The 72,089-nt window shown below is 41.8% G+C and overlaps 1 protein-coding gene across 3 annotated transcripts; it reads right to left on the reverse strand.

Moving 5' to 3' along the window:
* Positions 1-25,881: 25,881 nt before the first annotated feature.
* LOC120026055 (endonuclease domain-containing 1 protein-like) lies at positions 25,882-35,061 on the reverse strand. 3 transcript variants are annotated; one of them, XM_038970838.1, is made up of 4 exons: positions 34,984-35,061; positions 33,771-34,142; positions 27,147-27,425; positions 25,882-26,768 (listed from the first exon to the last, which is right to left on the reverse strand). In XM_038970838.1, exons 2-4 carry the CDS (start codon positions 33,810-33,812, stop codon positions 26,043-26,045), a joined length of 1,047 nt encoding a protein of 348 aa, XP_038826766.1. In that variant the 5' UTR covers positions 33,813-34,142; positions 34,984-35,061; the 3' UTR covers positions 25,882-26,042. The 3 variants fall into 3 exon arrangements, with proteins under 3 accessions (XP_038826766.1, XP_038826767.1, XP_038826765.1); XM_038970839.1 differs by lacking the exon at positions 34,984-35,061 and having other exon boundaries at positions 25,882-26,573; positions 26,682-26,768; positions 33,771-34,307; XM_038970837.1 differs by lacking the exon at positions 34,984-35,061 and having other exon boundaries at positions 33,771-34,307.
* Positions 35,062-72,089: the final 37,028 nt, after the last annotated feature.

Here is a 72,089-nt window from a genome sequence, read left to right on the forward strand (position 1 = left end):
TAGTGATCGATCAGGGCCCTGTCATTCCATCCCGCGCTGGCGGTCCGGAATTCCAACGCAAACTCTTGTGCGCTCCTCATCCTCTGCCTCAGGTGGACGAGACGTTCAAATCCTCAAAGTGGTCCAACACCGCTTCTTCTTCCAGCGGTGTTGGACCACTTTGAGGATTTCACCCGCCGCTTCTGGGCAGTCTTTGACCATCCGCCTGAGGATAGAGCGGCGGGTGAACGTCTCGTCCACCAAGGTCCAGGTTCAGGTCAGTGGGGTCACCAGGGTACAGGTTCAGGTCAGAGGGGTCACCAAGGTCCAGGTTCAGGTAAGTGGGGTCACCAGGGTCCAGGTTCAGGTCAGTGGGGTCACCAGGGTCCAGGTTCAGGTTAGAGGGGTCACCAGGGTCCAGGTTCAGGTTAGAGGGGTCACCAGGGTCCAGGTTCAGGTTAGAGGGGTCACCAGGGTCCAGGTTCAGATCAGTGGGCCTCGTTGGAGTAGAGAGTTCAGGGAGAGGTTACTAGCACGTTCACCTGCCTCTTGCTCAAAGTCTGCTACCACCCAGAGGATGCCCACAGCCACAATGGCTGTGAGTCCCTGGGTAAGCAGTGTGCCCCTACTGGGTTGTAGGAGGTCCCAGGGTAAGTAGAGTGCCCCTACTGGGTTGTAGGAGGTCCCAGGGTAAGTAGAGATACCCTACTGGGTTGTAGGAGGTCACAGGGTAAGTAGAGAGACCCTACTAGGTTGTAGGAGGTCCCAGGGTAGGCAGAGAGCCCCTACTGGGTTGTAGGAGGTCCCAGGGTAAGTAGAGAGACCCTACTGGGTTGTAGGAGGTCCCAGGGTAAGTAGAGAGACCCTACTGGGTTGTAGGAGGTCCCAGGGTAAGTAGAGAGCCCCTACTGGGTTGTAGGAGGTCCCAGGGTAAGCAGAGAGACCCTACTGGGTTGTAGGAGGTCCCAGGGTAAGTAGAGAGACCCTACTGGGTTGTAGGAGGTCCCAGGGTAAGTAGAGAGACCCTACTGGGTTGTAGGAGGTCCCAGGGTAAGCAGAGAGACCCTACTGGGTTGTAGGAGGTCCCAGGGTAAGTAGAGAGACCCTACTGGGTTGTAGGAGGTCCCAGGGTAAGTAGAGAGACCCTACTGGGTTGTAGGAGGTCTCAGGGTAAGCAGAGAGACCCTACTTGGTTGTAGGAGGTCCCAGGGTAAGTAGAGAGACCCTACTGGGTTGTAGGAGGTCCCAGGGTAAGTAGAGAGCCCCTACTGGGTTGTAGGAGGTCCCAGGGTAAGTAGAGAGACCCTACTGGGTTGTAGGAGGTCCCTGGGTAAGCAGAGAGACCCTACTGGGTTGTAGGAGGTCCCAGGGTAAGTAGAGAGACCCTACTGGGTTGTAGGAGAGTCCCAGGGTAAGTAGAGAGATCCTACTGGGTTGTAGGAGAGTCCCAGGGTAAGCAGAGAGACCCTACTGGGTTGTAGGAGAGTCCCAGGGTAAGTAGAGAGACCCTAATGTGTTGTAGGAGGTCACAGGGTAAGTAGAGAGATCCTACTGGGTTGTAGGAGTAACATCTTCTTCCAGCTCTGCTACTTGCTTACTGTGGGAGGTGTGGATCCAGGTGTCTTTCCCTCAGCACTTTACCACCATTGGGGTGGTGACAACGGTCTGATGTGGTCCTGTCCACCTGGTTCAAAGGTTTCTTTACCTCTGTCCTGCCTCCTGACCATTACCCAATCTCCAGGCTGGAGATGGTGATGGGGACGGTCATCTGGGAGAGTTTGGGCAGCAAAGACCTGTGAGTGAACAGCTGGAATACAGTTAGTCAGAGCTCTGCAGTACTTCATTATAGCTTCATCCATCAGATGCAGATCAGGGACTGTTGGTGGTGGTGATGTAGGGGTCCTCATGGGATGGACCATCAGTACCTCATGTGGACTGAGGCCAGTTTATCTATCTGAGGTGGAACGCATTGAATACAAGGCTATGGGTAGAGCATCCACCCAGGTTAGTCCTGGTTGAGTACATATCTATGGGTAGAGCATCCACCCAGGCAAGTCCTGGTTGAGTACATATCTATGGGTAGAGAATCCACCCAGGTAAGTCCTGGTTGAGTACATATCTATGGGTAGAGCATCCACCCAGGTTAGTCCTGGTTGAGCACATATCTATGGGTAGAGCATCCACCCAGGTAAGTCCTGGTTGAGTACATATCTATGGGTAGAGCATCCACCCAGGTTAGTCCTGGTTGAGTACATATCTATGGGTAGAGCATCCACCCAGGTTAGTCCTGGTTGAGTACATATCTATGGGTAGAGCATCCACCCATGTTAGTCCTGGCTGAGCACATATCTATGGGTAGAGCATCCACCCAGGTAAGTCCTGGTTGACAAAGACGTCGGAAGTTGCTTTCCTGCTTTGTGTTCTTGACAAATTAGACCTTACACACAGTTTTGGACACGTCTCACACCAAAACAAAATAATACTGCCGGTTAAATAGAAATAAACTAATCAGAATAACAAATACATTTAGAATGACAACCCTTGATAACTCAATAAGGAAATACATGTATCCGATCATACAGTGTCTAATAGTGGCAACAGACTCAGCGACCCCAATGGGGTTCTCCTCTCTCTCTGTTCCTCCCTGTCTCATCCTGTTCTACTCTCTCTGTTCCTCCCTGTCTCATCCTGTTCTACTCTCTCTCTGTTCCTCCCTGTCTCATCCTGTTCTACTCTCTCTCTCTGTTCCTCCCTGTCTCATCCTGTTCTACTCTCTCTCTGTTCCTCCCTGTCTCATCCTGTTCTACTCTCTCTGTTCCTCCCTGTCTCATCCTGTTCTACTCTCTCTCTCTGTTCCTCCCTGTCTCATCCTGTTCTACTCTCTCTCTGTTCCTCCCTGTCTCATCCTGTTCTACTCTCTCTCTCTGTTCCTCCCTGTCTCATCCTGTTCTACTCTCTCTCTGTTCCTCCCTGTCTCATCCTGTTCTACTCTCTCTGTTCCTCCCTGTCTCATCCTGTTCTACTCTCTCTCTCTGTTCCTCCCTGTCTCATCCTGTTCTACTCTCTCTCTGTTCCTCCCTGTCTCATCCTGTTCTACTCTCTCTCTGTTCCTCCCTGTCTCATCCTGTTCTACTCTCTCTCTGTTCCTCCCTGTCTCATCCTGTTCTACTCTCTCTGTTCCTCCCTGTCTCATCCTGTTCTACTCTCTCTCTCTGTTCCTCCCTGTCTCATCCTGTTCTACTCTCTCTCTCTGTTCCTCCCTGTCTCATCCTGTTCTACTCTCTCTCTCTGTTCCTCCCTGTCTCATCCTGTTCTACTCTCTCTGTTCCTCCCTGTCTCATCCTGTTCTACTCTCTCTGTTCCTCCCTGTCTCATCCTGTTCTACTCTCTCTCTCTGTTCCTCCCTGTCTCATCCTGTTCTACTCTCTCTCTGTTCCTCCCTGTCTCATCCTGTTCTACTCTCTCTGTTCCTCCCTGTCTCATCCTGTTCTACTCTCTCTCTCTGTTCCTCCCTGTCTCATCCTGTTCTACTCTCTCTCTCTGTTCCTCCCTGTCTCATCCTGTTCTACTCTCTCTCTGTTCCTCCCTGTCTCATCCTGTTCTACTCTCTCTCTCTGTTCCTCCCTGTCTCATCCTGTTCTACTCTCTCTCTCTGTTCCTCCCTGTCTCATCCTGTTCTACTTTCTCTGTTCCTCCCTGTCTCATCCTGTTCTACTCTCTCTCTCTGTTCCTCCCTGTCTCATCCTGTTCTACTCTCTCTGTTCCTCCCTGTCTCATCCTGTTCTACTCTCTCTCTGTTCCTCCCTGTCTCATCCTGTTCTAGTCTCTCTCTCTGTTCCTCCCTCTCATCTCATCTCATCTCACCTCCCTTGACATCTGAAGGAGGAGTCTCTGAAAAACTATTTAAATCAGCCTGTCCTGACTTAGATCAACAGTCTCCAGTCTACCAACTGGTCTCTGTAACTTCATCTTTGTCTCTGTGGTGTACAGTCTTCAGGTGATGATGGGGGTATTGAATCATCTCTCTACTCTCCTCCTTCTCTCTCTCCTTCCTCCTGCTTTCTCTCATGTAGTGAAGAAGTTCAGTGATGTTCCAGACTGTGAGAAGTTCTTCCTGGAGGAGACAACTCCAAATCTCCCGGATGTTTTGGTTGGTGGGATAGTCAAGAACCAGAACCGCTACAAGCCGATCTGCCAGTTGTTCAACAACATCTACAGGTTTGCAACTCTCTACGACACGACCAACAGGATCCCTGTGTTCTCAGCCTACACCTTCACTGGTTATATACAGGGTCGACCAGATGAACCCTGGATGATAGAGCCCCAGGTAGGACTAATGTTTTGTCATATAACATGTGTATTTGTTGACTGGTATATATCACAGACAGTTAAGTTACAGAATATACAACTACCACTGTGGAGGGTGTAGAGACTTGATTATCTTGATTGTGGATTGTGAACCCCCCCTGAAAATAGAGGTTACTGTACAGAACTAGTGAATGACTGTATGACTGTTGTTTCCTGCAGCTCGAAGGGGAAAAGAACAGCCCTGAAATGGAGAAAATGGGAAGAGTCCATTACATAAACCAGGCTGAGAACAACGACTATGGTCATGGCCAAGACCCAACAGATTATAAAGGGGTGAACAGAGGTCACCTCTTCCCAAGTTCACATGCTCATGACCTGGATACTCAGGAGTCCACCTTTACCCTGACCAACATCGTTCCCCAGGACATCACCTTCAACGGGGGCAGCTGGAATGATATGGAGAGAAATGTCAGAGAAAAGCTTGAGACGGACTGTATTAATAACAACGGGAAGATAGAAGCCTATGTGGTGACTGGAGCAGTTCCCAGTAAGAGCAACAAACTGAACAAACGAGTGAACATCCCAGATCTCATGTGGACAGCCTTCTGCTGTTACAACAGGGAGAAGAAAGGGTGGATGGCTGAAGCACACTGGGGGTGGAACAAGAAGGGGGAGGCCTTGAATCAACTAACCTTGGGAAAACTCGAAGAAATGTTGAACAAATATCACCAAGATGGTACTAAGGTGTTCCCAGAAGATTGTCCAAGAGGTCCTTAACCTACCACTTCCTCCTAACCCAGTTGGAAGAATTCCTTCCGTAGTGAGGAATCTTTACAATTCCATGAGAAATAGTTCTGGAAGGTTCTTTGGATGATCTGGGTACAGATGCTCACACCATATCAACAAACTATCATTACTGTTAGAGTAATGATTATCAGGGTTATAATGATAATGAGGGTTATAATGGTAATGAGGGTTGTAATGGTAATGAGGGTTATAATGGTAGTGAGGGTTATAATGGTAGTAAGGGTTGTAATGGTAATGAGGGTTATAATGGTAATGAGGGTTGTAATGGTAATGAGGGTTATAATGGTAGTGAGGGTTATAATGGTAATGAGGGTTGTAATGGTAATGAGGGTTATAATGGTAGTGAGGGTTATAATGGTAGTAAGGGTTACAATGGTTACATGTCAACATATGTACACTTTCAATTGTAATACTTTTCTCTTCTATGTCTATATATATCTATAGTCTATACTCTTCCCTCTCTGTCCATCTCTTCTATGTCTATATATCTATAGTCTATACTCTATCAAATATAAAAAGAGATACTATTATATGTTCTGAATGTCATTCTATCACTGTTACCATAGAGATACTATTATATGTTCTGAATGTAATTCTATCACTGTTACCATAGAGATACTATTATATGTTCTGAATGTAATTCTATCACTGTTACCATAGAGATACTATTATATGTTCTGAATGTAATTCTATCACTGTTACCATAGAGATACTATTATATGTTCTGAATGTAATTCTATCACTGTTACCATAGAGATACTATTATATGTTCTGAATGTAATTCTATCACTGTTACCATAGAGATACTATTATATGTTCTGAATGTAATTCTATCACTGTTACCATAGAGATACTATTATATGTTCTGAATGTAATTCTATCACTGTTACCATAGAGATACTATTATATGTTCTGAATGTAATTCTATCACTGTTACCATAGAGATACTATTATATGTTCTGAATGTAATTCTATCACTGTTACCATAGAGATACTATTATATGTTCTGAATGTAATTCTATCACTGTTACCATAGAGATACTATTATATATTCTGAATGTAATTCTATCACTGTTACCATAGAGATACTATTATATGTTCTGAATGTAATTCTATCACTGTTACCATAGAGATACTATTATATGTTCTGAATGTAATTCTATCACTGTTACCATAGAGATACTATTATATGTTCTGAATGTAATTCTATCACTGTTACCATAGAGATACTATTATATGTTCTGAATGTAATTCTATCACTGTTACCATAGAGATACTATTATATGTTCTGAATGTAATTCTATCACTGTTACCATAGAGATACTATTATATGTTCTGAATGTAATTCTATCACTGTTACCATAGAGATACTATTATATGTTCTGAATGTAATTCTATCACTGTTACCATAGAGATACTATTATATGTTCTGAATGTAATTCTATCACTGTTACCATAGAGATACTATTATATGTTCTGAATGTAATTCTATCACTGTTACCATAGAGATACTATTATATGTTCTGAATGTAATTCTATCACTGTTACCATAGAGATACTATTATATGTTCTGAATGTAATTCTATCACTGTTACCATAGAGATACTATTATATGTTCTGAATGTAATTCTATCACTGTTACCATAGAGATACTATTATATGTTCTGAATGTAATTCTATCACTGTTACCATAGAGATACTATTATATGTTCTGAATGTAATTCTATAACTGTTACCATAGAGATGCTATTATATGTTCTGAATGTAATTATATCACTGTATGTATCCATCTTCTTCCCATCTGAAGGAATAAACATTTATAATGAATGAAGCCTGTGAGAGTCTGGTGTTTTGTTCTCATACTGTTTAAATGTAACCATGTGACTCCAAAATGCTCCAATTCAACATTAAACCACGTTATTTCAGCTAAAAATATAAATTATTGAATGTAGTACTATTTTAGTTATCAGTTATTCATTCAAACTTTGCCATAAATATGTGTCCAACCAGCTCCAGCATACCAGCTAGCTACCATGTCTCTAAACATACCTGGAGCTGGTCAAGAAGCTACCATGTCTCTAAACATACCTGGAGCTGGTCAAGAAGCTACCACGTCTCTAAACATACCTGGAGCTGGTCGAGAAGCTACCATGTCTCTAAACATACCTGGAGCTGGTCAAGAAGCTACCACGTCTCTAAACATACCTGGAGCTGGTCGAGAAGCTACCATGTCTCTAAACATACCTGGAGCTGGTCAAGAAGCTACCATGTCTCTAAACATACCTGGAGCTGGTCAAGAAGCTACCATGTCTCTAAACATACCTGGAGCTGGTCAAGAAGCTACCATGTCTCTAAACATACCTGGAGCTGGTCAAGAAGCTACCATGTCTCTAAACATACCTGGAGCTGGTCGAGAAGCTACCATGTCTCTAAACATACCTGTAGCTGGTCAAGAAGCTACCATGTCTCTAAACATACCTGGAGCTGGTCAAGAAGCTACCATGTCTCAAAACATACCTGGAGCTGGTCAAGAAGCTACCATGTCTCTAAACATACCTGGAGCTGGTCAAGAAGCTACCATGTCTCTAAACACACCTGGAGCTGGTCAAGAAGCTACCATGTCTCAAAACATACCTGGAGCTGGTCAATAAGCTACCATGTCTCTAAACATACCTGGAGCTGGTCAAGAAGCTACCATGTCTCTAAACATACCTGGAGCTGGTCAAGAAGCTACCATGTCTCTAAACATACCTGGAGCTGGTCAAGAAGCTACCATGTCTCTAAACATACCTGGAGCTGGTCAAGAAGCTACCATGTCTCTAAACATACCTGGAGCTGGTCAAGAAGCTACCATGTCTCTAAACATACCTGGAGCTGGTCAAGAAGCTACCATGTCTCAAAACATACCTGGAGCTGGTCAAGAAGCTACCATGTCTCAAAACATACCTGGAGCTGGTCAAGAAGCTACCATGTCTCTAAACATACCTGGAGCTGGTCAAGAAGCTACCATGTCTCTAAACATACCCGGAGCTGGTCAAAATCCAGGCTGCATCACATCCTGCCGTGATTGGGAGACCCATAGGGTGGCGCACAATTGGCCCAGCATCGTCCAGGTTTGGCCGGGGTAGGCCGTCATTGTAAATAAGAATTTGTTCTTTACTGACTTGCCTAGTTAAATAAAGGTTAAATTATTTAAAAAAGGATTTTCAAGCAGTGTTCTCAAATCATCTCACCAGCAGAGGTCAGCCTTGTTTCAGTTTTCAAACCTCCAATCCATGACTTCTGTGGACAGGACAGTTTCAAATGATTGATTGATTGATTGATAAATATATATTATATATATATATATATATATAGACAGAGAGCGAGAGACAGAGAGGCAGAGAGCGAGAGGGAGGCAGAGAGGCAGAGACAGAGAGAGGGAGGCAGAGAGAGAGACAGAGAGGCAGAGACAGAGAGGCAGAGACAGAGAGGCAGAGAGAGGGAGGCAGAGAGAGAGACAGAGAGGCAGAGACAGAGAGGCAGAGACAGAGAGACAGAGAGAGAGAGGCAGAGACAGAGAGGCAGAGACAGAGAGGCAGAGAGAGGGAGGCAGAGAGAGGGAGGCAGAGAGAGAGACAGAGAGGCAGAGACAGAGAGGCAGAGACAGAGAGACAGAGACAGAGAGGCAGAGACAGAGAGGCAGAGAGAGGGAGGCAGAGAGAGAGACAGAGAGGCAGAGACAGAGAGGCAGAGACAGAGAGGCAGAGAGAGGGAGGCAGAGAGGCAGAGACAGAGAGACAGAGAGAGGGAGGCAGAGAGAGAGACAGAGGCAGAGACAGAGAGGCAGAGAGAGAGAGACAGAGAGGCAGAGACAGAGAGGCAGAGACAGAGAGGCAGAGAGAGGGAGGCAGAGAGAGAGACAGAGAGGCAGAGTCAGAGAGGCAGAGAGCGAGAGACAGAGAGGCAGAGAGCGAGAGGGAGGCAGAGAGGCAGACAGAGAGAGGGAGGCAGAGAGAGAGAGACATAGGCAGAGACAGAGAGGCAGAGACAGAGAGGCAGAGAGAGGGAGGCAGAGAGAGAGAGACAGAGAGGCAGAGAGAGGGAGGCAGAGAGACAGAGAGGCAGAGACAGAGAGGGAGAGACAGAGAGGCAGAGAGAGGGAGGCAGAGAGACAGAGAGGCAGAGACAGAGAGGCAGAGACAGAGAGGCAGAGAGAGGGAGGCAGAGAGGCAGAGACAGAGAGGCAGAGACAGAGAGGCAGAGAGAGGGAGGCAGAGAGAGAGAGACAGAGAGGCAGAGAGAGGGAGGCAGAGAGACAGAGAGGCAGAGAGGCAGAGAGACAGAGAGAGAGAGGGAGGCAGAGAGAGAGAGGGAGGCAGAGAGAGAGAGAGAGAGAGGGAGGCAGAGAGAGAGAGATGCCATATATTCATTTGAGACAGTTTCACACAACAGAAATGATCCTGCAGCAACAGGAAATTGTTATGTTGTTTTTAATTAATGGACATTTTTTGTAGGGGTTGTTAAAAAATAGTTTGGTCAAAAAAAGTCTGACATTTTAAAGAAGAAAATACAAACTTTAGAAGCCTTTTCAACCTGGAATACATTACAAATTTGCATTTCATTCTGTGCAGGAAAATTCCTACAACAACAGGATGATCAAATTAAGATACGGCTCCTGTAGGTTTCACAGCAGTATTTCGTTCCAAGCAGGTTTTGCAGTTTTTGCAGCAAACAAAAAGAAAATACCCTTTTACAAAGTACAAAATACAAAAAATACCATATCTGGTGTAAGAGATATGATGCAGAACATATGTTCAGAGTGTCAAGATCCAGATGGGTTTGAGCGCTATCAGGAGTACCTTCCTTGGGAACCTAAATCTAGACAGAGTCACACAGACAGAATGACAGACAGACAGATGCACAGACATGTAGTGGTGAAGTTCAGCGACGTTGAAGACTGTGAGAAGTTCTTTATGGATAAGATAACTCCTTAGAACCATTGTCATGTTTTATCAGACCCAGCTCTGCCAGCTGAATTTAACAACCCACCACTTATTGTATATAGAAGAGGTCGGGTAAATTTAAGAACCCACCACGTATGTTATCTACATGATTAAATGTCCATGTGGGTTGTGTTATGTAGGTAAACACCACCCATGTTATCTACATGATTAAATGTCCATGTGGGTTGTGTTATGTAGGTAAACACCACCCATGTTATCTACATGATTAAATGTCCATGTGGGCTGTGTTATGTAGGTAAACACCACCCATGTTATCTACATGATTAAATGTCCATGTGGGTTGTGTTATGTAGGTAAACACCACCCATGTTACTACATGATTAAATGTCCATGTGGGCTGTGTTATGTAGGTAAACACCACCCATGTTATCTACATGATTAAATGTCCATGTGGGTTGTGTTATGTAGGTAAACACCACCCATGTTATCTACATGATTAAATGTCCATGTGGGTTGTGTTATGTAGGTAAACACCACCCATGTTATCTACATGATTAAATGTCCATGGGGGCTGTGTTATGTAGGTAAACACCACCCATGTTATCTACATGATTAAATGTCCATGTGGGTTGTGTTATGTATGTAAATACCACCCATGTTATCTACATGATTAAATGTCCATGTCGGTTGTTTTATGTAGGTAAACACCACCCATGTTATCTACATGATTAAATGTCCATGTGGGCTGTGTTATGTAGGTAAACACCACCCATGTTATCTACATGATTAAATGTCCATGTGGGTTGTGTTATGTAGGTAAATACCACCCATGTTATCTACATGATTAAATGTCCATGTGGGCTGTGTTATGTAGGTAAATACCACCCATGTTATCTACATGATTAAATGTCCATGTGGGTTGTGTTATGGAGGTAAACACCACCCATGTTATCTACATGATTAAATGTCCATGTGGGTTGTGTTATGGAGGTAAACACCACCCATGTTATCTACATGATTAAATGTCCATGTGGGTTGTGTTATGTAGGTAAACACCACCCATGTTATCTACATGATTAAATGTCCATGTGGGTTGTGTTATGTAGGTAAACACCACCCATGTTATCTACATGATTAACTGTCCATGTGGGTTGTGTTATGGAGGTAAAACCTCTCGTTATCTCAGAGAATTAGTGAACATAACAGTTGAATCAGGAGTAACGACAGGGATTATCCAGTCGCAGTACATTGTAATGACCTACAACATGACAGTAATACCTTTAGGTTGTGTGACAGAGAGAAAGTCAAGATATCAGACAGGGGAGGTGATATAACACTGAGCTAATGAGAATGATTTGGGGATTTTCACCCTCCAGACATGATTCCCTAAAGGTCTTAATGATGAAATGTCCATGCATGTTATGTTGTAAATGTGAACATGAATTAATGCCTCCACTTCAGACTACTCTGACGTTTCTTCTTGAACGGAACCGAATGATTAATGAAAACTTACTTGATGTCCTCATTGTGGGTTAACAGACGTGTTCAGGGCCAGCCCTCCCATTAGACCGTCGCCTATGGCGGCACCTGAATTTGAGACGATATTTTGACAATTGTCTGCCGCCCTCCGTCGCCCCTGTTCGGTCACTACACCGCCCTCCGTCGCCCCTGTTCGGTCACTACACCGCCCTCCGTCGCCCCTGTTCGGTCACTACACCGCCCTCCGTCGCCCCTGTTCGGTCACTACACCGCCCTCCGTCGCCCCTGTTCGGTCACTACACCGCCCGCGGCGCCCCGGCCACCAGCTCATAGTGCTGCTACAGTTCCCCCCCCACCCCATTCCCCCTTCTCCCGAAGTTCACTCACACTATCCTTGGTAGGAATGGTGAGGTGTGTCTTTATATGGGATTATCCAAATGAGAAACATTAATAAATTAATCTGCCAAATAAATGATTTGTATTTTTGCTTAAGTGTGTGTGTGAGGAAGACGATTAGTGATTAAGGCAGTAGCCTAACCTGTTAACGTTAGCTAGCTACTACTAGTGGATATAATTTTAGATAAAAGTAATCTATAGACATTTCAAATAATTTGCTACCATGTCTGACAGACAAAAAATATCACGAAGCAAATTTTTTTTTAAACAATGACAAAAGAGGCACAATCTCTAAACCAAAGAAATTCTCTGGTGAAATGTATCAGTGTGCAGCAATGTCCATCAGTCAGTGTGGAGAATTACAAGATACGAGGACAGGACATTCATTCGCCGAGAACGACGAGCCCCCGTTAGCTGATTCTAGCAGCGAAGAGGACAAACCGGAGGAGTCCGAGCTATGCACTTCCACCGATGATGACAGATCTCTGTCTGGACAAGAACAGGTGGTCGCACCAGACCTAGCTACACCTCCAAACAATGCCGGCGAAGACCCTACTATCTTGGACCCAGACTCAGATTCGTCGCTCCCCGTCCCCGGTGACAGTGGTGGTGCTGCTGCTAAATCCGACTCCCAGACAAAAACATAGAAGATCCCGGTGAGTGGCCAGAGTATATGAATGGATCTTTACAGGATATGTTAGCGCAGGCTGGGCCACATCAGGATAAGGAGGGGAATTTACCAAGAGATGAGGGGCAACGAACGTTTTCGGTGGCCAACTACAATAGGAGGATGGCGAACGGGGAGAGAGTGGAGAGACCAAGACTTGTCTATTCCAAGCAAAACGATGCAGCCTTCTGTTTTTGCTGCAAACTTTTTTCACAAGAGTGCAAATCTGCACTGGTTTGGGATGGAACCAGGGACTGGAAGAATCAGTGTCACCTCCTCAGCCTCTCATGAGAAGTCACATGACCACCCAGATAGTTTCCAGAGGTGGAAGGAGCTGGAGATCAGGCTGGTGTCCAAGCAAACTCACATGATTTGATTTCAGGACCCTGGACAGCTACCGAGAGAAAACATCGCTGACTGCAATGCAGAACCACAGCAGAGGAAAGAGGCCAATCTACACAATAAATACACGATGATGTTGGACAATCACATTCAATATGGAAATAAATGAAATTCGTTAAGGCTGGATCATTGACAGAAAGCTTATTTCACACTGCTCCAGCGAAACGAGGCCGCCATGCATTTATAACGAGGCCCACCCATTTATAACGAGGCCCACCATGCATTTATAACGAGGCCCAACCATTTATAACGAGGCCCACCCATTTATAACGAGGCCCACCCATTTATAAAGAGGCCCACCCATTTATAACGACGCCCACCCATTTATAACGAGGCCCACCCATTTATAAAGAGGCCCACCCATTTGCAACGAGGCCCACCATGCATTTATAACGAGGCCCACCCATTTATAACGAGGCCCACCATGCATTTATAAAGAGGCCCACCCATTTATAACGACGCCCACCCATTTATAACGACGCCCACCCTGCATTTATAACGAGGCCCACCCATTTATAACGAGGCCCACCCATTTATAACGAGGCCCACCATGCATTTATAAAGAGGCCCACCCATTTATAACGACGCCCACCCATTTATAACGAGGCCCACCATGCATTTATAACGAGGCCCACCATGCATTTATAACGAGGCCCATCCATTTATAACGAGGCCCACCATGGATTTATAACGAGGCCCACCATGCATTTATAACGAGGCCCACCATGCATTTATAACGAGGCCCATCCATTTATAACGAGGCCCACCCATTTATAACGAGGCCCATCCATTTATAACGAGGCCCACCATGCATTTATAACGAGGCCCACCATGCATTTATAACGAGGCCCACCCATTTATAACGAGGCCCATCCATTTATAACGAGGCCCACCATGCATTTATAACGAGGCCCACCCATTTATAACGAGGCCCATCCATTTATAACGAGGCCCACCATGCATTTATAACGAGGCCCACCATGCATTTATAACGAGGCCCACCCATTTATAACGAAGCCCACCCATTTATAAAGAGGCCCCCCCATTTATAACGACGCCAACCCATTTATAAATAGGCCCACCCATTTATAACGAGGCCCACCCATTTATAATGAGGCCCGACATGCATTTATAACGAGGCCCACCCATTTATAACGAGGCCCACCCATTTATAACGAGGCCCACCCATTTATAATGAGGCCCACCATGCATTTATAACGAGGCCCACCCATTTATAACGAGGCCCACCCATTTATAATGAGGCCCGACATGCATTTATAACGAGGCCCACCCATTTATAACGAGGCCCACCATGAACGCGCTTGTTTCCAAAGCTCAAATGATCTTACTGTGTTTTACAGTTCTACAGGAATATTAAAATATATGTTAAATATGTAATATAAAAGTGTTATTTCTATTGTAATTGTAACAATTATGGGGTCGTACCATGTGTGATAACAGGTGTGATATTATTAATCAGAAACTCGTTTTCCTACTGTAGGTAGTAGGTTGCATAGTGACAGCAACATTGTAACTCTCCGATGCAGCGGTTAAAGTGAAACTCCCTTCTGCCTGGTCAGGAACCTCCTATATGTACACGCGTCCACCCAACATGTTAACGGTCAGAAACACACAATTACACAGATCATTGGAGCTTATTTCTTCATCCTCCAATAAATAAGTGGTGAGACTTCCTGTTTGACGGACACAATTATCCTCCATAGATGTCGGTATAGACAAATACTACAATACTGTCGCATGTACTGATTATTTATTTATTTATTTTATTTAACCTTTATTTAACCAGGTAGGCTAGTTGAGAACACCTTTATTTAACCAGGTAGGCAAATTGAGAACACGTTCTCATTTACAATTGCGACCTGGCCAAGATAAAGCAAAGCAGTTCGACACATACAACAACACATAGTTACACATGGAGTAAAACAAACATATAGTCAAAAATACAGTGAAAAAAAAAATAAGTCTATATACAATGTGAGCAAGTGAGGTGAGATAAGGGAGGTGAAGGCAAACAAATATATGTATAAATAAATAAAAATATAAATATATAAAAGGCCATGGAGGCGAAGTGAGTACAACACAGCAAGTCAAATAAAAACTAAAAAAACACTGGAATGGTTGGTTTGCATTGGAAGAAAGTGCAAAGTAGAGACAGAAATAATGGGGTGCAAAGGAGCAAAATAAATTAATAAATAAATACAGTAGGTAAAGAGGTAGTTGTTTGGGCTAAATTGTAGATGGGTTATGTACAGGTGCAGTAATCTATGAGCTGCTCTGACAGCTGGTGCTTAAAGCTAGTGAGGGAGATAGGTGTTTCCAGTTTCAGAGATTTTTGTAGTTCGTTCCAGTCATTGGCAGCAGAGAACTGGAAGGAGAGGCGTCCAAAGGAAGAATTGGTTTTGGGGGTGACTAGAGAGATATACCTGCTGGAGCGCGTGCTACAGGTAGGTGCTGCTATGGTGACCAGCGAGCTGAGATAAGGGGGGACTTTACCTAGCAGGGTCTTGTAGATGACCTGGAACCAGTGGGTTTGGCGACGAGTATGAAGCGAGGGCCAGCCAACGAGAGTGTACAGGTCGCAGTGGTGGGTAGTATATGGGGCTTTGGTGACAAAACGGATGGAACTGTGATAGACTGCATCTAATTTATTGAGTAGGGTTTTGGAGGCTATTTTGTAAATGACATCACCGAAGTCGAGGATTGGTAGGATGGTCAGTTTTACAAGGGTATGTTTGGCAGCATGAGTAAAGGATGCTTTGTTGCGGAATAGGAAGCCAATTCTAGATTTGACTTTGGATTGGAGATGTTTGATGTGAGTCTGGAAGGAGAGTTTACAGTCTAACCAGACACCTAGGTATTTGTAGTTGTCCACATATTCTAAGTCAGAGCCGTCCAAAGTAGTGATGTTGGACAGGCGGGCAGGAGCAGGCAGCGATCGGTTGAAGAGCATGCATTTGGTTTTACTTGTATTTAAGAGCAGTTGGAGGCCACGGAAGGAGAGTTGTATGGCATTGAAGCTCGCCTGGAGGGTTGTTAACACAGTGTCAAAAGAAGGGCCAGAAGTATACAGAATAGTGTCGTCTGCGTAGAGGTGGATCAGAGAATCACCAGCAGCAAGAGCGACATCATTGATGTAAACAGAGAAGAGAGTCGGTCCAAGAATTGAACCCTGTGGCACCCCCATAGAGACTGCCAGAGGCCCGGACAACAGACCCTCCGATTTGACACACTGAACTCGATCAGAGAAGTAGTTGGTGAACCAGGCGAGGCAATCATTAGAGAAACCAAGGCTGTCGAGTCTGCCAATGAGGATGTGGTGATTGACAGAGTCAAAGGCCTTGGCCAGGTCAATGAATTAAATACCTCCGTGTCTGGGAAGGGCTTGGTGTGTTTGGTTCTGATTAAATACCTCCGTGTCTGGGAAGGGCTTGGTGTGTTTGGTTCTGATTAAATACCTCCGTGTCTGGGAAGGGCTTGGTGTGTTTGGTTCTGATTAAATACCTCCGTGTCTGGGAAGGGCTTGGTGTGTTTGGTTCTGATTAAATACCTCCGTGTCTGGGAAGGGCTTGGTGTGTTTGGTTCTGATTAAATACCTCCGTGTCTGGGAAGGGCTTGGTGTGTTTGACTAAAACCAGGGCTCGAACTCACTGAGGGTATCACGTATCCTTTGTTAAAGAAAATAGCAAAAATTATATATGACAATCTGAAGCTGAGCTGCAGCAGACTTCAGGTCCAGGTCCGGGGAAGAACGGCAAGGTCCGGGGCAGAACGTACAGGTCCGGGGCAGAACGTACAGGTCCGGTCCTGGACGTGTTTAATACGTTTTATGTACACACTTTATTAGAATACTTATGAAATGCACATTGTTATATTTGGTAACACATGTTTATTTCCCCTCGACTCCAACCCCATTCGATGCAATGTCTACATAAGGGTGGAAACGACTAACACTCACAGAGCTCTGACATTTACATTTACATTTAAGTCATTTAGCAGACGCTCTAGGCCTTGAGGCCCGATACGGAAAGCTGAATAAAGAGCAGTGATACTAGCAAGAGCAGTGTGCGGGTTTCTCCTTTTTTATCAGTTTAACAACGTATAAAATACAACATTATTCAGAATATCAGATAACAGGACTTATTATCCAGCTGTGTATTGTTAGGTAGCTCTGGTCCAGGGTGTTATATCCATCAAGACGGTTCAGCACCATCAAGATGCACGTCACACCCTGGACCAGAGCTAATCATTAGGACGTAGTGCAACAACATATTCCAGTTAGATACGTCCCTAATGGCCCCTATTCCCTTTATAGTGCACTACAATAGGGTACTATTTGGGACGGAAATAAGTTCGTTCTTACAACAAAGAACCACTGGGGGGCGACAGACAACAGTAGACAACTCTGTACAACAGAAAATAAATACATAAATAAATTACATTATAATGACAATCACTGCAGACAGTGTGTCTGTCTGTCTGCCTGCCTGCCTGCCTGCCTGCCTGCCTGCCTGCCTGTCTGTCTGTCTGTCTGTCTGTCTGTGACCCCAGTTACAATGAAAATCACTTTGTTTAACAGACCTGGAGATATTTATTGGTTTCTGATGGATCAGCAAAGTGATTGGTGACAGATTGGTAACATGGTGAGTACAGGGTTCTCCATGTTTTCTCCCAGGTCAGTGATGTATTTCTTCGTCCCAAATGGAACCCTATTCCCTATGTAGTGCACTACTTTAGACCAGGGCCTATTTGACCATTATTCCCTATGTAGTGCACTACTTTAGACCAGGGCCTATTTGACCATTATTCCCTATGTAGTGCACTACTTTAGACCAGGACCTATTTGACCATTATTCCCTATGTAGTGCACTACTTTAGACCAGGACCTATTTGACCATTATTCCCTATGTAGTGCACTACTTTAGACCAGGGCCTATTTGAACCCTATTCCCTATGTAGTGCACTACTTTAGACCAGGGCCTATTTGACCACTATTCCCTATGTAGTGCACTACTTTATACCAGGGTCTATTTGACCATTATTCCCTATGTAGTGCACTATAGACCAGGGCCTATTTGAACCCTATTCCCTATGTAGTGCACTACTTTAGACCTGGTCCTATTTGAACCCTATTCCCTATGTAGTGCACTACTTTAGACCAGGACCTATTTGACCATTATTCCCTATGTAGTGCACTACTTTAGACCAGGACCTATTTGAACCCTATTCCCTATGTAGTGCACTACTTTAGACCAGGGCCTATTTGACCATTATTCCCTATGTAGTGCACTACTTTAGACCAGGGCCTATTTGACCATTATTCCCTATGTCGTGCACTACTTTAGACCAGGGCCTATTTGACCATTATTCCCTATGTAGTGCACTACTTTAGACCAGGGCCTATTTGACCACTATTCCCTATGTAGTGCACTACTTTAGACCAGGGCCTATTTGACCATTATTCCCTATGTAGTGCACTACTTTAGACCAGGACCTATTTGACCATTATTCCCTATGTAGTGCACTACTTTAGACCAGGTCCTATTTGACCATTATTCCCTACGTAGTGCACTACTTTAGACCAGGGCCTATTTGACCATTATTCCCTATGTAGTGCACTACTTTAGACCAGGACCTGCACTACATAAGGAATAGGGTGCCATTTAGGACACAGCCACTAAGAATGGTTATAATTCCAGACAATGCAGGGCTGCGTTCAGTACATTAAACTAAATAGTATGTTCAGTACATTAAACTAAATAGTATGTTCAGTACATTAAACTAAATAGTATGTTCAGTACATTAAACTAAATAGTATGTTCAGTATATTAAACTAAATAGTATGTTCAGTACATTAAAACGAAATAGTATGTTCAGTACATTAAAACTAAATAGTATGTTCAGTACATTAAACTAAATAGTATGTTCAGTACATTAAACTAAATAGTATGTTCAGTACATTAAACTAAATAGTATGTTCAGTACATTAAACTAAATAGTATGTTCAGTACATTAAACTAAATAGTATGTTCAGTACATTAAACTAAATAGTATGTTCAGTATATTAAACTAAATAGTATGTTCAGTATATTAAACTAAATAGTATGTTCAGTACATTAAACTAAATAGTATGTTCAGTATATTAAACTAAATAGTATGTTCAGTACATTAAACTAAATAGTATGTTCAGTACATTAAACTAAATAGTATGTTCAGTACATTAAACTAAATAGTATGTTCAGTACATTAAAACGTAATGGAGCGTTCAGTTGAATAGAAATGGTGCCGTACTGAACAACCAGCTGAGGAAACGAGGAGCGGTTGGGTGAAACTGAAAGCCCGAACCACCACATTTAACCATGGCAAGGAGACTGGTAATATGGCAGAGTATAAACAGTGCAGTTATTCACTTCACAAGGCAATCAAACCCAGCTAAACGTCATTATAGAGATAAAGTGGAGTCGCAATTCAACGTCTCATACACGAGACGTTTGTGGCAGGGACTACAGACAATCACGAACTACAAAAGGAAAACCAGCAACGTCGCCGAGACAGACGTCTTGCTTCCGGACAGGATAAACACATTCTTTGCACGCTTTGAGGACTTCCTGACGGGCCGTCCCCAGGTGGTGAAGGTAGGAAACATCACCTCCACTCCGCTGATCTTCAACACTGGGGCACCACAAGGGTGTGTGCTCAGCCCCCTCCTGTACTCCCTGTTCACACATGACTGCGTGGCCAAGCACGCCTCCAACTCAATCATCAAGTTTGCAGATGACACAAGTGTAGTAGGCTTGATTACCAACGATGACGAGACAGCCTACAGGGAGGAGGTGAGGGCTCTGGGAGTGTGATGCCTGGGAAACAACCTCTCACCCAACGTCAACAAAACATCAACCACCCGAGCCACTGCCTCTTCACCCCGCTACCATCCAGAAGGCGAGGTCAGTACAGGTGCATCAAGCTGGGACCAAGAGACTGAAAAACAGCTTCTATCTCAAGGCCATCAGACTGTTAAACAGCCATCACTAGCACATTAGAGGCTGCTGCCAATAGACATAGATTATGAATCACTGGCCACTTTAATAATGTTTACATATATCTGGAATTACTCATCTCATATGTATATGCTGTTCTCAATACTGTTCTACGCTATCTTAGTCACTTAACAAATCCACTCGGTCTTTCAAAAAGTTGCTGCTGGCTTATCAGCTTGTTCCTTTTTTTATAGTCCTGGTCCTCAGAACGTTTACTGGGATCTGTTTACATTTTGGACAGTGTTCCACGTCCTGGAAACAGGTTATTGTTTTAGATGACATTACCTTCATCCTTAAGTCACTGGTGTTATTCACACTATCGAAATTAAGACATAGTAGTTGGTAATCGTCAAAAACGTATCTTATTCAATTATTCATACCTCTGTTCCAAATGTTCCCACTGTGTCCTTTACAGCCTGAGTTCAGTGAATACCACTCACTTTCACTGGTGGCTTATCAATGTGTCCTTTACAGCCTGAATACAGTGAATACCACTCACTTTCCCTGGTGGCTTATCAATGGGTCCTTTACAGCCTGAATACAGTGAATACCACTCACTTTCACTGGTGGCTTATCAATGTGTCCTTTACAGCCTGAATACAGTGAATACCACTCACTTTCCCTGGTGGCTTATCAATGTGTCCTTTACAGCCTGAATACAGTGAATACCACTCACTTTCACTGGTGGCTTATCAATGTGTCCTTTACAGCCTGAATACAGTGAATACCACTCACTTTCCCTGGTGGCTTATCAATGTGTCCTTTACAGCCTGAATACAGTGAATACCACTCACTTTCCCTGGTGGCTTATCAATGTGTCCTTTACAGCCTGAATACAGTGAATACCACTCACTTTCCCTGGTGGCTTATCAATGTGTCCTTTACAGCCTGAATACAGTGAATACCACTCACTTTCACTGGTGGCTTATCAATGTGTCCTTTACAGCCTGAGTTCAATGAATACCACTCACTTTCACTGGTGGCTTATCAATGTGTCCTTTACAGCCTGAGTTCAGTGAATACCACTCACTTTCACTGGTGGCTTATCAATGTGTCCTTTACAGCCTGAGTTCAATGAATACCACTCACTTTCACTGGTGGCTTATCAATGTGTCCTTTACAGCCTGAGTGCAGTGAATACCACTCACTTTCACTGGTGGCTTATCAATGGGTCCACAGCAAGCTTATCTTTAACCCAAACACCAGATGGCAGCATCTCATTTCATATCAGTCCCCAGGCTCAATCCCTCTGATCATCATGTAACCTTGTATTTAAACATTAGCTTCTTCAAATGACTCCCATATTTCCTTATTAGACTGCTAGCTGAAAGCAACTAATAACATATTTCCTTATTAGACTGCTAGCTGAAAGCAACTAATAACATATTTCCTTATTAGACTGCTAGCTGAAAGCAACTAATAACATATTTCATTTTTAGACTGCTAGCTGAAAGCAACTAATAACATATTTCCTTATTAGACTGCTAGCTGAAAGCAACTAATAACATATTTCCTTATTAGACTGCTAGCTGAAAGCAACTAATAACATATGTCCTTATTAGACTGCTAGCTGAAAGCAACTAATAACATATTTCATTATTAGACTGCTAGCTGAAAGCAACTAATAACATATTTCCTTATTAGACTGCTAGCTGAAAGCAACTAATAACATATTTCATTATTAGACTGCTAGCTGAAAGCAACTAATAACATATTTCCTTATTAGACTGCTAGCTGAAAGCAACTAATAACATATTTCCTTATTAGACTGCTAGCTGAAAGCAACTAATAACATATTTCATTATTAGACTGCTAGCTGAAAGCAACTAATAACATATTTCCTTATTAGACTGCTAGCTGAAAGCAACTAATAACATATTTCCTTATTAGACTGCTAGCTGAAAGCAACTAATAACATATTTCATTTTTAGACTGCTAGCTGAAAGCAACTAATAACATATTTCCTTATTAGACTGCTAGCTGAAAGCAACTAATAACATATTTCCTTATTAGACTGCTAGCTGAAAGCAACTAATAACATATGTCCTTATTAGACTGCTAGCTGAAAGCAACTAATAACATATTTCATTATTAGACTGCTAGCTGAAAGCAACTAATAACATATTTCATTATTAGACTGCTAGCTGAAAGCAACTAATAACATATTTCCTTATTAGACTGCTAGCTGAAAGCAACTAATAACACATTTCATTATTAGACTGCTAGCTGAAAGCAACTAATAACATATTTCATTATTAGACTGCTAGCTGAAAGCAACTAATATCATATTTCATTATTAGACTGCTAGCTGAAAGCAACTAATAACATATTTCATTATTAGACTGCTAGCTGAAAGCAACTAATAACACATTTCATTATTAGACTGCTAGCTGAAAGCAACTAATAACATATTTCATTATTAGACTGCTAGCTGAAAGCAACTAATAACATATTTCCTTATTAGACTGCTAGCTGAAAGCAACTAATAACACATTTCATTATTAGACTGCTAGCTGAAAGCAACTAATAACATATTTCCTTATTAGACTGCTAGCTGAAAGCAACTAATAACATATTTCATTATTAGACTGCTAGCTGAAAGCAACTAATAACACATTTCCTTATTAGACTGCTAGCTGAAAGCAACTAATAACACATTTCATTATTAGACTGCTAGCTGAAAGCAACTAATAACACATTTCATTATTAGACTGCTAGCTGAAAGCAACTAATAACATATTTCATTATTAGACTGCTAGCTGAAAGCAACTAATAACATATTTCCTTATTAGACTGCTAGCTGAAAGCAACTAATAACATATTTCCTTATTAGACTGCTAGCTGAAAGCAACTAATAACACGTTTCCAGTCATCTACTGTCGACACTCATTACATTTGACCTCAACTGATAGACCGCAAGGACCATGAATCTTTCCACTTGTCTTCATCACTGTCTTTGTTACTTTCACTAGTCTCCATGTACACTACCATTCAAACGTCTGGGGTCACTTAGAAATCTCCTTGTTTTTTAAAGAAAAGCAAAAAAATTTGTCCATTAAAATAACCACAAATTTATCAGAAATACAGTGTAGACATTGTTAATGTTTTAAATGACTATTGTAGCTGGAAACAGCTGATTTGTTTATGGAATATCTGCATAGGTGTACAGAGGCCCATTATCAGCAACCATCACTCCTCTGTTTCCCGATGGCACGTTGTGTTACCTAATCCAAGTCTATTATTTTAAAAGGCTAATTGGTCATTAGAAAACCCTTTTGTAATGATGTTAGCACAGCTGAAAACTGTTGATCTGATTAAAGAAGCAATAAAACTGGCCTTCTTTAGACTAGTTGAGTATCTGGAGCATCAGCATTTGTGGGTTTGATTACAGGCTAAAAATGGCCAGAAACAAAGAACTTTAATCTGAAACTCGCCAGTCTATTCTTGTTCTGAGACATGAAGGTGATTCAATGCGAGAAATTGCCAAGAAACTGTACAATGCTGTGTACTACTCCCTTCGCAGAACAGCGCAAACTGGCTCTAACCAGAATAGAAAGAGGAATGGGAGGCCCCGGTGCACAACTGAGCAAGACGACAAGTACATTAGTGTCTAGTTTGAGAAACAGATGCCTCACAAGTCATCAACTGGCAGCTTTGTTAAATAGTGCCTGCAAAACACCAGTCTCAACGTCAACAGTGAAGAGGCGACTCTGGGATGCTGAACTTCTAGGCAGAGTTCCTCTGTCCAGTCTCAACGTCAACAGTGAAGAGGCGACTCTGGGATGCTGAACTTCTAGGCAGAGTTCCTCTGACCCGTATTATCTAATAGTCTTCTTAGACCCGTATTATCTAATAGTCTTCTTAGACCCGTATTATCTAATAGTCTTCTTAGACCCGTATTATCTAACAGTCTTCTTAGACCCGTATTATCTAATAGTCTTCTTAGACCCGTATTGTCTAATAGTCTTCTTAGACCCGTATTATCTAATAGTCTTCTTAGACCCGTATTATCTAATAGTCTTCTTAGACCCGTATAATGACATCACGTCTCTAATAACCCATTATACACACATACAACTTGGTAACCCTTGTGTTTGCAAACTGATTATCTATACAGTATTATAATACTGTAGGCTATCCAATTGCTGCTTCCAGGCTATCCACTTCCTGCTTACAGGCTATCCACTTCCTACCTGCAGGCTATCCACTTCCTACCTGCAGTATTCAAATGTAGGCTATCCAATTCCTGCTAATATTCTGGTCCAACAGTATATTTCAGGTGATTATAGGTAAACCAATCCCTCCTAATATACTGGTCCAACAGTATATTTCAGGTGATTATAGGTAAACCAATCCCTCCTAATATACTGGTCCAACAGTATATTTCAGGTGATTATATTTAAACCAATCCCTCCTAATATACTGGTCCAACAGTATATTTCAGGTGATTATAGGTAAACCAATCCCTCCTAATATACTGGTCCAACAGTATATTTCAGGTGATTATAGGTAAACCAATCCCTCCTAATATACTGGTCCAACAGTATATTTCAGGTGATTATAGGTAAACCAATCCCTCCTAATATACTGGTCCAACAGTATATTTCAGGTGATTATAGGTAAACCAATCCCTCCTAATATTCTGGTCCAACAGTATATTTCAGGTGATTATAGGTAAACCAATCCCTCCTAATATACTGGTCCAACAGTATATTTCAGGTGATTATAGGTAAACCAATCCCTCCTAATATACTGGTCCAACAGTATATTTCAGGTGATTATAGGTAAACCAATCCCTCCTAATATACTGGTCCAACAGTATATTTCAGGTGATTATAGGTAAACCAATCCCTCCTAATATACTGGTCCAACAGTATATTTCAGGTGATTATAGGTAAACCAATCCCTCCTAATATACTGGTCCAACAGTATATTTCAGGTGATTATAGGTAAACCAATCCCTCCTAATATACTGGTCCAACAGTATATTTCAGGTGATTATAGGTAAACCAATCCCTCCTAATATACTGGTCCAACAGTATATTTCAGGTGATTATAGGTAAACCAATCCCTCCTAATATACTGGTCCAACAGTATATTTCAGGTGATTATAGGTAAACCAATCCCTCCTAATATACTGGTCCAACAGTATATTTCAGGTGATTATAGGTAAACCAATCCCTCCTAATATACTGGTCCAACAGTATATTTCAGGTGATTATAGGTAAACCAATACCTCCTAATAGAATAGAAATAGGAACACAGGAACACAGGGAAGAACCCCCTGAGTAAATGGTTCCATGTCCCTTATATAGTGGGAGGTGATAATACCATCAGATTGTTACAGTTATTTATACCAGCAACAGTTCCAGAACACAATGGCCTTGTGTTTAAGGTCCAGACACACCAGGACTCTATGAAAGGCATCACAGTCCAACACAGAACATGTCCCTTGAGAAGTTACAACAGTTCAACACAAATTCTGCCACCACACTAGTTTTCACTCACATGTGAGGGGCTGATGCTCATTGGCTAAGACTCAATTTGCTAGGGGGGGGTGAAATGTAGGGAAACAGTAATTCTGCTCATAGATTCTATATGTTTGAACAACACATTGATACATCAAGCACAAAGTGGGAGGTTTAAAATATACTTTCTTAGTCGCCAAAGTAACAGAGCTGGTCTTTAATGTTTATAACCCTTAAACTTGTTTAATTATAACCATTATAACCCTTATTATAACCATTATAACCCTTATTATAACCATTATAACCCTTATTATAACCATTATAACCCTTATTATAACCATTATAACCCTTATTATAACCATTATAACCCTTATTATAACCATTATAACCCTTATTATAACCATTTTAACCATGGCTTATAACACTTATTACTTACCCCTTATAACCATTATTACTTAACACTTATAACCCTTATACCCTTATCAACTTAGGGGATGTGTACTCAATAGTTGTGGGAATTACCACTGGACAAAACTCATAATTTTTCATCACAGTCACAATCACATCCATCCTCCTCATCACATTCCTTTAACTCATCCCCTGTTCTTCTCGCCATCTTCATGCTCCTCTCTCTGCTCCCTTTCCCGCTCCTCTTTTGCCCCGCCCCACCCTCTAATACTCTCTCTCTGTTCCTCCCTGTCTCATCCTGTTCTACACTTTGAATAGCTTTTCTTGGGCAATAATATGGGAATACCTTGAAGTCCTTGTAGAAATTCGTCAATTCTTTTTCTAGTTCTCCCAAGGTATTCGAATTCACTGTTTCCCCCTTTACGTTCTTCCCCCAGTATGCTCCGGCCACCCACTGTCCCAGTTTGTTTTTACAGCAGTAGGCTGTCCACAGAAGATCCGGGATGTTCACTCGTTTGTTCAGTTTGTTGTTGCTGGGCACTGCTCCAGTCACCACATAGGCTTTAATCTGGTCTTCAGCTTCCTTACAGTTCTTCACAAGATATTCTCTGACTTTGCACTCAATTTTACTCCATCTGCCTCGGTTGAAGCCTCTTTCCTGTGGAACGGCGTTTGTCAGGGTGAAAGTGGACCTCATGGTATCATCATCAGCATACGAACATGGGAATAGGTGACCTCTGTCCAGATGCATGCCCTTTATCTTTACCTTGTAGTCTGCGTTCGTAGCCTGGTGCTCGACTCTTAGACGTCTACCTGCCACCATCATGTCACGTGTGTAATGTTTATCTTCAAGCTGCAGAAACATCAGTCCGACATCAAACTATTATAAAAATTCATACATTTAAAAAAAATCACTATTTCACAATCCAGACTTAAGCTGAAAGTGGTTGCAACAAAGATACATATATACATGATATATACCAGTAATCAAATACACATGTTTAATGAATAGAGATTAGTCCTACCTGGGGCTTTATCATCCAGGACTGACTAGGTAACATAACTGTCTGTGATATATACCAGTAAACAAATACACATATTATGTTATATGACAAACATTAGTCCTACCTGGGGCTCTATCATCCAGGACTGACTAGGTAACATAACTGTCTGTGATATATACCAGTAAACAAATACACATGTTATGTTATATGACAAACATTAGTCCTACCTGGGGCTCGATCATCCAACGTTGATTTGGTCTGCGGTCTGTAGGAGGACCAGTGAAGGTGTAGGCTGAGAACACAGGGATCCTGTTGGTCGTGTCGTAGAGAGTTGCAAACCTGTAGATGTTTTTAACTTCCGTTTTCTTCTTGTATTTAAACAACTGGCAGATCGGCTTGTAGCGGTTCTGGTCCTGGACTTTCCCATCAACCAAAATACCTGGGAGATTTGGAGTTGTCCCCTTCAGGAAGAAACTCTGACTGTGGAACATCACTGAACTTCTCCACTACATGAGAGAGAGCAGGAGGAAGGAGAGAGAGAAGGAGGAGAGTAGAGAGATGATTCAATATCCCCATCATCACCTGAAGACTGTACACCACAGAGACCAGCTGGTAGACTGGAGAATGCTGATCTGAGTCAGGACAGGCTGATTTAAATAGTTATTTCAGAGACCAGTTGGTAGACTGGAGACTGCTGAGCTGAGTCAGGACAGACTGCTTTAAATAGTTATAACAGAGACCAGTTGGTAGACTGGACACTGTTGAGCTGAGTCAGGACAGACTGCTTTAAATAGGTTTTCAGAGACTCCTCCTTCAGATGTCAAGACAGAAAGGGTTGATTTGCATAAACTCCTCTGTTTCCATGGACACTGCTGTCACAAATAACATGTGTCTCACCTACTGTAGTTTCTAACACGTATGGACCCAGAACTTAATCACACAAGTCTATAGTTCTGGGAACACTTTGGTTCTGGTAGAAAAAAGTTTTAGGATAAAAACATGACTTTACTCAGCATAGAGTCTGTCAGAAGTTACACATCATACTATTACAACAGTGGGACTGTTCTGGAATTACGGTTGCTGAGTTCACATTCATTAATATCTCACAAGGCTTAGCGCCTCTGACTCAACAACTCAAAGAAGTAAACTTGCATTTCCCTTGACCAGCAAGTCAACATATTTAGTATGAGGTCTTAAAGGCCTCACATACATTACAGATATGATTACAACTGAATGAAACGGAGGAAGATGTGTCCAACTGAATGAAACGGAGGAAGATGTGTCCAACTGAATGAAACGGAGGAAGATGTGTCCAACTGAATGAAACGGAGGAAGCTATCAAATGTCAATCACATTTCCACCTCTGATTTGGCCTCTAACACATTTAATGGAAACCAGAAGATGGCAATAATGGATGTTTCATTTATTGGTGTTTATGTTGGTGTAGGTTTGGTTTCTGAGCTGTAATTATTAGGAATCATTAGGTATAATGGAGGCATGAGGGGAGCCATAATGAAGCTTGGGAGGGGCTGAATGCAGGGAAACATGGTCACATGAGGCAGTACTGATAAGGGGAGGAACCGTTTAAGGCTCATATCACTCAGATCCCTGCCTAGAAATAATGATGTAATGTTTAGTGATGAGGAGGAGACTCCACCCAGAATGGGGTATACAGTCGTGGCCAAAGGTTTTGAGAATGACACAAATATTAATTGTCACAAAGTCTGCTGCCTCAGCTTGTATGATGGCAATTTGCATATACTCCAGAATGTTATGAAGAGTGATCAGATGAATTGCAATTATTTGCAAAGTCCCTCTTTGCCATTCAAACGAACTGATTCCTCCAAAAACATTTACACTGCATTTCAGCCCTGTCACAAAAGGACCAGCTGACATCATGTCAGTGATTCTCTCATTAACATAGGTGTGAGTGTTGACGAGGACAAGGCTGGAGATCACTCTGTCATGCTGATTGAGTTCGAATAACAGACGAAGATTCAAAAGGAGGGTGGTGCTTGGAATCATTGTTCTTCCTCTGTCAACCATGGTTACCTGCAAGGAAACACGTGCCGTCATCATTGCTTTGCACAAAAAGGGCTTCACAGGCAAGGATATTGTCACGCCCTGACCATAGTTTGCTTTGTATGTTTCTATGTTTTGTTTGGTCAGGGTGTGATCTGAGTGGGCATTCTATGTTGTATGTCTAGTTTGTCTGTTTCTGTGTTTGGCCTGATATGGTTCTCAATCAGAGGCAGGTGTTAGTCGTTGTCTCTGATTGGGAACCATATTTAGGTAGCCTGTTTTGTATTGTGGGTTGTGGGTGATTGTTCCTGTTTCTGTGTCTTTGTGTATGTCACCATACGGGACTGTTGCGTTTTCGTTCGTTTGTCCGTTTATTGTTTTGTATGGTTATTCAGTGTTATTCGTTAATAAAAGTAACGATGTATTCATATCACGCTGCGCATTGGTCCTCCGATCCTTCTTACTACTCATCCTCAGATGAGGAGGACGACGAACGTGACAGATATTGCTGCCAGTAAGATTGCACCTAAATCAACCATTTATCGGATCATCAAGAACTTCAAGGAGAGCGGTTCAATTGTTGTGAAATAGGCTTCAGGGCGCCCAAGAAAGTCCAGCAAGCGCCAGGACCATCTTCTAAAGTTGATTCAGCTGCGGGATCGGGGCACCACCAGTACAGAGCTTGCTCAGGAATGGCAGCAGGCAGGTGTGAGTGCATCTGCACGCGCAGTGAAGCGAAGACTTTTGGAGGACAGACTGGAAAAACATCGGGGACAGACTGATATTCTGAAAAAGGTACAGGGATTGGACTGCTGAGGACTGGGGTAAAGTAATTTTCTCTGATGAATCCCCTTTCCGATTGTTTGGGGAATCCGGACAAAAGCTTGTCTGGAGAAGACAAGGTGAGCGCTACCATCAGTCCTGTGTCATGCCAACAGTAAAGCATCCTGAGACCATTCATGTGTGGGGTTGCTTCTCAGCCAAGGGAGAGGACTCACTCACAATTTTGCCTAAGAACACAGCCATGAATAAAGAATGGTACAAACACATCCTCCGATAGCAACTTCTCCCAACCATCCAGGAACAGTTTGGTGATGAACAATGCCTTTTCCAGCATGATGGAGCACCTTGCCATAAGGCAAAAGTGATAACTGAGTGGCTCGGGGAACAAAACATCGATATTTTGGGTCCATGGCCAGGAAACTCCCCAGACCTTAATCCCACTAAGAATTTGTGGTCAATCCTCAAGAGGCGGGTGGACAAACAAAAACCCACAAATTCTGACAAACTCCAAGCATTGATTATCCAATAATAAACTGCCATCAGTCAGGATGTGGGCCAGAAGTTAATTGACAGCATGTCAGGGCAGATTGCAGAGGTCTTGAAAAAGAAGGGTCAACACTGCAAATATTGTCTCTTTGCATCAACTTCATGTAATTGTCAATAAAAGCCTTTGACACTTATGAAATGCTTGTAATTATTCTTCATTATTCCATAGTAACATCTGACAAAAATATCTAAAGAGACTGAAGCAGCAAACCTTGTGGAAATTAATATTTGTGTCATTCCCCAAACATTTGGCCCAGACTGTATACTACCCCAGGGGAAACCATGTCTGTGTCTAATGCAGCTGGTTTGACCCTCTGGGAAGAATAAACTTAGTTTGGTTCAAGTTGTCACTCTAGTAATAGAACCTAACAGCATATTCTGTGGTCTGACCACTGCTGAGTTTATTTCCAGTAACTGAAGTAGTTCACAGTAAGAGTTGACACAAGGCTGTGTATGTAGAGTTAGAAAATGTGGTTCCTAACAACACTGTGGTCAGAGCAGCACTGGACTGTTTAACACCTCAGACTCAGCAGCTGTAGATTCTTCAGTTGAGGCCTTTTCTCAGTAAGAGTAGAGGAGACTGGGGAACAAACTAACACTTTTAGACTTTAGTTTATTATGAAAATATTATTTAAGTTGGATTGATCATATTTTTATACAAACAACATATCTGAGCTACCATTACACACTAAGTATGTTCCTAGGACGTACCAGTCATTTACAATTCAACCAAGTGGTGGGAATTAAATGTTACAATTGACCCAGTAGGTGAATGTTCCACAGGTCAATAATTTAACAAAAAGAGAAGCAGCAAGTATATTTACTTTAGGGACTCAAAAACCTTTTTTTATTGAAGAAAAAACTTCAATAAAACTAAAAGTAATCAATGGATTTAAACAAAACCTCTTGGTCATGTAGCGACTAGAGCTGGGCGATATGGCCAAAAGATCATATTATATTTTTCACATTTTTGACGGTATTTAATGTTTTTGATTAATAAAAGTTGTCCAAGAGAGCGGAGAGGGATGGCTCAAGTAGCAGAGTAAACTATAAAAATGGACGTTACACACAGCGTATCACATTTAACAAACCAAACATTCAAATACCGTTCTAGAAAGTAAAGTAAAAACTCAAACCGGTCCTTGTATCAACACTGGTATATAGTAAAATACAGTATACCGCCCAGCCCTAGTAGAGACACTAACCAACCATTATCACATTGAATAAGAGCTTTCTACCTGGTTTCTAATTGGACTAATTTATCTGTTACAACTGACCCTGTGTTACTTTGTTCCCCAGTCTACCCTACCTTCATGGATAATATTTAAAGTGACTGCTTCACTTAAGTAAAACATGTTTAACTTCTTCACCTACATACAAATGTTAAACAGCTGAAGCAGGTCACACAGTTTTACTTCCTGTAAAGGTGTGGACGTTTATTTGCTAAGTGTTCACATCAAATGTTGCCTTAAATGTTGGTCTTGTATGAAATACTATTGTTGGGGGTTACCCTGGGGGTCGGAGGTGGGGCTACACCAATGCCATGATTAATAAAATGCTAATTAATTACTTAAAAATCATACAATGTGATTTTCTGGATTTAGATTCCGTCTCTCACAGTTGAAGTGTACCTATGATAAAAATTACAGACCTCTACATGCTTTGTAAGTAGGAAAACCTGCAAAATCGGCAGTGTATCAAATACTTGTTCTCCCCACTGTATGTGATAACCTTTGTGTGCTTGCAATGTGCAACGATGTAAAAGTACTGGGTGATGGAGATGTACTACGTTAGTTCTCAGGCTGAGAACTGTCTGCTCCTGCTGATAGTCACTCAGCCGCAAGGCCAAGATGTTCTGAAAGTAGCAAAGAGCCTGAGACCACACAGGTGTGGTTGATGGCTCATAGCAGAGTGACAAACCACAGTCTTGACATGCTTTTCTCATCTTAGATACCTTGTATCTAATCCAATGCCACAATGTTAAGGTATGATTGACGTATGCATTTGACATAGGTTGTCCACACCACCTGGTATAAAGTTGTTGTCCACACCACCTGGTATAAAGAGTGTTGTCCACACCACCTGGTATAAAGTTGTTGTCCACACCACCTGGTATAAAGTTGTTGTCCACACCACCTGGTATAAAGAGTGTTGTCCACACCACCTGGTATAAAGTTGTTGTCCACACCACCTGGTATAAAGTTGTTGTCCACACCACCTGGTATAAAGTTGTTGTCCACACCACCTGGTATAAAGTTGTTGTCCACACCACCTGGTATAAAGTTGTTGTCCACACCACCTGGTATAAAGAGTGTTGTCCACACCACCTGGTATAAAGTTGTTGTCCACACCACCTGGTATAAAGAGTGTTGTCCACACCACCTGGTATAAAGAGTGTTGTCCACACCACCTGGTATAAAGTTGTTGTCCACACCACCTGGTATAAAGTTGTTGTCCACACCACCTGGTATAAAGAGTGTTGTCCACACCACCTGGTATAAAGTTGTTGTCCACACCACCTGGTATAAAGTTGTTGTCCACACCACCTGGTATAAAGTTGTTGTCCACACCACCTGGTATAAAGTTGTTGTCCACACCACCTGGTATAAAGTTGTTGTCCACACCACCTGGTATAAAGAGCGTTGTCTCCTGTTTTACCACACAGATCTTTACTATAGACTACTGAGGTATTCTGGATGTGAGTCTCTGTCTGCAATGACATTTTATTACTAAAGAGTTTTATACCAAGGTTCCTGTGTCATCTATCTGGAACACTGATTGTTGAAGGAAACTCACATCACCCCAGACAAAGGACACTATGAATCAATTTCTTATTTCATGAAACTACAGGAATCCTTTGTTTCAGGGAAACATTATATTTGTTCAACATGCGTGTGGGGAGGAGTTCCCCTTTCTGTCCAATGAGGTCATTTCTGGACAATATTTCAGCCAGTAAAATGATGGTTCTACTTTAGAATGTGGAACACACAGCCAATAGGGAGGTTTGATTGTTACACATGATAAATAGTCACACCTGTTCCACATACAGAGGAGTTTATCCAACCCTCCTTGTCCAGTCTTGACCACTAATTATACCAGACAGGACTCATCTTCATAGAGAGGAGTTTATCCAACCCTCCTTGTCCAGTCTTGACCACTAATTATACCAGACAGGACTCATCTACATACAGAGAGGAGTTTATCGAACCCTCCTTGTCCAGTCTTGACCACTAATTATACCAGACAGGACTCATCTTCATACAGAGGAGTTTATCTAACCCTCCTTGTCCAGTCTTGACCACTAATTATACCAGACAGGACTAACTCTAGGCCAGTTCCTCTGTTTACTTCAGACATATCTTATTCCACATATCATCACAGAAAAGTTAATCAGTTAGATAATGTTTACCCAGTGGCATCCTGAGGCATTGATAGATCATGAGAGAAGAAAATATTAAATGACCATTTCTAAGCTGCTCATTTATTATGGAAAAACTCACCCCAGCACATTCTGAGGCAGAACTTGGAGACAGGAAGGACATCACCCTCTTCTGGTCTTCACCCCACCAGGGCAAGGACAGTGATGAACTGTGAGCTCTGTAGGAGGATCCTGGTAAACAGCGTCTGGTAAATCCACTGCTGCTGCTTCTTGTTGAGAGATGCCCGCCGGCTCTCTGGAATCACCAGCTGCATTTAAGGGAGAGAGAGGGAGGCAGGAAGGACATCACCCTCTTCTGGTCTTCACCCCACTGGGGCAAGTTCAGAAGCCTGGGGGTGGATACAAGGGGGCCTGGGGTAGATCACCAGGGACAGGGGCCGAACGTGAGGCAGGAGGGAGCGCTGGAGGTACCTGTACGTCCAAGGGTTCATACCTAATACATACAGAGAATACATAAGTGACAGATACAGTACTAAGCATTCTCAGCACCATGACAGCAGATCTACAGCATGAAAGGTAAGTGACAGATACTAGATTTAGTTGTGTAACTAAAGGACAAAGAATGCATAGGCCTTTATGACAGATACAGGAAGGGAGTGTCATAATGGAAGTGGTTTCATCTGTAAAAAGTCCACACTGCATTTATGGAAAGCTGTGTATCATTCAATACATGGACAAATAGTAAGATTAACACAATGCATATCTTCCATTATTGTAAAGTATTCATGCTTGCAGAATGCCAAGGGAATTGAATAGCCTACCTAACATTGCAATACATTGCAGACCCATATTCATGTGTAGATTGAAATGCAAGGCAAATATCCCGATTATCACACCATTAAACTAGATAACATAATACATGTATTAGCTAATCCATGACTGATACATGTTGAATAAAACTGTTATACACTGGAACCGAAAATAAACTACTGTACAGTAGCATGCTAAAGTTACTGTACTGTAGCCTGCATCACGTAAACACTATTTCACAACTTCACAGACGTCTTACACCATACAACAAAGCACGAATATAAGCGATAGTATGCATTAAAATAGCTACGATTGTAAAAATACTATTGAAAATGCAGACAAGTGGCCGCTGATTGTACCGGTAGTTACCGATACCAAACCAATGCTACGGGTATCATAGGTAGATGACTGCAGAGATAGAACTGTATAATGTTTTCAATTCACTTTTCCGTTCTTCTTACAACTTCACAGATGTAGCAATAAGATGACAATCCATTTCATTCAACCTTATTAAAGATACTTACTCTGTAACTCTCCTTGTGATTTAAACAATGATCCGATGAAGGGAAAGTGTCTTCTTCTTCGATGGAGTTTAACGGCGGTTGACATCCAATGTTAAGGTGCATTACCGCCACCTGCTGGACGAGGTATTAAATAAGAAACGTAAACAAACTATTCCGGATAAGAGGTAGAACGATATCATATAAAATAAAACACGTCAACTAAAAAAAACATCATACGTCTTCAATCACAGTCCACTCCAAAATACATCCCTACACTGGCTCAGGGGCCTGTGATGGGGCTACATTCACAGACAGGATTTCTTGCACCGAGGAAATCAGGAAGACCCCCAAAAACGTTCAGCTGCATTCACAATGATTCCAATGTTCTTAGACTTCTTCTCTGCTTGTGTTGTACAGTTTATAACTATTGTAATAAATTATACAAAGTCCACCATTTTATCATGTAGCATTTTACTATCCCTCGGTTGATGAAAAACCTTCACTGGTCCTGGAGGCTCTACTACCATTGTTCTTCCCTGCCATTCTTTCCTTCCCATTTTCACTCCTTACCCTTGACACCTCATTCTCCTTCAGCCTATCAGGGCACTCCAAGAGCCACATGTTCACCTCCACAGTTGCAGAATTTCCCTTCATCTGGCGTACGATATTCTTCCCTTCTGCACACACTTGACACATGACCAAATCTTTTACATTTATGACACTGAAGGAGCTTGTGCATTAAAGCTCTTACCGGGTAAATCATGAATCCTGACTTTATATGAGAAGGGAGAGATTATTTACCGAAGAACAGTAGCATGGATGGAGTGAACTTATTTTCTCTGTCCACCATACAAGTCCATCAACGTGCACCAACCACTCCATCGATGTCTTCAGTTATATCCTCTACATATCCTCTTCAGTTATATCCTCTTCATATCCTCTTCAGTTATATCTGCTTCAGTTATATCCTCTACATATCCTCTTCAGTTATATCCTCTACATATCCTCTTCAGTTATATCCTCTACAGTTATATCCTCTATATATCCTCTACAGTTATATCCTCTACATATCCTCTTCAGTTATATCCTCTACATATCCTCTTCAGTTATATCCTCTTCAGTTATATCCTCTACATATCCTCCTCAGTTATATCCTCTACATATCCTCTACATATCCTCTTCAGTTATATCCTCTACATATCCTCTTCAGTTATATCCTCTACAGTTATATCCTCTACATATCCTCTACAGTTATATCCTCTACATATCCTCTTCAGTTATATCCTCTACATATCCTCTTCAGTTATATCCTCTACATATCCTCTACATATCCTCTACAGTTATATCCTCTACATATCCTCTTCAGTTATATCCTCTACATATCCTCTTCAGTTATATCCTCTTCAGTTATATCCTCTACATATCCTCTTCAGTTAAATCCTCTACATATCCTATTCAGTTATATCCTCTTCAGTTATATCTTCTTCAGTTATATCCTCTACATATCCTCTACATATCCTCTTCAGTTATATCCTCTACATATCCTCTTCAGTTATATCCTCTACATATCCTCTTCAGTTAAAGCCTCTAGATATCCTCTTCAGTTATATCCTCTACATATCCTCTTCAGTTATATCCTCTAGATATCCTCTTCAGTTATATCTTCTTCAGTTATATCCTCTACAGTTATATCTTCTTCAGTTATATCCTCTACATATCCTCTTCAGTTATATCTTCTTCAGTTATATCCTCTACATATCCTCTACATATCCTCTTCAGTTATATCCTCTACATATCCTCTTCAGTTATATCCTCTTCAGTTATATCCTCTACATATCCTCTTCAGTTATATCCTCTACATATCCTCTTCAGTTAAAGCCTCTAGATATCCTCTTCAGTTATATCCTCTACATATCCTCTTCAGTTATATCCTCTAGATATCCTCTTCAGTTATATCTTCTTCAGTTATATCCTCTACAGTTATATCCTCTTCAGTTATATCCTCTACATATCTTCTTCAGTTATATCCTCTTCAGTTATATCCTCTACATATCTTCTTCAGTTATATCCTCTACATATCCTCTTCAGTTATATCCTCTTCAGTTATATCCTCTACATATCCTCTTCAGTTATATCCTCTACATATCCTCTTCAGTTATATCCTCTACATATCCTCTTCAGTTATATCCTCTACATATCCTCTTCAGTTATATCCTCTACATATCCTCTTCAGTTATATCCTCTACATATCCTCTTCAGTTATATCCTCTACATATCCTCTTCTGTTATATCCTCTACATATCCTCTTCAGTTATATCCTCTACATATCCTCTTCTGTTATATCCTCTACATATCCTCTTCAGTTATATCCTCTACATATCCTCTTCTGTTATATCCTCTACATATCCTCTTCAGTTATATCCTCTTCCTTTATTTATTGCGCCACCCCAGAAATACCCTCCTTGATAGGAAAACAGGAAACGTTCCACTCCGATATCTTTTTGATTCTTAACACACGTTTCTTCTGCTCCACAGACACACAAAACATCTAAATGAGACCACTTCTTTCAGTGGCTTTTTGCTAGTTGAGACCGGCTCGACATCGGGTTGGCCTTGCGCAGGAACAAAAAAGTGCAAAAGATGACACGCAAATTAGTGAAGCGTTTCTTACTACCCTGGGGGAAGTTTGGGCTTTTTTAAACCTTAGAACTGCCTAAATGACGACGTCTGAAGCAATGAAGTGCTTTGAAAGGCTGGTCATGGCTCACATCAACACCATTATCCCAGAAACCCTAGACCCACTCCAATTTGCATACCGCCCCAACAGATCCACAGATGATGCAATCTCTATTGCACTCCACACTTCCCTTTCCCACCTGGATGAAAGGAACACCTATGTGAGAATGCTGTTCGTTGACTACAGCTCAGCGTTCAACACCACAGTGCCCTCAGAGCCTGGTCGGGTGGTGCCTGGTCGGGTGGTGCCAGGACAACAACCTCTCCCCCAACATGATCAAGACAAAGGAGATGATTGTGGACTATAGGAAAAGGAGGACCGAGCCATCCCCCATTCTCATCGACAGGGCTGTAGTGGAGCAGGTTGAGAGCTTCAAGTTCCTTGATGTTCACATCACCAACAAACTATCATGGTCCAAACACACCAAGACAGTCGTGAAGAGGGCAAGACAAAGCCTATTCCCCCTCAGGAGACTGAACATATTTGGCGTGGGTCCCCAGGTCCTCAAAATGTTCCACAGCTGCACCATCGAGAGCATCCTGACGGGTTGCATCACTGCCTGGTATGGCAACTACTTGGCCTCCGACCGCAAGGCACAACAGAGGGTTGTGCGTACGGCCCAAGTTTCCTGCCATCCAGGACCTCTATGCCAGACAGTGTCAGAGGAAGGCCCTACAAATTGTCAAAGACTCCAGCCACCCCAGTCATAGACTGTTCGTTCTGCTACCACATGGCAAGCGGTACCGGAGCACCAAGTTTAGGTCCAAGAGGCGTCTAAACAGCTTCTACCCCCAAGCAATAAGACTCCTGAACATCTAATCAAATAGCTACCCAGACTATTTGCATTGTCCCCCTTCTATGCTGCTCTTGTTATTTACTGCTGTCTTTAATTATTTGTTAATCTTATCTTTTGCTTTTCAGGGGTATTTTTTTTAAAACTGCATTGTTGTTTAAGGGCTTGTAAACATTTCACTGTAAGGTCTACTACACCTGTTGTATTCAGCATGTCACTGAGGTCTACTACACCTGTTGTATTCAGCATTTCACTGTAAGGTCTACTACACCTGTTGTATTCAGCATTTCACTGTGAGGTCTACTACACCTGTTGTATTCAGCATTTCACTGTAAGGTCTACTACACCTGTTGTATTCAGCATTTCACTGTAAGGTCTACTACACCTGTTGTATTCAGCATTTCACTGTAAGGTCTACTACACCTGTTGTATTCAGCATTTCACTGTAAGGTCTACTACACCTGTTGTATTCAGCATTTCACTGTGAGGTCTACTACACCTGTTGTATTCAGCATTTCACTGTGAGGTCTACTACACCTGTTGTATTCAGCATTTCACTGTGAGGTCTACCTACACCTGTTGTATTCAGCATTTCACTGTACGGTCTACCTACACCTGTTGTATTCTGCATTTCACTGTGAGGTCTACTACACCTGTTGTATTCTGCATTTCACTGTGAGGTCTACTACACCTGTTGTATTCAGCATTTCACTGTGAGGTCTACACCTGTTGTATTCAGCATTTCACTGTAAGGTCTACTACACCTTTTGTATTCAGCATTTCACTGTAAGGTCTACTACACCTGTTGTATTCAGCATTTCACTGTAAGGTCTACTACACCTGTTGTATTCAGCATTTCACTGTAAGGTCTATTACACCTGTTGTATTCAGCATTTCACTGTGAGGTCTATTACACCTGTTGTATTCAGCATTTCACTGTGAGGTCTACTACACCTGTTGTATTCAGCATTTCACTGTAAGGTCTACTACACCTGTTGTATTCAGCATTTCACTGTAAGGTCTACTACACCTGTTGTATTCAGCATTTCACTGTAAGGTTTACTACACCTGTTGTATTCAGCATTTCACTGTGAGGTCTACGACACCTGTTGTATTCAGCATTTCACTGTAAGGTCTACGACACCTGTTGTATTCAGCATTTCACTGTAAGGTCTATGACACCTGTTGTATTCAGCATTTCACTGTGAGGTCTACCTACACCTGTTGTATTCAGCATTTCACTGTGAGGTCTACACCTGTTGTATTCAGCATTTCACTGTAAGGTCTACTACACCTGTTGTATTCAGCATTTCACTGTGAGGTCTACCTACACCTGTTGATTCAGCATTTCACTGTGAGGTCTACCTACACCTGTTGTATTCAGCATTTCACTGTGAGGTCTACACCTGTTGTATTCAGCATTTCACTGTGAGGTCTACCTACACCTGTTGTATTCAGCATTTCACTGTAAGGTCTACTACACCTGTTGTATTCAGCATTTCACTGTAAGGTTTACTGCACCTGTTGTATTCAGCATTTCACTGTGAGGTCTACCTACACCTGTTGTATTCAGCATTACACTGTGAGGTCTACCTACACCTGTTGTATTCAGCATTTCACTGTAAGGTCTACTACACCTGTTGTATTCAGCATTTCACTGTAAGGTCTACTACACCTGTTGTATTCAGCATTTCACTGTAAGGTTTACTACACCTGTTGTATTCAGCATTTCACTGTGAGGTTTACTACACCTGTTGTATTCAGCATTTCACTGTACGGTCTACCTACACCTGTTGTATTCAGCATTTCACTGTAAGGTCCACTACACCTGTTGTATTCGGGCGCGTGTGACCAATAGAACTAGATTTGATTTGAGTTGGGTTACCAAGGTCTTTCTAACAGACACAGTAAATCATTTCTTAGATCTGTATAGTAACCACATTCTTATACTTCATTGTTTTACTAATGTAATCTATATGCTTTTCCTAAAGACAATTCAAAATCTATCCTCAGTCCCAGATATTTCAAACAATCTGCACTTTCAAGCATTGTTCCATAACTCACATTAATTTTTAATGAAATGCAGCTGTGGAGTTTAGAGAGAAGAGAGGAGGAGGAGAGTAGAGAGATGATTCAATACCCCCATCATCACCTGAAGACTGTACACCACAGAGACAAAGATGAAGTTACAGAGACCAGTTGGTAGACTGGAGACTGTTGAGCTGAGTCAGGACAGACTGCTTTATTAAATAGGTTTTCAGAAACTCCAACTTCAGATGTCAAAACAGAAAGGGTTGATTTGCATAAACTCCTCTGTACGTTTCTACGGAAAATGCTGTAACTAATAAAATGTGACTCACCTCCTGTAGGTCTATTCCATGGGACTGACTCCCCTCCTGTAGGCCTATTCCATGGGACTGACTCACTTCCTGTGATCACACCTCGGGGCCTTTTCACAAGAACCACCACAGACATTTTAATTTACTTCATCTGAATTAAACATTTGCCCTAAATCTGCCATTGAGAATGTCATGTTTTGACTTTTCCTAGAATAAGTGTTTTAAAGAAATGGGGAGACTTGGGTATTTGTTTTTGGATCGAAGCTGTAGAGATCAGTCAGGATTTGAACTGCTAATTTATCCATTAAATGACCGGGTATGATGGTGCATTGATCAGCTGTACAGTTTCAAGCTGTTATTTTTTCAGTTTTTTCCCAAAGTGAACCTTAACACATTGACATTGTTTGACCATGATTTCATAAACTAAATCTTAGCAGGACAAATCATTTAAAATGTTTTTAACCCCCTTCCCTTCCTTCTCCTGACGGTTGTCTGGCCAACCGATGATCAAATTCCCCAGATGAACCTTGACTTGTTAGTTTAATACAGAATGAATGTACCCTCTCTGTTCTCCTAGATGCTGAACCTGGATGTAGTGACTGTGTACACAGAGTTTTTCTTCCTCTCTCATGATCTATCAATGCCTCAGGATGTCACTGAGTAAATATTATCTTACTGAATGAGGAACTCTTCTGTCATGATATCTGGGAGAAGGTGTGTCTGAAGTAAACAGAGCATCCGGCCTGTAAGCAGTCAACTTCCTTTTCAGTTTGTTTATTACATTGACCAGATCAACATGTACTTGGTTGTTTAAATGAGTCCTGTCTGGCATAATTAGTGGTCAAGACTGGACAAGGAGGGTTGGATAAACTCCTCTGTATGAAGATGAGTCCTGTCTGGTATAATTAGTGGTCAAGACTGGACAAGGAGGGTTGGATAAACTCCTCTGTATGAAGATGAGTCCTGTCTGGTATAATTAGTGGACAAGACTGGACAAGGAGGGTTGGATAAACTCCTCTGTATGAAGATGAGTCCTGTCTGGTATAATTAGTGGTCAAGACTGGACAAGGAGGGTTGGATAAACTCCTCTGTATGAAGATGAGTCCTGTCTGGTATAATTAGTGGTCAAGACTGGACAAGGAGGGTTGGATAAACTCCTCTGTATGAAGATGAGTCCTGTCTGGTATAATTAGTGGTCAAGACTGGACAAGGAGGGTTGGATAAACTCCTCTGTATGTGGAACAGGTGTGACAATCAAACCTCCCTATTGGCTGTGTGTTCCACATTCTTAAGTAGAACCATAAGCTACAGTAGGTGAGTCACATGTTATTTGTTACAGCAGTTTCCACGGAAGAATACAGAGGAGTGTTTGCAAATCAACCCTTTCTGTTTTGACATCTGAAGGAGGAGTCTCTGAAAACCTATTTAAATCAGTCTGTCCTGACTCAGCTCAGCACACTCCAGTCTACCAGCTGGTCTCTGTAATAACTATTTAAATCAGTCTGTCCTGACTCAGCTCAGCAGTCTCCAGTCTACCAACTGGTCTCTGTAACTTCATCTTTGTCTCTGTGGTGTACAGTCTTCAGGTGATGATGGGGGTATTGAATCATCTCTCTACTCTCCTCCTTCTCTCTCTCCTTCCTCCTGCTTTCTCTTATGTAGTGAAGAAGTTCAGTGATGTTCCAGAGTGCACAGAGTTCTTCCTGGGGGGGACAACTCCAAATCTCCCAGGTATTTTGGTTGGTGGGAAAGTCCAGGACCAGAACCGCTACAAGCCGATCTGCCAGTTGTTTGAATACACGAAGAAAAATGTTGTTTACAACACCTACATGTTTGCAACTCTCTACGACACGACCAACAGGATCCCTGTGTTCTCAGCCTACACCTTCACTGGGGTCGGATCGAGTGGGAAAAGACCAGATAAATGGATGATTGAACCTCAGGTAATTTAAACATCTTTTCAAATCGACATTTAATGCCAAAGTTGAACTATAACCTTCAATTGTCTGTCTAGCAAGATGACATGTCTGTATCGATCCTTAAAGGGATAGTTTCCTAAATAAAAAACAGATAACATATTTACATTAGTATTCAGACCCTGGTTTTGCTTTATCATTATGTGGTATTGTGTGTAGATTGATGAGGGAAAAAACTATTTAATACATTTTAGAATAAGTCTGTAACGTAACAAAATGTGGAAAAAGGCAAAGGGTCTGAATACTTTCAGCGGTTTGACAGTGTAATGTACAGGTCTGATGTACAGGTCTAATGTACAGGTCTGATGTACAGGTCTGATGTACAAGTCTGATATACAGGTCAGTCCAGTATAACTGCATGATTAATGAACGAATGATGAACATTGTTCCTACAGCTGGACGGAGGAGTTGACACAGTTATGAGTCTGGAGACACAAGAAGTCACTTACACACACCAGGCTGTCAATCAGGATTATGATAAAGATGGTAAAAACAAGAAGGTGAACATAGGTCACATTTTTCCAAAATCTTTTGCTCACCAACCTGTTATTCAGAGCTCCACCTTTACCCTAACAAACACTGTTCCTCAAGTAAAGACATTTAATGAAGGTAGCTGGAGAACGATGGAGTGTAAGGTTAGAAAGATTCTCCTGAAGCAGTGTCTAGATAATAACGTTATCAAGGCCTATGTGGTGACTGGAGCGGTGCCCAGTAAGAGCAACAACAACAAACTGAACAACCGAGTGAACATCCCAGATCTCATGTGGACAGCCTACTGCTGTTTGAACAAGAAGAACAAGTGGATGGCTGAAGCACACTGGGGGGAGAACAAAGAGGAACCGAACAAACAAGTATTGAACCCCCATACCTTGGCAGAGCTGTATGACATGTTGAAGCAGCATTACCCAGGTGGGGATGTCCAGGTTTTCCCAGATCAGTGTCTAAGAGGTTCTTCTCAGACAGAGAGAGAGAAGAACATAGAGAGGGAGGTAGGAAGTGGGGATATTAGCAGGAAAGGGTTATTGGAATGTGATGAGGATTGTAAATGTGTCTCTTTGTAGGTGACACAGATCATTACCTGTCCCAGAGTTTGGTCCAGTGGCAACACAGACAACTATAAAATACATTCTTCCATGCGAGACCAGGGTTCAAGCCCTGAGTCAAAGCTTTCAATTCTGTACTTCTACCTTCACTGCTATGTCTATAAATCACATGAAAGGGAATGAAATTCTGTAGAAAATAAAGTTTAATTGATTTATGATCTAAAGACATTACTGTTGTTAATACATGGGCCAACAGTTTGTCAGGTTCTGACTGCAATGTAACTGTTACCATAGAGATACTATTATATGTTCTGAATGTAATTCTATCACTGTTACCATAGAGATACTATTATATGTTCTGAATGTAATTCTATCACTGTTACCATAGAGATACTATTATATGTTCTGAATGTAATTCTATCACTGTTACCATAGAGATACTATTATATGTTCTGAATGTAATTCTATCACTGTTACCATGGAGATACTATTATATGTTCTGAATGTAATTCTATCACTGTTACCATAGAGATACTATTATATGTTCTGAATGTAATTCTATCACTGTTACCATAGAGATACTATTATATGTTCTGAATGTAATTCTATTACTGTATGTATCCATCTTCTTCCCATCTGAAGGAATAAACATCTATAATGAATGAAGCCTGTGAGAGTCTGGTGTTTTGAAGGAATTAAACAATTATACTTCTGTATACTTCTGGTCCTTCTTTAGACACTGTGTTAACTAACCTCCAGACGAGCTTCAATGCCATACAACTCTCCTTCCGTGGCCTCCAATTGCTCTTAAATGCAAGTAAAACTAAATTTATGCTCTTCAACCATTACTCTGGACGGCTCTGACTTAGAATATGTGGACAACTACAAATACCTGGGTGTCTGGTTAGACTGTAAACTCTCCTTCCAGACTCACATTAAACATCTCCAATCCAAAATTAAATCTAGAATCGGCTTCCTATTTCGCAACAAAGCATCCTTTACTCATGCTGCCAAACATACCCTCATAAAACTGACCATCCTACCGATCCTCGACTTCGGCAATGTCATCTATAAAATAGCCTCCAACACTTTACTCTACAAATTGGATGCAGTCTATCACAGTGCCATCCGTTTTCCGTTTACAATAATACACTATAGATGGGCTATATGATCCACTATGTTACAATTATACACCATAGATGGGTGGCCAAATTGGCACAGATTTTCAAAAGGATTTTAAATGCATTTAATGGGGTTCCAGGGCTCTATTACCGGGTAGGGAGAACCCCACTACCAGACCAAGTCACTGGAGGGAGCCCTTGGTCAATTTATAAGGTTCTGATTTTTTTTCCAAACTTCTCAGAAATTGCATTATGTTCAACTTTTGCCCCAGAGATGGGGGAAGCCCCTAGTCATTTTAGGAGGTTGTGAAAAAATGTTGAGAAAAACGACAGAGTCGGTTGTTTGGCTGTGCATCTGGTGATTGAATGGGTCACCAGGTCAATATTTTTTTTAGATACACACTGAGCTGTAGTCTAGAGATACACACTGAGCTGTAGTCTAGAGATACACACTGAGCTGTAGTCTAAAAGAGATACACACTGAGCTGTAGTCTAGAGATACACACTGAGCTGTAGTCTAGAGATACACACTGAGCTGTAGTCTAAAAGAGATACACACTGAGCTGTAGTCTAAAAGAGATACACACTGAGCTGTAGTCTAAAAGAGATACACACTGAACTGTAGTCTAAAAGAGATACACACTGAGCTGTAGTCTAGAGATACACACTGAGCTGTAGTCTAGAGATATACACTGAGCTGTAGTCTAAAAGAGATACACACTGAGCTGTAGTCTAAAAGAGATACACACTGAGCTGTAGTCTAGAGATACACACTGAGCTGTAGTCTAAAAGAGATACACACTGAGCTGTAGTCTAGAGATACACACTGAGCTGTAGTCTAGAGACATACACTGAGCTGTAGTCTAGAGATACACACTGAGCTGTAGTCTAGAGATATACACTGAGCTGTAGTCTAGAGATACACACTGAGCTGTAGTCTAAAAGATATACACACTGAGCTGTAGTCTAAAAGAGATACACACTGAGCTGTAGTCTAGAGATACACACTGAGCTGTAGTCTAAAAGAGATACACACTGAGCTGCAGTCTAAAAGAGATACACACTGAGCTGTAGTCTAAAAGAGATACACACTGAGCTGTAGTCTAGAGATACACACTGAGCTGTAGTCTAAAAGAGATACACACTGAGCTGTAGTCTAAAAGAGATACACACTGAGCTGTAGTCTAAAAGAGATACACACTGAGCTGTAGTCTAGAGATATACACTGAGCTGTAGTCTAGAGATACACACTGAGCTGTAGTCTAGAGATATACACTGAGCTGTAGTCTAGAGATACACACTGAGCTGTAGTCTAGAGATACACACTGAGCTGTAGTCTAGAGATACACACTGAGCTGTAGACTAAAAGAGATACACACTGAGCTGTAGTCTAAAAGAGATACACACTGAGATGTAGTCTAGAGATACACACTGAGCTGTAGTCTAAAAGAGAAAAACACTGAGCTGTAGTCTAAAAGAGATACACACTGTCTGTAGTCTAAAAGAGATACACACTGAGCTGTAGTCTAGAGATACACACTGAGCTGTAGTCTAAAAGAGATACACACTGAGCTGTAGTCTAGAGATACACACTGAGCTGTAGTCTAAAAGAGATACACACTGAGCTGTAGTCTAGAGATACACACTGAGCTGTAGTCTAGAGATACACACTGAGCTGTAGTCTAAAAGAGATACACACTGAGCTGTAGTCTAAAAATGATACACACTGAGCTGTATTCTAAAAGAGATACACACTGAGCTGTAGTCTAAAAGAGATACACACTGAGCTGTAGTCTAGAGATACACACTGAGCTGTAGTCTAAAAGAGATACACACTGAACTGTAGTCTAAAAGAGATACACACTGAGCTGTAGTCTAGAGATACACACTGAGCTGTAGTCTAGAGATATACACTGAGCTGTAGTCTAAAAGAGATACACACTGAGCTGTAGTCTAAAAGAGATACACACTGAGCTGTAGTCTAGAGATACACACTGAGCTGTAGTCTAAAAGAGATGCACACTGAGCTGTAGTCTAGAGATACACACTGAGCTGTAGTCTAGAGACATACACTGAGCTGTAGTCTAGAGATACACACTGAGCTGTAGTCTAGAGATATACACTGAGCTGTAGTCTAGAGATACACACTGAGCTGTAGTCTAAAAGAGATACACACTGAGCTGTAGTCTAAAAGAGATGCACACTGAGCTGTAGTCTAGAGATACACACTGAGCTGTAGTCTAAAAGAGATACACACTGAGCTGCAGTCTAAAAGAGATACACACTGAGCTGTAGTCTAAAAGAGATACACACTGAGCTGTAGTCTAAAAGAGATACACACTGAGCTGTAGTCTAAAAGAGATACACACTGAGCTGTAGTCTAAAAGAGATACACACTGAGCTGTAGTCTAAACGAGATACACACTGAGCTGTAGTCTAGAGATATACACTGGGCTGTAGTCTAGAGATACACACTGAGCTGTAGTCTAGAGATATACACTGAGCTGTAGTCTAGAGATACACACTGAGCTGTAGTCTAGAGATACACACTGAGCTGTAGTCTAGAGATACACACTGAGCTGTAGACTAAAAGAGATACACACTGAGCTGTAGTCTAAAAGAGATACACACTGAGCTGTAGTCTAGAGATACACACTGAGCTGTAGTCTAGAGATACACACTGAGCTGTAGTCTAGAGATACACACTGAGCTGTAGTCTAAAAGAGATACACACTGAGCTGTAGTCTAGAGATACACACTGAGCTGTAGTCTAGAGATACACACTGAGCTGTAGTCTAGAGATACACACTGAGCTGTAGTCTAGAGATACACACTGAGCTGTAGTCTAGAGATACACACTGAGCTGTAGTCTAGAGATACACACTGAGCTGTAGTCTAAAAGAGATACACACTGAGCTGTAGTCTAAAAGAGATACACACTGAGCTGTAGTCTAGAGATACACACTGAGCTGTAGTCTAGAGATACACACTGAGCTGTAGTCTAGAGATACACACTGAGCTGTAGTCTAAAAGAGATACACACTGAGCTGTAGTCTAGAGATACACACTGAGCTGTAGTCTAAAGGAGATACACACTGAGCTGTAGTCTAAAAGAGATACACACTGAGCTGTAGTCTAGAGATACACACTGAGCTGTAGTCTAAAAGAGATACACACTGAGTTGTAGTCTAAAAGAGATACACACTGTCTGTAGTCTAAAAGAGATACACACTGAGCTGTAGTCTAGAGATACACACTGAGCTGTAGTCTAAAAGAGATACACACTGAGCTGTAGTCTAGAGATACACACTGAGCTGTAGTCTAAAAGAGATACACACTGAGCTGTAGTCTAGAGATACACACTGAGCTGTAGTCTAGAGATACACACTGAGCTGTATTCTAAAAGAGATACACACTGAGCTGTAGTCTAAAAGAGATACACACTGAGCTGTAGTCTAAAAGAGATACACACTGAGCTGTAGTCTAGAGATACACACTGAGCTGTAGTCTAAAAGAGATACACACTGAGCTGTAGTCTAGAGATACACACTGAGCTGTAGTCTAAAAGAGATACACACTGAGCTGTAGTCTAAAAGAGATACACACTGAGCTGTAGTCTAAAAGAGATACACACTGAGCTGTAGTCTAAAAGAGATACACACTGAGCTGTAGTCTAAAAGAGATACACACTGAGCTGTAGTCTAGAGATACACACTGAGCTGTAGTCTAGAGATACACACTGAGCTGTAGTCTAAAAGAGATACACACTGAGCTGTAGTCTAAAAGAGATACACACTGAGCTGTAGTCTAGAGATACACACTGAGCTGTAGTCTAGAGATACACACTGAGCTGTAGTCTAAAAGAGATACACACTGAGCTGTAGTCTAAAAGAGATACATACTGAGCTGTAGTCTAGAGATACACACTGAGCTGTAGTCTAAAAGAGATACACACTGAGCTGTAGTCTAGAGATACACACTGAGCTGTAGTCTAGAGATACACACTGAGCTGTAGTCTAAAAGAGATACACACTGAGCTGTAGTCTAAAAGAGATACACACTGAGCTGTAGTCTAGAGATACACACTGAGCTGTAGTCTAGAGATACACACTGAGCTGTAGTCTAAAAGAGATACACACTGAGCTGTAGATTAAAAGAGATATACACTGAGCTGTAGTCTAGAGATACACACTGAGCTGTAGTCTAAAAGAGATACACACTGAGCTGTAGTCTAAAAGAGATACACACTGAGCTGTAGTCTAAAAGAGATACACACTGAGCTGTAGTCTAAAAGAGATACACACTGAGCTGTAGTCTAGAGATACACACTGAGCTGTAGTCTAAAAGAGATACACACTGAGCTGTAGTCTAAAAGAGATACACACTGAGCTGTAGTCTAAAAGAGATACACACTGAGCTGTAGTCTAAAAGAGATACACACTGAGCTGTAGTCTAAAAGAGATACACACTGAGCTGTAGTCTAGAGATACACACTGAGCTGTAGTCTAGAGATACACACTGAGCTGTAGTCTAAAAGAGATACACACTGAGCTGTAGTCTAAAAGAGATACACACTGAGCTGTAGTCTAGAGATACACACTGAGCTGTAGTCTAAAAGAGATACACACTGAGCTGTAGTCTAAAAGAGATACACACTGAGCTGTAGTCTAAAAGAGATACACACTGAGCTGTAGTCTAGAGATACACACTGAGCTGTAGTCTAAAAGAGATACACACTGAGCTGTAGTCTAGAGATACACACTGAGCTGTAGTCAAGAGATACACACTGAGCTGTAGTCTAAAAGAGATACACACTGAGCTGTAGTCTAAAAGAGATACACACTGAGCTGTAGTCTAGAGATACACACTGAGCTGTAGTCTAGAGATACACACTGAGCTGTAGTCTAAAAGAGATACACACTGAGCTGTAGATTAAAAGAGATATACACTGAGCTGTAGTCTAGAGATACACACTGAGCTGTAGTCTAAAAGAGATACACACTGAGCTGTAGTCTAAAAGAGATACACACTGAGCTGTAGTCTAAAAGAGATACACACTGAGCTGTAGTCTAAAAGAGATACACACTGAGCTGTAGTCTAGAGATACACACTGAGCTGTAGTCTAAAAGAGATACACACTGAGCTGTAGTCTAGAGATACACACTGAGCTGTAGTCTAAAAAAAAAAACACACTGAGCTGTAGTCTAGAGATACACACTGAGCTGTAGTCTAGAGATACACACTGAGCTGTAGTCTAAAAGAGATACACACTGAGCTGTAGTCTAGAGATACACACTGAGCTGTAGTCTAGAGATACACACTGAGCTGTAGTCTAAAAGAGATACAGACTGAGCTGTAGTCTAAAAGAGATACACACTGAGCTGTAGTCTAGAGATACACACTGAGCTGTAGTCTAAAAGAGATACACACTGAGCTGTAGTCTAGAGATACACACTGAGCTGTAGTCTAAAAGAGATACACACTGAGCTGTAGTCTAAAAGAGATACACACTGAGCTGTAGTCTAGAGATACACACTGAGCTGTAGTCTAAAAGAGATACACACTGAGCTGTAGTCTAGAGATACACACTGAGCTGTAGTCTAAAAGAGATACACACTGAGCTGTAGTCTAAAAGAGATACACACTGAGCTGTAGTCTAAAAGAGATACGCACTGAGCTGTAGTCTAAAAGAGATAAACACTGAGCTGTAGTCTAAAAGAGATACACACTGAGTTGTAGTCTAAAAGAGATACACACTGAGCTGTAGTCTAGAGATACACACTGAGCTGTAGTCTAGAGATACACACTGAGCTGTAGTCTAGAGATACACACTGAGCTGTAGTCTAGAGATACACACTGAGCTGTAGTCTAGAGATACACACTGAGCTGTAGTCTAGAGATACACACTGAGCTGTAGTCTAAAAGAGATACACACTGAGCTGTAGTCTAGAGATACACACTGAGCTGTAGTCTAAAAGAGATACACACTGAGCTGTAGTCTAGAGATACACACTGAGCTGTAGTCTAGAGATACACACTGAGCTGTAGTCTAAAAGAGATACACACTGAGCTGTAGTCTAGAGATACACACTGAGTTGTAGTCTAAAAGAGATACACACTGAGCTGTAGTCTAAAAGAGATACACACTGAGCTGTAGTCTAGAGATACACACTGAGCTGTAGTCTAAAAGAGATGCACACTGAGCTGTAGTCTAAAAGAGATACACACTGTCTGTAGTCTAAAAGAGATACACACTGAGCTGTAGTCTAGAGATACACACTGAGCTGTAGTCTAAAAGAGATACACACTGAGCTGTAGTCTAGAGATACACACTGAGCTGTAGTCTAAAAGAGATACACACTGAGCTGTAGTCTAGAGATACACACTGAGCTGTAGTCTAGAGATACACACTGAGCTGTAGTCTAGAGATACACACTGAGCTGTAGTCTAAAAGAGATACACACTGAGCTGTAGTCTAAAAGAGATACACACTGAGCTGTAGTCTAAAAGAGATACACACTGAGCTGTAGTCTAGAGATACACACTGAGCTGTAGTCTAAAAGAGATACACACTGAGCTGTAGTCTAAAAGAGATACACACTGAGCTGTAGTCTAAAAGAGATACACACTGAGCTGTAGTCTAAAAGAGATACACACTGAGCTGTAGTCTAAAAGAGATACACACTGAGCTGTAGTCTAAAAGAGATACACACTGAGCTGTAGTCTAGAGATACACACTGAGCTGTAGTCTAAAAGAGATACACACTGAGCTGTAGTCTAAAAGAGATACACACTGAGCTGTAGTCTAAAAGAGATACACACTGAGCTGTAGTCTAAAAGAGATACACACTGAGCTGTAGTCTAAAAGCGATACACACTGAGCTGTAGTCTAGAGATACACACTGAGCTGTAGTCTAGAGATACACACTGAGCTGTAGTCTAAAAGAGATACACACTGAGCTGTAGTCTAAAAGAGATACACACTGAGCTGTAGTCTAGAGATACACACTGAGCTGTAGTCTAGAGATACACACTGAGCTGTAGTCTAAAAGAGATACACACTGAGCTGTAGTCTAAAAGAGATACATACTGAGCTGTAGTCTAGAGATACACACTGAGCTGTAGTCTAAAAGAGATACACACTGAGCTGTAGTCTAGAGATACACACTGAGCTGTAGTCTAGAGATACACACTGAGCTGTAGTCTAAAAGAGATACACACTGAGCTGTAGTCTAAAAGAGATACACACTGAGCTGTAGTCTAGAGATACACACTGAGCTGTAGTCTAGAGATACACACTGAGCTGTAGTCTAAAAGAGATACACACTGAGCTGTAGATTAAAAGAGATATACACTGAGCTGTAGTCTAGAGATACACACTGAGCTGTAGTCTAAAAGAGATACACACTGAGCTGTAGTCTAAAAGAGATACACACTGAGCTGTAGTCTAAAAGAGATACACACTGAGCTGTAGTCTAAAAGAGATACACACTGAGCTGTAGTCTAGAGATACACACTGAGCTGTAGTCTAAAAGAGATACACACTGAGCTGTAGTCTAGAGATACACACTGAGCTGTAGTCTAGAGATACACACTGAGCTGTAGTCTAAAAGAGATACACACTGAGCTGTAGTCTAAAAGAGATACACACTGAGCTGTAGTCTAGAGATACACACTGAGCTGTAGTCTAAAAGAGATACACACTGAGCTGTTGTCTAAAAGAGATACACACTGAGCTGTAGTCTAGAGATACACACTGAGCTGTAGTCTAAAAGAGATACACACTGAGCTGTAGTCTAGAGATACACACTGAGCTGTAGTCTAAAAGAGATATACACTGAGCTGTAGTCTAGAGATACACACTGAGCTGTAGTCTAAAAGAGATACACACTGAGCTGTAGTCTAAAAGAGATACACACTGAGCTGTAGTCTAAAAGAGATACACACTGAGCTGTAGTCTAGAGATACACACTGAGCTCTAGTCTAGAGATACACACTGAGCTGTAGTCTAAAAGAGATACAGACTGAGCTGTAGTCTAAAAGAGATACAGACTGAGCTGTAGTCTAGAGATACACACTGAGCTGTAGTCTAAAAGAGATACACACTGAGCTGTAGTCTAGAGATACACACTGAGCTGTAGTCTAAAAGAGATACACACTGAGCTGTAGTCTAAAAGAGATACACACTGAGCTGTAGTCTAAAAGAGATACACACTGAGCTGTAGTCTAGAGATACACACTGAGCTCTAGTCTAGAGATACACACTGAGCTGTAGTCTAAAAGAGATACAGACTGAGCTGTAGTCTAAAAGAGATACAGACTGAGCTGTAGTCTAGAGATACACACTGAGCTGTAGTCTAAAAGAGATACACACTGAGCTGTAGTCTAAAAGAGATACACACTGAGCTGTAGTCTAAAAGAGATACACACTGAGCTGTAGTCTAAAAGAGATACACACTGAGCTGTAGTCTAGAGATACACACTGAGCTGTAGTCTAAAAGAGATACACACTGAGCTGTAGTCTAGAGATACACACTGAGCTGTAGTCTAGAGATACACACTGAGCTGTAGTCTAAAAGAGATACACACTGAGCTGTAGTCTAAAAGAGATACACACTGAGCTGTAGTCTAGAGATACACACTGAGCTGTAGTCTAAAAGAGATACACACTGAGCTGTTGTCTAAAAGAGATACACACTGAGCTGTAGTCTAGAGATACACACTGAGCTGTAGTCTAAAAGAGATACACACTGAGCTGTAGTCTAGAGATACACACTGAGCTGTAGTCTAAAAGAGATATACACTGAGCTGTAGTCTAGAGATACACACTGAGCTGTAGTCTAAAAGAGATACACACTGAGCTGTAGTCTAAAAGAGATACACACTGAGCTGTAGTCTAAAAGAGATACACACTGAGCTGTAGTCTAGAGATACACACTGAGCTCTAGTCTAGAGATACACACTGAGCTGTAGTCTAAAAGAGATACAGACTGAGCTGTAGTCTAAAAGAGATACAGACTGAGCTGTAGTCTAGAGATACACACTGAGCTGTAGTCTAAAAGAGATACACACTGAGCTGTAGTCTAGAGATACACACTGAGCTGTAGTCTAAAAGAGATACACACTGAGCTGTAGTCTAAAAGAGATACACACTGAGCTGTAGTCTAAAAGAGATACACACTGAGCTGTAGTCTAGAGATACACACTGAGCTCTAGTCTAGAGATACACACTGAGCTGTAGTCTAAAAGAGATACAGACTGAGCTGTAGTCTAAAAGAGATACAGACTGAGCTGTAGTCTAGAGATACACACTGAGCTGTAGTCTAAAAGAGATACACACTGAGCTGTAGTCTAGAGATACACACTGAGCTGTAGTCTAAAAGAGATACACACTGAGCTGTAGTCTAAAAGAGATACACACTGAGCTGTAGTCTAGAGATACACACTGAGCTGTAGTCTAAAAGAGATACACACTGAGCTGTAGTCTAGAGATACACACTGAGCTGTAGTCTAAAAGAGATAAACACTGAGCTGTAGTCTAAAAGAGATACACACTGAGCTTTAGTCTAAAAGAGATACGCACTGAGCTGTAGTCTAAAAGAGATAAACACTGAGCTGTAGTCTAAAAGAGATACACACTGAGTTGTAGTCTAAAAGAGATACACACTGAGCTGTAGTCTAGAGATACACACTGAGCTGTAGTCTAGAGATACACACTGAATTGTAGTCTAAAAGAGATACACACTGAGCTGTAGTCTAGAGATACACACTGAGCTGTAGTCTAGAGATACACACTGAGCTGTAGTCTAGAGATACACACTGAGCTGTAGTCTAGAGATACACACTGAGCTGTAGTCTAAAAGAGATACACACTGAGCTGTAGTCTAGAGATACACACTGAGCTGTAGTCTAAAAGAGATACACACTGAGCTGTAGTCTAGAGATACACACTGAGCTGTAGTCTAGAGATACACACTGAGCTGTAGTCTAAAAGAGATACACACGGAGCTGTAGTCTAGAGATACACACTGAGTTGTAGTCTAAAAGAGATACACACTGAGTTGTAGTCTAGAGATACACACTGAGCTGTAGTCTAAAAGAGATACACACTGAGCTGTAGTCTAGAGATACACACTGAGCTGTAGTCTAGAGATACACACTGAGCTGTAGTCTAGAGATACACACTGAGCTGTAGTCTAAAAGAGATACAAACTGAGCTGTAGTCTAGAGATACACACTGAGTTGTAGTCTAAAAGAGATACACACTGAGCTGTAGTCTAGAGATACACACTGAGCTGTAGTCTAAAAGAGACACACACTGAGCTGTAGTCTAGAGATACACACTGAGCTGTAGTCTAGAGATACACACTGAGCTGTAGTCTAGAGATACACACTGAGCTGTAGTCTAAAAGAGATACACACTGAGCTGTAGTCTAAAAGAGATACACACTGAGCTGTAGTCTAGAGATACACACTGAGCTGTAGTCTAGAGATACACACTGAGCTGTAGTCTAGAGATACACACTGAGCTGTAGTCTAAAAGAGATACACACTGAGCTGTAGTCTAGAGATACACACTGAGCTGTAGTCTAAAGGAGATACACACTGAGCTGTAGTCTAAAAGAGATACACACTGAGCTGTAGTCTAGAGATACACACTGAGCTGTAGTCTAAAAGAGATACACACTGAGCTGTAGTCTAAAAGAGATACACACTGTCTGTAGTCTAAAAGAGATACACACTGAGCTGTAGTCTAGAGATACACACTGAGCTGTAGTCTAAAAGAGATACACACTGAGCTGTAGTCTAGAGATACACACTGAGCTGTAGTCTAAAAGAGATACACACTGAGCTGTAGTCTAGAGATACACACTGAGCTGTAGTCTAAAAGAGATACACACTGAGCTGTAGTCTAGAGATACACACTGAGCTGTAGTCTAAAAGAGATACACACTGAGGTGTAGTCTAGAGATACACACTGAGCTGTAGTCTAAAAGAGATACACACTGAGCTGTAGTCTAGAGATACACACTGAGCTGTAGTCTAAAAGAGATACACACTGAGCTGTAGTCTAGAGATACACACTGAGCTGTAGTCTAAAAGAGATACACACTGAGCTGTAGTCTAGAGATACACACTGAGCTGTAGTCTAAAAGAGATACACACTGAGCTGTAGTCTAGAGATACACACTGAGCTGTAGTCTAAAAGAGATACACACTGAGCTGTAGTCTAGAGATACACACTGAGCTGTAGTCTAAAAGAGATACACACTGAGCTGTAGTCTAAAAGAGATACACACTGAGCTGTAGTCTAAAAGATATACACACTGAGCTGTAGTCTAAAAGAGATACACACTGAGCTGTAGTCTAAAAGAGATACACACTGAGCTGTAGTCTAGAGATACACACTGAGCTGTAGTCTAGAGATACACACTGAGCTGTAGTCTAAAAGAGATACACACTGAGCTGTAGTCTAGAGATACACACTGAGCTGTAGTCTAAAAGAGATACACACTGAGCTGTAGTCTAGAGATACACACTGAGCTGTAGTCTAGAGATACACACTGAGCTGTAGTCTAAAAGAGATACACACTGAGCTGTAGTCTAGAGATACACACTGAGCTGTAGTCTAAAAGAGATACACACTGAGCTGTAGTCTAGAGATACACACTGAGCTGTAGTCTAAAAGAGATACACACTGAGCTGTAGTCTAAAAGAGATATACACTGAGCTGTAGTCTAGAGATACACACTGAGCTGTAGTCTAAAAGAGATACACACTGAGTTGTAGTCTAAAAGAGATATATACTGAGCTGTAGTCTAGAGATACACATTGAGCTGTAGTCTAAAAGAGATACACACTGAGCTGTAGTTTAAAAGAGATATACACTAAGCTGTAGTCTAGAGATACACACTGAGCTGTAGTCTAAAAGAGATGCACACTGAGCTGTAGTCTAAAAGAGATACACACTGAGCTGTAGTCTAAAAGAGATACACACTGAGCTGTAGTCTAGAGATACACACTGAGCTGTAGTCTAAAAGAGATACACACTGAGCTGTAGTCTAGAGATACACACTGAGCTGTAGTCTAAAAGAGATACACACTGAGCTGTAGTCTAAAAGAGATACACACTGAGCTGTAGTCTAAAAGAGATACACACTGAGCTGTAGTCTAGAGATACACACTGAGCTGTAGTCTAAAAGAGATACACACTGAGCTGTAGTCTAGAGATACACACTGAGTTGTAGTCTAAAAGAGAAACACATTGAGCTGTAGTCTAAAAGAGATACACACTGAGCTGTAGTCTAGAGATACACACTGAGCTGTAGTCTAGAGATACACACTGAGCTGTAGTCTAAAAGAGATACACACTGAACTGTAGTCTAGAGATACACACTGAGCTGTAGTCTAAAAGAGATACACACTGAGCTGTAGTCTAAAAGAGATACACACTGAGCTGTAGTCTAGAGATACACACTGAGCTGTAGTCTAAAAGAGATACACACTGAGCTGTAGTCTAAAAGAGATACACACTGAGCTGTAGTCTAAAAGAGATACACACTGAGCTGTAGTCTAAAAGAGATACACACTGAGCTGTAGTCTAGAGATACACACTGAGTTGTAGTCTAGAGATACACACTGAGCTGTAGTCTAGAGATACACACTGAGCTGTAGTCTAGAGATACACACTGAGCTGTAGTCTAGAGATACACACTGAGCTGTAGTCTAGAGATACACACTGAGCTGTAGTCTAGAGATACACACTGAGCTGTAGTCTAAAAGAGATACACACTGAGCTGTAGTCTAAAAGAGATACACACTGAGCTGTAGTCTAGAGATACACACTGAGCTGTAGTCTAGAGATACACACTGAGCTGTAGTCTAGAGATACACACTGAGCTGTAGTCTAAAAGAGATACACACTGAGCTGTAGTCTAAAAGAGATACACACTGAGCTGTAGTCTAAAAGAGATACACACTGAGCTGTAGTCTAAAAGAGATACACACTGAGCTGTAGTCTAGAGATACACACTGAGCTGTAGTCTAAAAGAGATACACACTGAGCTGGAGTCTAGAGATACACACTGAGCTGTAGTCTAAAAGAGATACACACTGAGCTGTAGTCTAAAAGAGATACACACTGAGCTGTAGTCTAAAAGAGATACACACTGAGCTGTAGTCTAAAAGAGATACACACTGAGCTGTAGTCTAAAAGCGATACACACTGAGCTGTAGTCTAGAGATACACACTGAGCTGTAGTCTAGAGATACACACTGAGCTGTAGTCTAAAAGAGATACACACTGAGCTGTAGTCTAAAAGAGATACACACTGAGCTGTAGTCTAGAGATACACACTGAGCTGTAGTCTAGAGATACACACTGAGCTGTAGTCTAAAAGAGATACACACTGAGCTGTAGTCTAAAAGAGATACATACTGAGCTGTAGTCTAGAGATACACACTGAGCTGTAGTCTAAAAGAGATACACACTGAGCTGTAGTCTAGAGATACACACTGAGCTGTAGTCTAGAGATACACACTGAGCTGTAGTCTAAAAGAGATACACACTGAGCTGTAGTCTAAAAGAGATACACACTGAGCTGTAGTCTAGAGATACACACTGAGCTGTAGTCTAGAGATACACACTGAGCTGTAGTCTAAAAGAGATACACACTGAGCTGTAGATTAAAAGAGATATACACTGAGCTGTAGTCTAGAGATACACACTGAGCTGTAGTCTAAAAGAGATACACACTGAGCTGTAGTCTAAAAGAGATACACACTGAGCTGTAGTCTAAAAGAGATACACACTGAGCTGTAGTCTAAAAGAGATACACACTGAGCTGTAGTCTAGAGATACACACTGAGCTGTAGTCTAAAAGAGATACACACTGAGCTGTAGTCTAGAGATACACACTGAGCTGTAGTCTAGAGATACACACTGAGCTGTAGTCTAAAAGAGATACACACTGAGCTGTAGTCTAAAAGAGATACACACTGAGCTGTAGTCTAGAGATACACACTGAGCTGTAGTCTAAAAGAGATACACACTGAGCTGTTGTCTAAAAGAGATACACACTGAGCTGTAGTCTAGAGATACACACTGAGCTGTAGTCTAAAAGAGATACACACTGAGCTGTAGTCTAGAGATACACACTGAGCTGTAGTCTAAAAGAGATATACACTGAGCTGTAGTCTAGAGATACACACTGAGCTGTAGTCTAAAAGAGATACACACTGAGCTGTAGTCTAAAAGAGATACACACTGAGCTGTAGTCTAAAAGACATACACACTGAGCTGTAGTCTAGAGATACACACTGAGCTCTAGTCTAGAGATACACACTGAGCTGTAGTCTAAAAGAGATACAGACTGAGCTGTAGTCTAAAAGAGATACAGACTGAGCTGTAGTCTAGAGATACACACTGAGCTGTAGTCTAAAAGAGATACACACTGAGCTGTAGTCTAGAGATACACACTGAGCTGTAGTCTAAAAGAGATACACACTGAGCTGTAGTCTAAAAGAGATACACACTGAGCTGTAGTCTAAAAGAGATACACACTGAGCTGTAGTCTAGAGATACACACTGAGCTCTAGTCTAGAGATACACACTGAGCTGTAGTCTAAAAGAGATACAGACTGAGCTGTAGTCTAAAAGAGATACAGACTGAGCTGTAGTCTAGAGAAACACACTGAGCTGTAGTCTAAAAGAGATACACACTGAGCTGTAGTCTAGAGATACACACTGAGCTGTAGTCTAAAAGAGATACACACTGAGCTGTAGTCTAAAAGAGATACACACTGAGCTGTAGTCTAGAGATACACACTGAGCTGTAGTCTAAAAGAGATACACACTGAGCTGTAGTCTAGAGATACACACTGAGCTGTAGTCTAAAAGAGATAAACACTGAGCTGTAGTCTAAAAGAGATACACACTGAGCTGTAGTCTAAAAGAGATACGCACTGAGCTGTAGTCTAAAAGAGATAAACACTGAGCTGTAGTCTAAAAGAGATACACACTGAGTTGTAGTCTAAAAGAGATACACACTGAGCTGTAGTCTAGAGATACACACTGAGCTGTAGTCTAGAGATACACACTGAATTGTAGTCTAAAAGAGATACACACTGAGCTGTAGTCTAGAGATACACACTGAGCTGTAGTCTAGAGATACACACTGAGCTGTAGTCTAGAGATACACACTGAGCTGTAGTCTAGAGATACACACTGAGCTGTAGTCTAGAGATACACACTGAGCTGCAGTCTAGAGATACACACTGAGCTGTAGTCTAGAGATACACACTGAGCTGTAGTCTAGAGATACACACTGAGCTGTAGTCTAGAGATACACACTGAGCTGTAGTCTAAAAGAGATACACACTGAGCTGTAGTCTAGAGATACACACTGAGTTGTAGTCTAAAAGAGATACACACTGAGCTGTAGTCTAGAGATACACACTGAGCTGTAGTCTAAAAGAGATACACACTGAGCTGTAGTCTAAAAGAGATACACACTGAGCTGTAGTCTAGAGATACACACTGAGCTGTAGTCTAGAGATACACACTGAGCTGTAGTCTAGAGATACACACTGAGCTGTAGTCTAAAAGAGATACAAACTGAGCTGTAGTCTAGAGATACACACTGAGTTGTAGTCTAAAAGAGATACACACTGAGCTGTAGTCTAGAGATACACACTGAGCTGTAGTCTAAAAGAGACACACACTGAGCTGTAGTCTAGAGATACACACTGAGCTGTAGTCTAGAGATACACACTGAGCTGTAGTCTAGAGATACACACTGAGCTGTAGTCTAAAAGAGATACACACTGAGCTGTAGTCTAAAAGAGATACACACTGAGCTGTAGTCTAGAGATACACACTGAGCTGTAGTCTAGAGATACACACTGAGCTGTAGTCTAGAGATACACACTGAGCTGTAGTCTAAAAGAGATACACACTGAGCTGTAGTCTAGAGATACACACTGAGCTGTAGTCTAAAGGAGATACACACTGAGCTGTAGTCTAAAAGAGGTACACACTGAGCTGTAGTCTAGAGATACACACTGAGCTGTAGTCTAAAAGAGATACACACTGAGCTGTAGTCTAAAAGAGATACACACTGTCTGTAGTCTAAAAGAGATACACACTGAGCTGTAGTCTAGAGATACACACTGAGCTGTAGTCTAAAAGAGATACACACTGAGCTGTAGTCTAGAGATACACACTGAGCTGTAGTCTAAAAGAGATACACACTGAGCTGTAGTCTAGAGATACACACTGAGCTGTAGTCTAAAAGAGATACACACTGAGCTGTAGTCTAGAGATACACACTGAGCTGTAGTCTAAAAGAGATACACACTGAGGTGTAGTCTAGAGATACACACTGAGCTGTAGTCTAAAAGAGATACACACTGAGCTGTAGTCTAGAGATACACACTGAGCTGTAGTCTAAAAGAGATACACACTGAGCTGTAGTCTAGAGATACACACTGAGCTGTAGTCTAAAAGAGATACACACTGAGCTGTAGTCTAGAGATACACACTGAGCTGTAGTCTAAATGAGATACACACTGAGCTGTAGTCTAGAGATACACACTGAGCTGTAGTCTAAAAGAGATACACACTGAGCTGTAGTCTAGAGATACACACTAAGCTGTAGTCTAAAAGAGATACACACTGAGCTGTAGTCTAAAAGAGATACACACTGAGCTGTAGTCTAAAAGATATACACACTGAGCTGTAGTCTAAAAGAGATACACACTGAGCTGTAGTCTAAAAGAGATACACACTGAGCTGTAGTCTAGAGATACACACTGAGCTGTAGTCTAGAGATACACACTGAGCTGTAGTCTAAAAGAGATACACACTGAGCTGTAGTCTAGAGATACACACTGAGCTGTAGTCTAAAAGAGATACACACTGAGCTGTAGTCTAGAGATACACACTGAGCTGTAGTCTAGAGATACACACTGAGCTGTAGTCTAAAAGAGATACACACTGAGCTGTAGTCTAGAGATACACACTGAGCTGTAGTCTAAAAGAGATACACACTGAGCTGTAGTCTAGAGATACACACTGAGCTGTAGTCTAAAAGAGATACACACTGAGCTGTAGTCTAAAAGAGATATACACTGAGCTGTAGTCTAGAGATACACACTGAGCTGTAGTCTAAAAGAGATACACACTGAGTTGTAGTCTAAAAGAGATATATACTGAGCTGTAGTCTAGAGATACACATTGAGCTGTAGTCTAAAAGAGATACACACTGAGCTGTAGTTTAAAAGAGATATACACTAAGCTGTAGTCTAGAGATACACACTGAGCTGTAGTCTAAAAGAGATGCACACTGAGCTGTAGTCTAAAAGAGATACACACTGAGCTGTAGTCTAAAAGAGATACACACTGAGCTGTAGTCTAGAGATACACACTGAGCTGTAGTCTAAAAGAGATACACACTGAGCTGTAGTCTAGAGATACACACTGAGCTGTAGTCTAAAAGAGATACACACTGAGCTGTAGTCTAAAAGAGATACACACTGAGCTGTAGTCTAAAAGAGATACACACTGAGCTGTAGTCTAGAGATACACACTGAGCTGTAGTCTAAAAGAGATACACACTGAGCTGTAGTCTAGAGATACACACTGAGTTGTAGTCTAAAAGAGAAACACATTGAGCTGTAGTCTAAAAGAGATACACACTGAGCTGTAGTCTAGAGATACACACTGAGCTGTAGTCTAGAGATACACACTGAGCTGTAGTCTAAAAGAGATACACACTGAACTGTAGTCTAGAGATACACACTGAGCTGTAGTCTAAAAGAGATACACACTGAGCTGTAGTCTAAAAGAGATACACACTGAGCTGTAGTCTAGAGATACACACTGAGCTGTAGTCTAAAAGAGATACACACTGAGCTGTAGTCTAAAAGAGATACACACTGAGCTGTAGTCTAAAAGAGATACACACTGAGCTGTAGTCTAAAAGAGATACACACTGAGCTGTAGTCTAGAGATACACACTGAGCTGTAGTCTAGAGATACACACTGAGCTGTAGTCTAGAGATACACACTGAGCTGTAGTCTAGAGATACACACTGAGCTGTAGTCTAGAGATACACACTGAGCTGTAGTCTAGAGATACACACTGAGCTGTAGTCTAGAGATACACACTGAGCTGTAGTCTAAAAGAGATACACACTGAGCTGTAGTCTAAAAGAGATACACACTGAGCTGTAGTCTAGAGATACACACTGAGCTGTAGTCTAGAGATACACACTGAGCTGTAGTCTAGAGATACACACTGAGCTGTAGTCTAAAAGAGATACACACTGAGCTGTAGTCTAAAAGAGATACACACTGAGCTGTAGTCTAAAAGAGATACACACTGAGCTGTAGTCTAAAAGAGATACACACTGAGCTGTAGTCTAAAAGAGATACACACTGAGCTGTAGTCTAAAAGAGATACACACTGAGCTGGAGTCTAGAGATACACACTGAGCTGTAGTCTAAAAGAGATACACACTGAGCTGTAGTCTAGAGATACACACTGAGCTGTAGTCTAGAGATACACACTGAGCTGTAGTCTAGAGATACACACTGAGCTGTAGTCTAAAAGAGATACACACTGAGCTGTAGTCTAGAGATACACACTGAACTGTAGTCTAGAGATACACACTGAGCTGTAGTCTAAAAGAGATACACACTGAGCTGTAGTCTAAAAGAGATACACACTGAGCTGTAGTCTAAAAGAGATACACACTGAGCTGTAGTCTAAAAGAGATACACACTGAGCTGTAGTCTAGAGATACACACTGAGTTGTAGACTAAAAGAGATACACACTGAGCTGTAGTCTAAAAGAGATACACACTGAGCTGTAGTCTAGAGATACACACTGAGCTGTAGTCTAAAAGAGATACACACTGAACTGTAGTCTAAAAGAGATACACACTGAGCTGTAGTCTAGAGATACACACTGAGCTGTAGTCTAGAGATACACACTGAGCTGTAGTCTAAAAGAGATACACACTGAGCTGTAGTCTAAAAGAGATACACACTGAGCTGTAGTCTAAAAGAGATACACACTGAGCTGTAGTCTAGAGATACACACTGAGCTGTAGTCTAGAGATACACACTGAGCTGTAGTCTAGAGATACACACTGAGCTGTAGTCTAAAAGAGATACACACTGAGCTGTAGTCTAAAAGAGATACACACTGAGCTGTAGTCTAAAAGAGATACACACTGAGTCCAGAATGTCACCTAATATAGTAATAGTAAATGAAACTTTGTTTTTTATAGTAGTAATTGTAAATTAAACTTTCAGGGCTTTTCATTACAGACAAAGCGCTTGTTAAGCAAAATAAACTAGGTTTTAATAATAAATATAAGCTACAATGGATGTATCAGATGGATCAAGTCTGAGTGCTTCTTGAAGCCTCTAGATCTGGAGGTTCATAGCTAGATGGTCAGCGGAGGTGGTGGTCAGGTCAGCATGTCCAAGGGAAGGCTAGCAGCTTCATGTCATCAGGGATGTCCAAGGGAAGGCTAGCAGCTTCATGTCATCAGGGATGTCCAAGGGAAGGCTAGTGGCTTCATGTCATCAGGGATGTCCAAGGGAAGGCTAGCGGCTTCATGTCATCAGGGATGTCCAAGGGAAGGCTAGCAGCTTCATGTCATCAGGGATGTCCAAGGGAAGGCTAGCGGCTTCATGTCATCAGGGATGTCCAAGGGAAGGCTAGCAGCTTCATGTCATCAGGGATGTCCAAGGGAAGGCTAGTGGCTTCATGTCATCAGGGATGTCCAAGGGAAGGCTAGCAGCTTCATGTCATCAGGGATGTCCAAGGGAAGGCTAGCAGCTTCATGTCATCAGGGATGTCCAAGGGAAGGCTAGCAGCTTCATGTCATCAGGGATGTCCAAGGGAAGGCTAGCGGCTTCATGTCATCAGGGCCACTCTCTGTATTGGGACTCTGATGAAGTTTGAGATCCCCATAGAGTACTGTGCACTCCTTACTTCAGAAGTATCCTCCTGAGCAATGAAAAATATGTCCCTCTGCCATCTCTGCATGCATATTCTCCTCTTGGATCAGCATTGGTGAAGAACTCTGATTTTCATCAAGTTACTGGCAGGAATCCAATTCATGATATGAAGACCTGACCTGCTGTCAACTAGCGATTAGAAAAGTAAGCAAAAAAAAATACAATCATTTATTTGGCAGATTCATTTATTCATGTTTCACAATTGGATAATCCCATATAAAGACACACATCACCATAGCTACCAAGGATAGTGTGAGTGAACTTCGGGAGAAGGGGGAATGGGGTGGGGGGGGGAACTGTAGCAGCACAATGAGCTGGTGGCTGGGGCGCCGCGGGCGGTGTAGTGACCGAACAGGGGCGCAGCGGGCGGTGTAGTGACCGAAAAGGGGCACCGGAGGGCGGTGTAGTGACCGAACAGGGGCGACGGAGGGCGGTGTAGTGACTGAACAGGGGCACCGGAGGGCGGTGTAGTGACCGAACAGGGGCGACGGAGGGCGGTGTAGTGACCGAAAAGGGGCACCGGAGGGCGGTGTAGTGACCGAACAGGGGCACCGGAGGGCGGTGTAGTGACCGAAAAGGGGCGACGGAGGGCGGTGTAGTGACCGAACAGGGGCGACGGAGGGCGGTGTAGTGACCGAAAAGGGGCGACGGAGGGCGGTGTAGTGACCGAACAGGGGCGACGGAGGGCGGTGTAGTGACCGAACAGCGGCGCCGCGGGCGGTGTAGTGACCGAACAGGGGCGACGGAGGGCGACAGACAATTGTCAAAATATTGTCTCAAATTCAAGTGCTGTCACAGGCGACGGTCTAATGGGAGGGCTGGCCCTGAACACGTCTGTAAACCCACAATGAGGACATCAAGTAAGTTTTCATAAATCATTGGGTTCCGTTCAAGAAGAAATGTCAGAGTAGTCCATAACATGGGTGGTGTTTACCTAATATAACACAACCCACATGGACATTTAATCATGTAGATAACATGGGTGGTGTTTACCTCCATAACACAGCCCACATGGACATTTAATCATGTAGATAACATGGGTGGTGTTTACCTCCATAACACAACCCACATGGACATTTAATCACGTAGATAACATGGGTGGTGTTTACCTACATAACACAACCCACATGGACATTTAATCATGTAGATAACATGGGTGGTGTTTACCTACATAACACAACCCACATGGACATTTAATCATGTAGATAACATGGGTGGTGGAGCACGTAATAATGTCATTTATTTGGAACCGTTCTCCTGTATGTGGGAGGCAGAAACGTTCACACTTCATCATATTGTTGCACTGGGCTCAGCATCTGCATTTATAGCTACCAATCAGAAGAGGGCGTAAAAGAGCCTGGCTAGTTTTCTTTTGTGGCTGGAAGTTTGGCATGGACCAATTTGTCGCGTAAATTGCGATCTCTCCTATATACAATACGGGTGGGTTCTTAAATTTACCCGACCTCTCCTATATACAATACGGGTGGGTTCTTCAATTTAAGCGACGTCTCCTATATACAATACGGGTGGGTTCTTAAATTCAGCTGGCAAAGCAGGGTCCGATGATAAAACATGACAATGGTTCTTGACAGCATCTCCCTCTTTGTGCGAGTTCAAAGTCTATGTGGTGTCAGCGGCCACGGGTAGGTTTGATCTCAGGCCCCAAAATGCCTATCCACATTTTTCTAGGCCTCCCCCCCCCCCAAAACAATCTGGCTACTATGTGGTGGTGAACATTACAGAGGTCTTTAGCTCTAGTGGCTCTTTGTTGTAGCAGTTCATCTGGTGTTTCCCCTAATGCCACATTAAGAGCTTCATCCACACATTGTGGAGAGGAGCCTCTTAGAAACATATTGTGGAGAGGAGCCTCTTAGAAACATATTGTGGAGAGGGGCCTCTTAGAAACATATTGTGGAGAGGAGCCTCTTAGAAACATATTGTGGAGAGGAGCCTCTTAGAAGCATATTGTGGAGAGGAGCCTCTTAGAAACACATTGTGGAGAGGAGCCTCTTAGAAACATATTGTGGAGAGGAGCCTCTTAGAAACACATTGTGGAGAGGAGCCTCTTAGAAACACATTGTGGAGAGGAGCCTCTTAGAAACATATTGTGGAGAGGAGCCTCTTAGAAACACATTGTGGAGAGGAGCCTCTTAGAAACACATTGTGGAGAGGAGCCTCTTAGAAACATATTGTGGAGAGGAGCCTCTTAGAAACACATTGTGGAGAGGAGCCTCTTAGAAACATATTGTGGAGAGGAGCCTCTTAGAAACATATTGTGGAGAGGAGCCTCTTAGAAACACATTGCACATCTCAGCTGCTGTTTCTACAGAGTCCTCTGTGGAGAGACATATACCACGCAGTCTGAAACACTGGCTTCTTGGAAGTTCTCTGTTTAATGTCTCAGGGGGGAATCTGTCTCCCTGTAATAGAGTATTGTCTCAGGGTGGAATCTGTCTCCCTGTAATATAGTATTGTCTCAGGGTGGAATCTGTCTCCCTGTAATATAGTATTGTCTCAGGGTGGAATCTGTCTCCCTGTAATATAGTATTGTCTCAGGGTGGAATCTGTCTCCCTGTAATATAGTATTGCCTCAGGGTGGAATCTGTCTCCCTGTAATAGAGTATTGTCTCAGGGTGGAATCTGTCTCCCTGTAATAGAGTATTGTCTCAGGGGGGAATCTGTCTCCCTGTAATATAGTATTGTCTCAGGGTGGAATCTGTCTCCCTGTAATATAGTATTGTCTCAGGGTGGAATCTGTCTCCCTGTAATATAGTATTGTCTCAGGGTGGAATCTGTCTCCCTGTAATAGAGTATTGTTTCAGGGTGGAATCTGTCTCCCTGTAATAGAGTATTGTCTCAGGGTGGAATCTGTCTCCCTGTGATAGAGTATTGTCTCAGGGTGGAATCTGTCTCCCTGTAATAGAGTATTGTCTCAGGGTGGAATCTGTCTCCCTGTAATATAGTATTGTCTCAGGGTGGAATCTGTATCCCTGTAATAGAGTATTGTCTCAGGGTGGAATCTGTTTCCCTGTAATATAGTATTGTCTCAGGGTGGAATCTGTCTCCCTGTAATATAGTATTGTCTCAGGGTGGAATCTGTCTCCCTGTAATAGAGTATTGTCTCAGGGTGGAATCTGTCTCCCTGTAATATAGTATTGTCTCAGGGTGGAATCTGTATCCCTGTAATATAGTATTGTCTCAGGGTGGAATCTGTTTCCCTGTAATAGAGTATTGTCTCAGGGTGGAATCTGTCTCCCTGTAATATAGTATTGTCTCAGGGTGGAATCTGTCTCCCTGTAATATAGTATTGTCTCAGGGTGGAATCTGTCTCCCTTTCATTAACTAGTGGAACCAAAATAGATGCTGGTTTTCATTAACTAGTGGAACCAAAAGAGATGCTGGTTTTCATTAACTAGTGGAACCAAAATAGATGCTGGTTTTCATTAACTAGTGGAACCAAAAGAGATGCTGGTTTTCATTAACTAGTGGAACCAAAAGAGATGCTGGTTTTCATTAACTAGTGGAACCAAAAGAGATGCTGGTTTTATTAACTAGTGGAACCAAAAGAGATGCTGGTTTTCATTAACTAGTGGAACCAAAAGAGATGCTGGTTTTATTAACTAGTGGAACCAAAAGAGATGCTGGTTTTATTAACTAGTGGAACCAAAAGAGATGCTGGTTTTATTAACTAGTGGAACCAAACAAGATGCTGGTTTTCATTAACTAGTGGAACCAAAAGAGATGCTGGTTTTCATTAACTAGTGGAACAAAAAGAGATGCTGGTTTTCATTAACTAGTGGAACAAAAAGAGATGCTGGTTTTCATTAACTAGTGGAACCAAAAGAGATGCTGGTATTTATTAACTAGTGGAACCAAAAGAGATGCCGGTTTTCATTAACTAGTGGAACCAAAATAAATGCTGGTTTTCATTAACTAGTGGAACCAAAAGAGATGCTGGTTTTTATTAACTAGTGGAACCAAAAGTGATGCTGGTTTTATTAACTAGTGGAACCAAAACAGATGCTGGTTTTCATTAACTAGTGGAACCAAAAGTGATGCTGGTTTTTATTAACTAGTGGAACCAAAATAGATGCTGGTTTTCATTAACTAGTGGAACCAAAATAGATGCTGGTTTTATTAACTAGTGGAACCAAAAGAGATGCTGGTTTTATTAACTAGTGGAACCAAAAGAGATGCTGGTTTTCATTAACTAGTGGAACCAAAATAGATGCTGGTCTTCATTAACTAGTGGAACCAAAATAGATGCTGGTTTTCATTAACTAGTGGAACCAAAAGAGATGCTGGTTTTATTAACTAGTGGAACCAAAAGAGATGCTGGTTTTATTAACTAGTGGAACCAAAAGAGATGCTGGTTTTCATTAACTAGTGGAACCAAAAGAGATGCTGGTTTTATTAACTAGTGGAACCAAAAGAGATGCTGGTTTTATTAACTAGTGGAACCAAACAAGATGCTGGTTTTCATTAACTAGTGGAACCAAAAGAGATGCTGGTTTTATTAACTAGTGGAACCAAAAGAGATGCTGGTTTTCATTAACTAGTGGAACAAAAAGAGATGCTGGTTTTCATTAACTAGTGGAACAAAAAGAGATGCTGGTTTTCATTAACTAGTGGAACCAAAAGAGATGCTGGTATTTATTAACTAGTGGAACCAAAAGAGATGCCGGTTTTCATTAACTAGTGGAACCAAAATAAATGCTGGTTTTCATTAACTAGTGGAACCAAAAGAGATGCTGGTTTTTATTAACTAGTGGAACCAAAAGTGATGCTGGTTTTATTAACTAGTGGAACCAAAACAGATGCTGGTTTTCATTAACTAGTGGAACCAAAAATGATGCTGGTTTTTATTAACTAGTGGAACCAAAATAGATGCTGGTTTTCATTAACTAGTGGAACCAAAATAGATGCTGGTTTTCATTAACTAGTGGAACCAAAATAGATGCTGGTTTTCATTAACTAGTGGAACCAAAAGAGATGCTGGTTTCATTAACTAGTGGAACCAAAAGAGATGCTGGTTTTATTAACTAGTGGAACCAAAAGAGATGCTGGTTTTATTAACTAGTGGAACCAAAAGAGATACTGGTTTTCATTAACTAGTGGAACCAAAATAGATGCTGGTTTTCATTAACTAGTGGAACCAAAAGAGATGCTGGTTTTCATTAACTAGTGGAACCAAAAGAGATGCTGGTTTTATTAACTAGTGGAACCAAACAAGATGCTGGTTTTCATTAACTAGTGGAACCAAAATAGATGCTGGTTTTCATTAACTAGTGGAACCAAAATAGATGCTGGTTTTCATTAACTAGTGGAACCAAAAGAGATGCTGGTTTTCATTAACTAGTGGAACCAAAAGAGATGCTGGTTTTATTAACTAGTGGAACCAAAAGAGATGCTGGTTTTATTAACTAGTGGAACCAAAAGAGATGCTGGTTTTATTAACTAGCGGAACCAAAAGTGATGCTGGTTTTATTAACTTGTGGAACCAAAAGAGATGCTGGTTTTATTAACTAGTGGAACCAAAAGAGATGCTGGTTTTATTAACTAGTGGAACCAAACGAGATGCTGGTTTTCATTAACTAGTGGAACCAAAAGAGATGCTGGTTTTATTAACTAGTGGAACCAAAAGAGATGCTGGTTTTCATTAACTCGTGGAACAAAAAGAGATGCTGGTTTTCATTAACTAGTGGAACAAAAAGAGATGCTGGTTTTCATTAACTAGTGGAACCAAAAGAGATGCTGGTTTTCATTAACTAGTGGAACCAAAAGAGATGCTGTTTTTTATTAACTAGTGGAACCAAAAGAGATGCCGGTTTTCATTACCTAGTGGAACCAAAATAGATGCTGGTTTTCATTAACTAGTGGAACCAAAAGAGATGCTGGTTTTTATTAACTAGTGGAACCAAAAGTGATGCTGGTTTTATTAACTAGTGGAACCAAAACAGATGCTGGTTTTCATTAACTAGTGGAACCAAAAGCGATGCTGGTTTTGATTAACTAGTGGAACCAAAATAGATGCTGGTTTTCATTAACTAGTGGAACCAAAATAGATGCTGGTTTTCATTAACTAGTGGAACCAAAATAGATGCTGGTTTTCATTAACTAGTGGAACCAAAAGAGATGCCGGTTTTCATTAACTAGTGGAACCAAAATAGATGCTGGTTTTCATTAACTAGTGGAACCAAAAGAGATGCTGGTTTTTAGTAACTAGTGGAACCAAAGGTGATGCTGGTTTTCATTAACTAGTGGAACCAAAAGAGATGCTGGTTTTATTAACTAGTGGAACCAAATAGAAGTGTTACTGGTTTTCATTGGCCTTCACTGACTCGTAGTATACCGTGTCACAAACTACCCTTGAAGTGTTAACAGTATGAAGGAGTGAGCTAACCTCTGTGTCAAGCAGAGAGAGACCAGAAGATGTTGACCCGGGTTGCTCCTACAGACAGTGAGTCACGTGGCCGTGGCTTGCCATATAAAGCAGGCAGACAGGCATCGAGACATTCAGTTACTGTTCAGTTGAACATTAGAAGGATCAAAACGAGTTGCCTAAGTGACGTAGAGCGTGGTGTGATTGTCGGTGCCAGGTGCAACGGTTCCAGTATCTCAGAAACGGGCGGCTTTTCATGCACGCCAGTGTCTAGGGTTTGCCGAGAACGGTGCTACAAACAGAAAACATCAGGTCAGCAGCAGTCCTGTGCTGGAGAACAGCTTGATGAGAGAGGTCCAAGGAGAATGCCAAGAATCCTGCAAGCTAACAGGCGTGCCACAAACAGGCAAATAACCCTGCAGTACAACAGTGGTGTGTAGAACGACATCTTGGAACACACAACTCGTCGGTCTTCATCACAGATGGGTTTGTAGCAGACGACCAAACCGGGTTCCAATCAGCTTAAAACAAGAAGAAGCTGCTCCAGTGGGACACGATCACCAACACTGGACATTTGAGGAGTGGAAAAACATTGCCTGGTCCGACAAATCCTGGTTCATGTTGCGTCATGCTGATGGCAGAGTCAGGATTTGGCGTCCATCCTGCCTGGTATCAATCTAGGCAATCTAGGAATCTAGGC

Source organism: Salvelinus namaycush, chromosome 31 (assembly GCF_016432855.1).
Source record: "Salvelinus namaycush isolate Seneca chromosome 31, SaNama_1.0, whole genome shotgun sequence".
Lineage (NCBI taxonomy): Eukaryota > Metazoa > Chordata > Actinopteri > Salmoniformes > Salmonidae > Salvelinus > Salvelinus namaycush.

What these genes read in the sequence shown, in the direction of transcription:
- LOC120026055 (XM_038970838.1), bottom strand. Translation starts at nt 33,812, where the DNA reads ATGTCCTTCCTGTCTCCAAGTTCTGCCTCAGAATGTGCTGGG. An exon ending in CTGCCTCAGAATGTGCTGGG is followed by an intron (nt 27,426 to 33,770) that starts GTGAGTTTTTCC and finishes TCTCTCATGTAG; the next exon opens with TGGAGAAGTTCAGTGATGTT. An exon ending in GTTGGATGATCGAGCCCCAG is followed by an intron (nt 26,769 to 27,146) that starts GTAGGACTAATG and finishes ATGTTTCTGCAG; the next exon opens with CTTGAAGATAAACATTACAC.